Raw genomic sequence first — 72,089 nt, forward strand, 5'->3', positions numbered from 1 at the left:
CAGTAATAGGGCACACAACATGGGCACCATCAGCCATCTGGCTCCCAAACATTCCTTTTTCTAACACTGTACCTAAAACTTAGTGGCTTGGGAAATTGTTTATTATTATCCCCCAGAGTTCTGGGGACTGGCCAGGCTCAGTGGTGGTTCTATCAAGGTCTCTTGAGCCCATGAAATCAGGTGGTGTCTGGAACGGAGGCATCTTAAAGCCTTCCTCACTCACTTACATGCCCAGAGATGATGCTGCATGGCACCTCGGCAGGGGACAGGGGAGGGGTCTGTTGGCCGGAACGAGACTTCTGTGTGTGGCCAGGGCTTCCTCGTAGCATGGTGGCTGGGTTCCAACAGCAAGTATCACAGCGTGGAGAAAGCCAGCTGGAAGTGGTACCCCTCTTGTGATCCAGCCTTAGATGTCACCCAGGGTCACGCGTTGTATTCAGTGGAAGTGGATGACTGAAGACAGTCCATATTCAAGGGGAGGGGACTTAGACTCCACCTCTTGTAGGAAGGCATGGCAAATGATTTTCAGGTGTGTTTTAAAGTCCTCAGAGTTCTTACAAAGCCCATGCACTGTAAATCCACAGAGAAAACAAAACAGGGGTTCAGGAGCCAGGGCCATGCTGCCCAGAATGCACGTGTCCAGAGAGCCTGGCTTGCAGATGACACCAGATCTGTATCTTCTACAAGGTCCTGCAGAATGGGAGAACAGTGTCACCATTAAACAGGGTCACCATCCCTCAGGCTTTGGTCTGTCTGGGCAAATGCTGTGGTCACATTCCAAATCATTAATAAGCCCAGAGGATCAGTGTCATCCAATGTTTGCCACATTTTGCACAGCAACAGGAAGTGGACAAAGCAAACTGCTCACTCCTTGGTGAGGGCGATGGTGAGCCTGCGAATGGGCTTAGTGACCAAGTGGGCATTGGGGCTTGACACTCTGTGTAACCTTAGAGAACCCAAGTCAGGGCTGGGGGTGACTGATGTGAATCCAACCTAAGGAAACATACCCTGACTCATTGTCACTTTTGACCTTCCCTAACTCTCTAACCCTAAATCCAATTCATGAGGTGGTGTTTCTCCTGGTAAGAGGAGGCACTTTCTAGGACAATGACAGCAAATGCCTTTGTCCTGTGTTGCTACTCCCCCTCCTTCTGAGTTTTTGGCAGATATTACTAACTGAGAAGGTCATTTTTTTTATCTTGCAGCGCCCAAAAGAGCGTGTGCATGTGTGTGTAAGAGAAAGACAGTAGACAGAAACTGTCAATGGGAAAAAGAAAAAACGTATTTTGAGCAAGTAACTTTTCCTAATCCCAGTTTACTTGCCTGTAAAAGATGTCTACCTGTGGACTTCCATGTGAATTCAGTGAGTGGCTTGGGATTTTGGTTTGGAAGCAGTAGGAACTGTTGTTATTTGTGATCAGCACTACACCCGAGAGGGGGTCAGTGGAAGCCCCACTGCAGGCTTTCTACAAGGAAACTTCTGCCTAAGGGACCCCAGTGTAGAAATATCTGGCACTTTTTGTCCTCTGGAAGGTTCAGATCCAGTGAAAATACCCAAGGCCAAGCCTTCAGCCCTCTGTCCTATTCCTTAACTGAATAAACGTCTTTCTTTTCTTAATTACCTCCCTGAGGGCTGAGCAGGCTGGGTTCTCAAGCTATAAGCCCAGAGAATTGAAAAATGGGAATTTAATAAAAGGAAACCTAGTCTTTGAATGGTACTTTTTCATAATGATAAAGGCTCTATGCATGTCCTTCACCTGTTAACGACTCCTGCCTGTGCCCTACTCTTCTCATAAAATCTTTTCAGGGGTTTTTCTGGGGAAAAAAAATGCTACAAAAGTAGAACTGAGAGACCAACAATGAATTGACTGATTAACTGCTTTGTTTCATTGTTTTTTTCTAGTCAGGTAGGAGGTTGTAGGAAGATGATGGGCAGAAGAAGCAAGTCAGCCAAGCTCCAGGTTTTAAACAGCTGAGAAAACGACAGGGCCAGCTGGGCAGTGAAGGAGGCAGGACCAGGCAGCTTACTGGCTGCCAGGTATCCATCTCAGATGTGACTTCTTCACTTTCAAAACCTGCCTGGGCTGGTCTCCACCGAGCAATGACAGATGTTCTCTCCTTGACCAGACTTTACTCAGGCTCTCGCAAATTTTTCAACTGGGCCTCAGCTTTTGGACTTCCATGTTCACCTCTGCATTACCTAATTTTAGTAAGAATTTGGTTCAGCTGTTTTTTAGCTAGAATCCCTCCAGCCCCATATCACCCTAGATATTTCATCAGTTCCTCATCCTCTGCTATCTCCCAGCTGATATCTGATCACCTCGGCCTGTCTTCAGCAAGAATCATGTTAGGTTGGTTTAGCCAGAATCCATCTTTACCCCCAAAGTTTCCTCTTAGTAATTTTCCACCCATTGGCCTGCAACCTGTTCCTTGGCTATAACTCCCACTTGCCCAAGCTGTATTTGGAGGTGAGACCCAACTCTCTCCCCTACTGCAACACCCTATCACAGTGGTCTCTACACCCATCATGATGGCCTCCCTTAAATAAAATCTGCTTTAACATGCTTTAAATGAGAACCTACTGTATAGCACAGGGAACTCTACTCAGTGCTCTGTGGTAACCTAAATGGGAAGGAAATCTAAAAAAGAGGGTATATATGTATATGTATAACTGATTCACTTTGCTGTACAGCAGAAACTAACACAACATTGTAAAGCAACTATACTCCAATAAAATTTTTTTAAGTGTCATGAATAATTCCTTTAACAATTAGAATATTACTTTTGCTTTAATAGCAGTAGAAGGACGTTTGGAAATCCTCTACACCATCTAAGCCAAAGGCCTCTGTTCACAGATGGAGAACCTGGGGTTTTGAGTAGAGAGAGTCTGGCCCACGGCTACTTGGCAGCTTAGATGAGGCATCTGATTTGGAAAGCAGGTCTCCAAACTCCAAATGTAGGAAAGAGACTTGAAGACAATTACAACTAACAGTTTTGAAGTATTCACTTTTTCTAAGCATGGGGCTGAATGTATCAGACCGTACAAATCTTTTTTTAAGAGCTCAATATGGTAATCTCATGCTTTAACCTCATTTCACAGAGGAAAACCTCAAGCACAGAAAGTTTGAAGCAATTACTTGTGTTTAGATGCTACGAAGTAAGAAGGCCAAGATTACTTCAGAAGTTTGTGCCAGAGCTTGCATCTTTAACCACTGTTCTATAATAATGGTCATACTAACAGCTACTACTACTAATATCCTGCTATGTAGCAGGCTGTATACTAGGGGACCTACATGCACTATCTCAGTCTTTATATCAGCCCTGTAAAGTGCACCTTTTACAAATGAGAAGAACTGAAACTCAAACCTTGAAATCCAGGAACTTCTTCCATTTGCTCTGATGCTCCATAAGGCAGGCTGCCCTGGAATGACAATGGCACATACCTGCATCACTGCTTTTTTCTTGTTTCTTTGTTCTCAGTTGTACATGAATATTTCTAATGCACAAATGCTCCTTTGAGTTGTATGACAGGTGCCTCCCAGGATCAAGGAAAGAAAATACTGAAAAAATAAATAACTACCCATGTAGTATCTGGCTAGTTAAGGTCTAATTAAGTTTGACTTGGGTACCAAGGAGAATAACCATAGCCTATTTGGAATATTAAGGAATGAGATAAAGTTACTCAACAGGAAAAAAAAAGAAATCTGTTGTATAATAAAGAATTTGGCTGACCTTCATCCTGGGAAGTAACCTCTTAAGTCCTTGAAATTACTTGAGTGACAGGAGTGTTTGTTATTTATGCTGGGCCCATCAGATCCCTGTCACCTGAGTGTATGCTAATGAGCTAACTCATGATGGGCCCCTAGATAGTGTTAAGTTTGGGACTGGCCACACCAGAAGGACCAACTGTGTGATTAGGGGATCGGGGCTTTGAGCCACAGATATCAGCCTTACCTCCTGGGAGAGGAGGAGGCTGGAGACTGAGTTCAAACATGTGGCCAATGATTCAGTCAATCGTGCCCACATAATAAATATCCTGGACATTTGGGCTTGGGTGAGCTTCTCTGGTTGGTGTTACGCAATGATTTGCCAGGAGAATGACATATTCTGGGGACACAGAAGCTTTATGTTTGGGACCCCCCAGACCTCAAATTATGCATCTCTCCTTTTTGGCTGGTAGACATTTGTATCCTTTTGTTGTAATAAAACTAGAATTGTACATAGAGTACTTTCCTGAGTTGTGTGAGTTGTTGTAGCATATTATCAACGCTGAGGAGGTGATAGGAGCCCCCAGATTTTTAACCAGTGGTCAGAAGTGCGGGTTGCCTGAGAACCTTTGAGCATGAGGCTAGAGTTTGAGGTAAGGGCAGTCTTGTGGAGAACTGAACCTTCAACCTGTGAAGTTGGGTCTCGCTCTGGGTAGTTAGTGTCACAAATGAATCACACCTCCTTTTCTTCCCAAAGTGGAGGTGAGAAGAACAAAGGGCAAAGGCTGAAAGTTCATTTTCCTTGTCCCCTGGAGATATTCTCTCCACAACAACAAGGCTGAGAGGAACTGCCCTGCAAGCTGAGAGGAGGATTAATGTAGACAATGAATGCTATGTGCCTAATAGATGGCCAAGCACAGAGAGTAGGGACTTAAATGAAATATTGGCATAAAAAACAGCGCTCAACCCTCATGGCATAATGAACTCTGTGGCTCCATAAATTCTCCTAAAATTCTGCTTGTCAAAGACCTTTGTCTGAACTTATGTCACTCTGGGGCCCTGAAGAGTCAGTCCATTGGAAAGAGTGACCCAGTGTCTGTTAGAGAAGATGGGATGTGGGCATCAGAAGGTGCCTGTTGACAAGGCGCTACTGCTTCAGAGGCAAAGGTCAGAGCTAGACTGCAAAAAGCATGCAGTAAGGGTGCTGAGGTTGTAGGTTAATGTGTAAGCAACTCCTTCCAGACACGTGACTGAAAACAGGGTGGTGGCTTACGATAGGAGGAAAATCGCCTTTTAGTTCAAAAACTTTCAACTCAAAGATTGAGTGAATTCTTATAGTCAAGTGGTTACTACAAATGAAAGACTTTCTCTAATAATTCCCAAGACTGCTTTCCTATGAGGATACACATTTCCAAATTGTTTTGAAATGAGGAGACACAATCTTAGCATCATACAAACCTGGAACATCTATGCCTAGAATTATTTGTTCAAGCCCCCCCCCACCCCATGAAATCCCAGTAAGTGGCAATTACTGATCACCTACCATATGCCAGAAGTCTCACATGCTTTATGCCATTAGGTGATGCCAACAGCTCTTCCAGGCAAGAATTAACAGTCCCATGTTGTGGGTGGTAACCTTGAGGTTTAGACGGGACCCTTATAAGCTCATGATAGCAAAGGGAGCTAGAAGAGGGATCTAGCTAGTTGGATTTACTTCCAACTTTCTACTACATTACAATATTTCTCTACAGTTGCTTGGAGGAAATTTGGGTACCTGAGTAAAGAGTTCAGACTTTTCAATTCATGAGGAAGGAGGAGGAAAGAGGTTTACAGAATTATGCAGGACATAAAGAGAAGGACATGGACTTAGAGTCCTTTCCTTATCCCAAATCTTAGAGTTCCTATTCTACCCATTTTTTTGATTGGGTTGTTTGTTTTTCTGATATTGAGCTGCATGAGCTGTCTGTATATTTTGGAGATTAAACCCCTGTTAGTCGCTTCATTTGTAAATATTTTCTCCCATTCTGAGGGTTGTCTTTTTGTTTTGCTTATGGTTTCCTTTGCTGTGCAAAAGCTTTTAAGTTTAATTAGGTCCCATTTGTTTATTTTTGTTTTTATTTTCATTACTCTAGGAGGTGGATCAAAAAAGATCTTGCTGTGATTTGTGTCAAACAGTGTTCTGCCTATGTTTTCCTCTATGAGTTTCATAGTGTCTAGCATTTACATTTAGGTCTTTAATCCATTTTGAGTTTATTTTTGTGTATGGTGTTAGGGAGTGTTCTAATTTCATTCTTTTACATGCAGCTGTCCAGTTTTCCCAGCACTACTTATTGAAGAGGCTGTCTTTTCTCCATTTTATATTCTTGCCTCCTTTATCAAAGATAAGGTGACCATATGTGTGTGGGTTTATCTCTAGACTTTCTATCCTGTTCCATTGATCTATATTTCTATTTTTGTGGAAGATTTAAATCGTCAAAAAGCACATGAAAATATGCTCAACATCACTAATCATGAGAGAAATGAAAGTCAAAACTACAATGAGGTATCACCTCACACCTGTCAGAATGGCCATCATCAAAAAATCTACAAACATATGCTGGAGAGGGTGTGGAGAAAAGGGAGCCTCTTGCTGGTGGGGATGTAAATTGATACAGCCACTATGGAGAACATTATGGAGGTTCATTAAAAGACAAAAAATAGAACTACCATATGACCCAGAAATCCCACTCCTAGGCATATACATGGACAGAGCCATAATTTGAAAATATACATACACCTCAATGTTCGTTGCAACACTATTTACAATAGGCAGGACATGGAAGCAACATAAATATCCATTAACGGAGGAATGAATAAAGAAGATGTGGTACATATATATCATGGAATATTACTCAGCTATAAAAAGAACAAAATAATGCCATTTGCAGGAACATGGATGGACCTAGAGATTGTCATACTGAGTGAAGTAAGTCAGACACAGAAAGATAAATATATGATATCACTTATGGGTGTAATCTGAAAAAAGGGTACAAATGAACTTAATATTTGCAAAACAGAAGTTAAGTCACAGATGTAGAAAACAAACTTAGGGTTACCAGAGGATAAGGAGGGGTGGGATAAATTGGGAGGTTGGGATTGACATATACACACTACTATTTATAAAAGAGATAACTAATAAGGACCTACTGTATAGCACAGGGAACTCTACTCAATACTCTGCAATGGCTTATATGGGAAAATAATCTTTAAAAAGAGTGGATATATGTATCTGTGTAACTGATTCACTTTGCTGTACACCTGGGACTACCACAACATTGTAAATCAACTATACTTCAATAAATTTTTTTTTAATTTAAAAAAAGAAGTAACAGAAGTTGGAAACCATTAAGAGATGTAAGCTACTGTACTAAACTAATTGATAACTGAATTATCAGGAATTGTTAAGAGAAATTTGTCTGTGTTTGAGCTAGATGCCTGAACTGTGCGCGAGTCACGGGCATCCACATAAGGCTTATGTAAATTATTCCTCTGCCCCACTCACAGATGGAATTTTTAACTGCCAAGACTAGTTAAATGTAGATGTGAATAGTTCAACACAATCTGCTTATGTGCAGCTAAACATTCTGGTCTCTATATTCAAGACCTAAAGAGAGTTAAGTATGATGGCGAATATCTAATACTTTTCATATCTAATGCTGGCTTTCCATTAAACTCTTTCCTTTCTCATCCAGGTTTTGGGTGACCCACCTGACATATTCCATTCTGATCATCCCCAAGATATTGTCCATCCATGAGGTTTGGTTCCAAGATAGTCAAAGTGAGAAGAGAACACACACAAAGGCTGGAGGAGGTATCAAAAGCTATGTGCAAACACAGAGCAGGACTGTGAACCAGAAAGGTGTCGATCCTCAGGAAGGATGCAGGGCCCGGGCTGGTCAGGATGAGTGGGATGAGGGAGAAGAGCTGAGGAGACTGCTGTGAGTGTAGGGAGCAGGCCAGCTTTCATAACCCAGAGCTCTCTCATGCCTGCTGGGCAGGCTATATTCACCTGCCCAACCTACAATATTCCATCCATCAGGACACACTGCTTCCCCCCTTTATAAACATTTCTGAATTGGGGATGTATCTTACTTCTATACTAACCATGACTTTTGTTTCTCAATGGTTCATAAAATAATAGTATGTCTTACAATTGTTGGTATCAACTTCAATGGACAAGGGAGCTGAGCCTCAATTTCCTTACATGTAAAATGTGGGAGGTGATACTTAGCTCACAAAATCCATAAGAGAAATAAAATAAGACAACATGAGATGACATATATGCCAAAAAAGGAAAACATGGGTATTATTATTAAGCATTCCATAGTTTAATCATTGGAGTGAGTATAATTGACATGGAAAACTAGCTTAAAGTCCCCATTGTTGAAGGGGACAATTTTTGACAATTTTACTCTTAACCTAAACTTCTTCTTTGTCACCCCAAACATAGTCAATTTTCTATCAGATTTCAGATGTGATCTCCATCTCTCCACCCATCCATCTCTCCATCTATCCATCCACCCATCCATTTGTCCATCTGTCTGTCCATCCAACTATCCAGTCATTGTGCTGATATTTTGGTAGTTCTCCTTTCACTTTCTTTTCATATTTAACCTCAAAGCATACTTCTTCCTATAAGCCAATTCTTACAAGTCCATTTCCACTTCCTAATGAGAACAAACAGCCTCTTCTTTGTCTAACCTCTCTTGGCCCTTATAGATAGTTACTTTTCCACACTCTTTCTTTGGTCACCCTCCAGATTGAAAGAAGTCTATTCCTTTCACCTTCTTGGAGAGGTCTTTTCTCGCAGCCTATTTCTCATTTTGAAAAATAAGCTCTTGGAGTAAAGGTAAAGAGAAGTAATATCAGCGGCAGCTCAGCTCCTTGGCAGAGAGAAGCACTGTTTGCCTGGCACCTGGTCCATCCAGAATTCCTTCTCTGAGCTGAGAGGGAAGCTCAGCAGGAGTGCTCATAGGTTAATAGCCTGGCAGAAGAGGCAGCTCAGTAGCTCATTCTGGATTGTTATTACCTGGGGGGATGAAAAGAAATTAGAAAATTCCCTTTCACCCTTCCTCCTAGATTTTGAAATTGCCCCAAACGAGAACCTTCATAATGGGAAATATCTGAGGGATGCATTTGACATTTTCAGGGAAGGACTTTCTTTCCCTGTTTCCAAGCCAGCAATTAAGCATTGTCTCCAGGGCCCCTTCTTGCATTTTTAACTTTGAAAGTATTCTTTGAAAGTATCCTGTTCTCACCTGCAAGTACAATATGCAGAGGTAAAAGAGGAGGGAGAAAAGTTCTTAGCTACTAAGAACTACTTAGCTCTTAGCTTGAGCCACCTATTCCATCACTGTAGCCTTAACAGCCCACTGCAACCACATTGTGTAACACTGCATTAGAGACAGAGGCTTGTTTGCGTTGGGCAGTCCTTAGAAGGGTTTTCTGGCTCCTTGGCACACAGCTCTATGGGATGATTGTATGTGCCATGCTAAAGTAAATTAAGAGGTGCTGAGATGAGTGTCATTCCACAGGCATTTTCACTGGAAAAATTCTCAGAGCTGTTAATATGCCAATGCACTTTTTAAACTTCTGGGAAGAAAATATAATATAAAACATCTTGTAAACTTATTTAAACATTGGCCACTTTTCTGGCACTCCTATTAACATCTCTTAAGAGCAACATGGTAAATACTGTGTAAACCAAACTTGTACTTTTATGTATGGGGAAGCTGAAGCCTGACTTTTCAGAAGTTATGTTAGTTGGCCAAATTCATACAGGCAGATCCATAATGAAAACTCAACTTACTGTATCATGATCGGCTTATTGGGTAATCTGAATTTTTGTCAAATTTTTTACCAATATGCTTCATTCATTTATTTTATTATTATTATTTTTTTTTGCGGTATGCGGGCCTCCCACTGCCGTGGCATCTCCCGTTGCGGAGCACAGGCTCCAGACGTGCAGGTCCAGTGGCCACGGCCCAGGGGGCCCAGCCGCTCCGCGGCACGTGGGATCCTCCCGGACCGAGGTATGAACCCGCGTCCCCTGCATCGGCAGGCGAACTCCCAACCACTGCGCCACCAGGGAAACCCCTGCTTTATTTTATTTTTTTACATCTTTATTGGAGTATAATTGCTTTACAATGGTGTGTTAGTTTCTGCTTTATAACAAAGTGAATCAGTTATACATATACATATGTTCCCATATCTCTTCTCTCTTGCTTCTCCCTCCCTCCCACCCTCCCTATCCCACCCCTCCAGGTGGTCACAAAGCACCGAGCTGATCTCCCTGTGCTATGCGGCTGCTTCCCACTTCTACCTTACGTTTGGTAGTGTATATATGTCCATGTCACTCTCTCGCTTTGTCACAGCTGACCCTTACCCCTCTCCATATCCTCAAGTCCATTCTCTAGTAGGTCTGTGTCTTTATTCCTGTCTTACCCCTAGGTTCTTCATGACTTTTTTTTTTTCTTAAATTCCATACATATGTGTTAGCATACGGTATTTGTCTTTCTCTTTCTGACTTACTTCACTCTGTATGACAGACTCTAGGTCTATCCACCTCATTAAGACATAAGAAATTCAGAGAAATATGCATACTTCTCTCTGGCTGTGGTCAAGAAAATAAAGAGATGGGAAAAGGAAACAAAACAAGGAAATAATGCCTCAAATCTCTCCTTATCGAAAACTGTCAAATCTTCTACCTTTTCTCTCCAGCCCTTCTTTCTCTTTCCCATTGTCCCAAATCAAAGTACAGATGGAACTCTAGAAATAATATCTCAGTTGGCTCTTCATTTTTCCTTTTTCTAGTTCTTTCCACATACAATAATACCAGCTAACATTTATTGAGCTCTTACTCTTTACAGGACTGTTCTGAGATTGTTACATGTATGATCTCAATTAGCCTTCATGACAGCCCTTTGAGGCAGGTGTTTTTATTAGTTTCATTTTACGTATAAGTATTTGGAACTACACAGGCTTTAAATAATTTGCCCAAGTTAACTAGGATAGTAAGATGTAGAGCTAAGATTCAAATTTAAACAGTCTTGTTCTTTTGATCTTGAAATATCTGATATTAATCTTCCTCTAACTTGACCTTCCTAAGGCCTCTCTTCTGCTAAGGAACACTCAATGGCTCATTACTTCCTAAAGAATATCTCACTGTGGTCTTCAAAGTTCTCCACAGCTTATGTCAGCCATCCTTTCCCTACTTGTCTCTATCTGCTTTGCATGAATCCCTCACTACCACCAGGATCTTGCTTTTGTGTGATGCACCATGGCCTCGTGCCCCCACCCATGTACCATCACAGTTACTGGCCTTCTCACAACTAGTTTGTCTCTTCCCCCTCCTGTGAGGCACAGTGTGGGTTCAGTTTCCCCCTTGAAGCTGTCTCTAACAGCTTCAGACCATGTCAACATTATCCTTCTCTAAAATCCCCTGGTGCTTGGAAAAAATGATAATGCCTTCCATTTTGCCCTTATGCTTTCACACTCATTCAACCCAGTGCTTTAGCCAGTTATTTTTTTCATATCTGTCTTCCCCAAACTAGGGCCTACCCATCATAGAGAGTGTAGTAGAGAGTAAGCACTCAGGAAGTTTCCTGAATAAATTTAAAAAAACACTACTATGGAATGCATCATCTTACACTCATATGCTATCATAATGCATCATTCAAATGTAATGACCGTGGTGGCAGCACAAGAAAATATGGTGACAGCAATGTGACAGTGATGATGATGATAATGATAAAAATCAGTAGCTATCTTTTATTCTGAATGTTTCCATATTCCAGGTCTAAGATACATACACAAGGAAATATCAGTATTCTTCAGATGATGTTACTGAGCCTGTGAGACTGTACTTGGCTTGTTCAGGGTGCCAAATAGCAGAGATAAAACTGAACCCTAAGTCATACAAATATCACTATGGTACTTATATCTGTGTTCCACTCCTTCTCATATATAAAACCTTGCTCAACAATGTCCCAGTTCAAATTTTTGGGGTGGGGAAGAGTAAAACATGCATAAAAATCATTATTTTAAACATCTTTTTAAAAGTGATAAAATATATCATGTTGTCCAAAAAGTTCGTTTAGGTTTTTCTGTAACCTCATACAGAAAAATCCGAATGAACTTTTTGGCCAATACAATACATAACATAAAATTTTTCATTTTAACTATTTTTAAGTGTACAGATTTGTGGCCTTAAGGACATTCAAGGACATTCATTAAACTTTTGAACAACCATCACTATGGATGAAACTTGGCAACATTATGCTAAGTGAAATAAGTCAATCACAAAAGGACAAATATTATATGATTCCACTTATATGACGTATCTAGTCAAATTCTGTACCCATTAAACATGGCCCATTTTCCCTTCAACCCAGCACCTGGCAACAACCAATTCTACGTTCTGTTTCTATGAATTTGACTAATCTAGGTAGTCATGTGTGTATTGTTTATCCACTCATCCATCAATGGACATTTGGGTTGCTTCCACCTTTTGGCTATTGTGAATAATACCGCTATGAACCTGAGTGTACAAATATCTAACCTTTCATTTCTTTTGTATATACATGCAGAAGTAAAATTCCTGGATCACATAATTCTAGTTTTAAATTTTTGGGAATTACCATACCATTTACCATAGTGGCTGCACCATTTTACATTCTCATTGGGAATTCACAAGGGTTCCAATTTCTCTACATCCTCTCCAACACTTGCTATTTTCTTTTTTTTTTTCCTTTATAACAGTCATCCTAATGGGTATGAAATGACATAGAATTGTGATTTTGAGCATTTTAAACATTTTAAAGTATATAATTCGGTGACATTTAGTACATTCACAATGTGGTATGATCATTACCACTATCTAGTTCCAGAAGTTTTTTTTTTTTTTTTTGGCGATCCGCGGCCCTCTCCCCGTCTCGGCCTCTCCCGTTGCAGAGCACAGGCTCCAGACACGCAGGTCCAGCGGCCACGGCCCACGGGCCCAGCCGCTCCATGGCATGTGGGATCCTCCCGGACTGGGACACGAACCCACGTCCCTTGCATCGGCAGGAGGACTCTCAACCACTTCGCCACCAGGGAAGCCCTAGTTCCAGAATATTTTACTACACCAAAAGGATACCCACTAGCATCACTCCCAATTCATTTTACAACCACTAATCTGTTTTTCCTCTCTATGAATTTGCCTTTTCTGGGTAATTTATAAAATTGAATCACACAATATGCAACTTTTGTCTCTGGTTTCTTTTATTTAGAATGATATTTTTAAGATTCATCCATTTATAGCACATATCAATACTTGAGATTGTTCATTTTATGTATCAACTTAAAATGTATGTAAGTATGTATGTAATGTACCTAGATACATACATACTTATGTATCTAAGTACCTAGATATTTGATGCTGAGAAGGCATTTTTTAGATGAGATAAATATTTAAATCAGTAGACTTTGAATAAAGCAAGTTGCTCTTTATAATATTGATGGGCCACATCCAACCACTTGAAAACATTAAGGAAACAGTTGACCTACCTTGAGGAAGAGGGAATTCTGCAAACAGACTTCACATTTCCCAATTTCAAAACTTACTACAAAGCTACAGTAATCACAACCATGTGGTACTGGCCAAAGGATAAACATATACATCAATGGAATAGAGTTGAGAATCCAGAAATAAGTCCATATGTCTATAACACATTGACTTTTGGCAAGAGTGTTAAGACCATTCTGTGGGGTAAAGAACTGTCTCTTCAACAAATTGTACTAGGACAACTGGATATCCACCCACAAAAGAATAAAGTTGGATCCTTATTTTATATCATATACAAAATTTAACTCGAAATGGATGAACAACTTAACTCTAAGAACTAATACCATAATTCTCTTAGAAGACAACATAGGGACAAGTCTATAGCTTGGCTATGGCTGTGAATTCTTAGATGTGACAAAAGAGTATGAGCACCAAAAGAAAAAGTAGATAAATTGGACTTGGATTGAAGTATTTGTGAATATAAGACATTATTAAGAACGTGTAAAAACAGCCAACTCAAAACAGCCAACTAACTAAGAACATATAAAAACAGCCAAAGAATGAGAGAAAATATTTGCAAATCATATGTCTGATAAGGATCTAGCATCCAGAATATATAATGGACTCTTACAACTCAATGACAAAGAGACAACCCAATTAAAGATGGACAAAGGACTTAAATGGACATTTCTCTAAAGAAAACACACAAATAACTAACAAGCACATGAAAAGATATCTAGCATCATAAGTCACTAGGGAAATTAATGTAAATTAAAACCACAGTGAGATACCACTTTACACCCACTAGGATGACTATAGTCAAAAAATAGAAAGTAACAAGCATTTGTGAGGACATAGGTAAACTAAAACACTCATACATTTCTGGTAGCAATGGAAATTGTTTCAGCCACTATGGAAACTGGCAGTTCCTAAAAAAATTAAACATGTAATTACCATATAGACCAGAATAGATATGTACCCCCCAAAACTGCAAACAGGTACTCAAACATATACATGTACACACATGTTCATAGCAGAACTATTCACAATAGCCAAAAGGTGGAAAGAGCCCAAATGTCCTTTAATGGATGAATGGATAAACCAGATTGGAGTATATACATACAGTGGAATATGATTCCATCATTAAAAGGAATGAAATACTGATGCATGTTACAACAAACCTTGAAAACATTATGTTAAGTAAAACAAGCCAGACAGAAAGGGTTGCCTATTGAGTAAATCTATTCATATAAAATATTCAGAATAGGCAAATCCATTAAGATAGAACACATAATGTTGGTTGCCAGGAGTTGATGGGAAAGAATAAAAAGGCAACTGTTTAATGGGCAGATGGTATGTGGTGATGAAAATATTTTGGAAATAGATAGAGGTGTTGGTTGCAGAAGATTGTCAGTGTGTTAAATGCCACTAAAGTATTCAGTTAAATACTTGATTCAATGATATGTGAATTTCACCTCAATAAAAAATAAAAAAAGAAGTCTAAATAAATTGTCCAAGTTCATGTTTTCATGAGTAGCAGAACGAAAAGTCAGATGCAAGCCTGTTTCATGCTGAATTTCAGTCTTTTTCCTATGCTAGGCTGTCTTCATTTCTTAACACAAAAGATTGTTCAAATTATGAATGTGCTGTAGAAAAGACCAGGACTTACAGGGATGCCAGAATGAGATAAATCAAAGTTGTGAGATTTTTTAAGTAAGCATTACAAAAAATAACAAGATCAAAGTTCCTCTTTGGGGGCAAACTCCAAAATTTTGTTCTTAGAAAGAGTTTCAGTTTCACTTATTATATGACTATAATAAGTCATATTTCATTGTAATTTCATATTAGAATATGTGATTTGCAATTTTCTCCCAATCTGTAAATAGCCTTTTCATTTTGATTGTTTCCTTTGCTGCTGTACAGAAGCTTTTTAGTTTGATGTAGTCCAACTTGTTTATTTTTGCTTCTGTTGCTTGAACTTTTGGTGTCATGTACAAGAAAATTATTGCCAAGGCCAACGTCAAGAAGCTTTTTTCCTATGTGTTCTTCTAGGAATTTAAGTTTTTATGCTTAAGTTATTAATACATTTTGAGTTTATTTTTGTGTATGGTATGAGATAAGGGTCCAATTTCATTCTTTTGTATATGGATATCAAGTTTTCCCAGCACCATTTATGGAAGAAACTATCCTTTCTTCATTGTGTAATTCTTGGTGCCTTTGTTAAAAATTAGTTGACTGTATGTGCTTGGGCTTATTTCTGGGCTCTCTATTTTGTTCCATTGGTCTATGTGTCTGTTTTTATGGAAATGTGATACCTCCAAATTTGTTCTTTCTCAAGATTGCTTTGGCTATATGGGATCTTTTGTAGTTCCATATAGATTCTAGATTTTTTTCTATTTCTATGAAAAATGTCCCTGGAATTTGATAGGGATTGCACTGAATCTGTATATCACTTTGAATAGTATAGACATTTTAACAATATTAATTCTTCCAACCTATGAACAAAGAATATTTTTTCATCTATTTGTATCTTCTTCAATTTCTTTCATCAATGCTTTATTGATTTCAGGGTACAGATCTTTCATATCCTTGGTTAAATTTATTCCTAAGGCAAACTATGTGTTGGGAGAAAATATTTGCAAACCATATATCTAATAAGGGATTAATATTCAAAATACATAAGTAACTCATACAAATCAACAGCATAAAAATGAAAAATCTGATTAAAAATAGGCAAAGGACCTGAATAAACAGTTTTAAAAAAAGCAAGTGGCCAATAGGTATATAAAACTAGTTCTCAGCCTTACTAATCATCAAGGAAATGCAAATCAAAACTACACTGAGATATTACCTCACACCTGTTAGGATGGTGATTATCAAAAATTAAATAAATTAAAGATATGTTTTGGTGAGGATGTGGAGAAAAGAGAATTATTGTACCCTTTTGGTGGTAGTGTAAACTGGTATAGCCATTACAGAAAACAGTGTGGAAGTTCCTCAAAATCTAAAAATAGAACTATCATTCTGGGTATTCTGGATATAAACACAAAGCAAATAAAATCATTATCTCAAAAAGATGATTGAGCTCCCATGATCACTGCAGCATAATTTACAATAGCCAAGATAAGGAAACAACCCAAGGGTCCATGGATGAATGAATAGATAAATTGTGAGATCTATTTATCTATCTATCTATCTATCATTTCACAATTTATTTATCATATATATAAGGGAATATTATTCAGTCTTAAAAAGGGAGGAGGTCCTGCCACTTGCAAGAATATGGATAAACCTGGAGGACATTATGCTAAGTGAACTAAACCAGACACAGAAAAAAAAAAAAGCATGATCTCGCTTTTATAGTGAATATTAAAACAGTCAAATACACAGAATCAGAAAGTAGAATAGTGGTTACCAAAGGCAGAAAGGTGGGAGAAATGGGGGTATGTTTGTTAAAGGGTACTAAATTGCAATTATGTATAATGAATAAGTCTAGAGATTCAATGTACTGTGTGATGACTATAGTTAATAACATTGTATTGAATGCTAGAAATTTGCTAAGAGATTTCAGGTGGTCTCACTACCAAAGAAAAAAGTAACTATCTGAGAGGATATGTTAATTAACTTGACTGCAGTAATCATATATGTGATTTATGATACATATATGGCATATTGGTATGTTACAAATCATAATGTAAACTTAAATGTATACAATTTTTATTAAAATATGTGAATGATTTTCATTATAGTCTTTTACTGTCAAAATGCTATTTATCCACTTAATATTTTAATTCCATGTGTCTTTTCCAAATTACATCTTTTTATTCAGGATATCTGCATATCAGGAAACAAGGACTAGCCAAAGTGTTTGCACTGTGACGGTACTTAGATAAAAGCCTTTAATCATCCACGAAACTCATGGAGTCACATAAGACAAGGAATTGTCTTGACATAGTGATAACCCAAAGATAGGCTTCCATGAAACAATCAGTTTTACTGTGGCACATTTTAAAAAAGCGTAAGTATACATTTTATTATCTGTATATTCTATTTATTTAATTGTCATGAAAATAAGGATCTACTACTAAGGCATATTTTAAACTCAAGTATTTTTTAAATACTGTGACTCTACAATTTTTGAAATTTGTGTTAAGAAAATAAACCAATGAGGACAAAATGTAAAACAAACAGTCATCGTAGCATTATTTTAAATAGTGAAAAACTTGAAACTCTGTATATAGCCCATAATTAGACATTGATTGATTCATTTATGACAATCTACTTGCTGAAATATAACGCATTCGTTACAATCCATAATTTTGAAAACATGTGTCGACTTAAAAAAAGCACAACCTAAAAGTTGAGAATTATGTTTTATTTGGTAGAATTTCTGAGGATTCAAGCCTGGGAGGCTGCCTCTCAGATGCTCTGAGGGACTGCTCTGAAGAACTAAAGGAGGAGCCAGGGTATATAGAAGTTTTTGCAAAAAAGACCAGGTAGTAGGAACATCAAAATATTACTGTTAATTAAAGAAAACCAGGCATCTCAAGTTAAGGAATTTAGTGCTTTTCTATATATGGGAAGATGCAAGAGTCTGGGCTCACTGAACTCATTCCTTTGATATGCACCTTAGCTATCTCGTGCCAGCATCCTGTGCTTTCCCATCCTGAGTCCCTCTATGGTGCACATTTGGGGGTGACTGCAGTGGCTGATGGCTTGGCAGTGGGCAGCCCATTTGTCTCCATCCTGAGTTCCCTCAGGACTCACCATCAGGAGCTGTGGCTTGATATGGATGGCAACATTTTTTCATTCACACATATTTCATGGGATTGGAAAACTATTGATAATATTAATGCTAAATAATAATGCAAGATTTCAATTTTCTATACATATGTGAGAGAGGGAGAAATTGAGAGAGAGGAAGGGAAGGGGAGGCAAAGAAAAGGAAGAGAAGTAATTCATTCCTGTGCTTGCTGTACTTCTACTTCAAGATTAGCCACAAACAGACACAGCAGCTGTGAGATATCTCTGAAAAGGCTAAATAGAAAACCTGGACCTCAGAACAATCCACAAGAAGAAGGAAAAAACGTACCAGACAGCTCCTTACCATCTCCTGTTTCCAACTGGTAAGAGTTTTTCCCCGGGACACCTAGCTTGTCAACTGTACCTAAACCTGCTGAGTCCAGAAGTAGTCATATGAGCAGAGTTCCCTAGCCTCCCAGATGGAATCAAATGGTTCACAAATACTCTGACATCACAGTGGAACTGACAAAGAGCAATCAGCCAAGACTCCAGGGGATGTGAGAGACAGAGAATCTGAGGAGTCCATGATCTATCACTGACATATCTGTTCAGCTCAGACACGTATTCTTAGGCACCCCCTTGCAAACCAGCTCTGCTATCAAGTGGTGGAATATCACCGGGAATGCTATTGATTGTGTAAGGTTGCCTGCAAGTCAGGGCATTGCTTCTCAGGGACCCCGAATGGAAGCTGAACACAGACTCTACTCCTTTTGGCTCTCCAGTCATTCAGGATTTCCATACCCCCCAAGCATATGACTTGTCTAAAAGAAGTAGTTTCCTCTTACTTTCCAGGCTAGAGAAAAATTTTGTATCCTTCCTTTCTAGAAGCTGTATCTAGGCAGTGACCTTACAGGTAATTTTTTTAAACATCTTTATTAAGATATGATTCATGTAACATATAACTCATCCATTTAAGTGTATAATTTAATGATTTTTTAGTATATTCAGAGAGTCGTGCAACCATCACCATAATTAATTTTAGAATATTTTCATCACTCCAAAGAGTAACATTATACCCAATAGCATTTACTCATCATTTGCCCCAAACTCCTCAGCTCTAAGCAACGACTAACCTACTTTTTCTATAGATTTAACTATTCTGGACATTTCACAGAAATGGAATCATATGCTATGTGGTCTTCTGTAACCCTCTTCTTAGAAAACGTTTTCAAAGTTCACCCATTTTGTAGCATGTATCAATACCTTATCCATTTTAAATGTTAAATAATATATAACTGTATGGATATACCTCCATTTTATTTATTCATTCATGAGCTGATAGACATTTGAGTTTCTTCCAATTTTTGGCTATTGTAAAGAATGTTCTGTACAAGTTTTTGTGTGGACGTATGCTTTCATTTCTTTTGAGTATGTACCTAGGAGCGGAAATTCTGGGCCATATGATAAATCGATGTTTGGCATTTAATAATTGTTGTGCCATTAGAATCTGACTGGCAATATATGAGGATTCATATTTCAATTTTTGCCAACACTTGATATTTTATGCTTTTATTATTTTAGCCATCTTAGTGAATGTGCAATGGTATTTCATGGTTTTTATTTGCCTTTCCCTAATTGTTGTAGGAAAATGGAGCATGAGAGGATGGCCATGTCCCAGGTCTCTGGTAAGTCCCTGTGATGGTCTGCCAAGTGAGAGTCCTTGGTTTCACACAGGAAAGAATTCAAAAGTGACCCAGAGTAAACTGAAAACAAGTTTATTTAAAGAGATACACACTCCTTAGACAGAGTCTTAGAAGGCCAAGAGGCGCCCTGAGGACATGGGCCATCTTGGAACGTAAGAATGCCCCCAAAATCTAGGGTGGTTAGTTTTTATGGGCTGGGTAATTTCATAGGCTAACAAGTGGAAGGATTATTCCAACTATTTGGGGGAAGGGCAGGGAGTTCCAGGAATTGGGTCACAGCCCACTCTTTGGCCTTTTACGGTCAGCCTCAAAACTGTCATTGTGCCTGTGGGTTTGTCGTTTAGCTAACGTATTACAATGAGCATATGATGAGTCTCAAGCTCTACTGGAAATCGGATCTTCCGCCATCTTGGGCCTAGTTGGTTCTAACCAGTTTATGTCTTATCCTGTTCTCAATGGCTGTGTCATTCTTTTAATGGTTGTGCCCTGCCCCCTTTCTTCCTGTCTCATAATGACTAATGATAGTGAGCATCTTTTCATGTGCTTATTGGCCATCTGTATGTCTTCTTTAGAGAAATGTTGGTTCATATCCTTTGCAAATTATAATTGAGTTATTTGTTTTACTATTGAGTTGTAAGTATTCTTTGTATATTATGGGTAAAAGTCCTTTTCAAGTGCTACTCTCTGTTGGTTATTTTTAACTTCCTTTGGTGGTGTAATTCACAGCATAAATATATATTTTTTTAATGTTTATGGAGTCCAAAATTTTAGGTAACCCCGAGACAGGTTAGAACAGATATACACAATAGTTTGTATATAAGATCTTCATTTTTTCCTCTGATTTGAGGGAGGGAACTGAAAACTGGGCTACTGCTGCTCAAGACGAAGATCACCATGGTTGCACTATGAAGCATTGAAGCAAGTGTGAGTAAAACACCACAGTGTTGAACATGGCTTTTTCTTGCTTGGGTGTCTTTAAGCCTTTGATTGTTTACCAAAGGTCCTACAAAGTTGATTCAGATGGCTTTTTGTGTAGGGTGGTGAACTTGGACCTTGCTAGCCCAACATTTTGATGAAATTCTAGTCCTCCAATTTTGATATCCTTTTTTCAAGATTGTTTTGACCATTAGATACACCTTGACTTTCCATATGAATTTTAGAATCATTGTGCCAGTTTCTGCAAAAAAATTCCAGCTGGTTTTTGATAAAGAAGTACTGTATCAGTAGATCAATTTGGAAAGAATTGCTCTCTAAACAATTTCAGAACTTCCAGTCCATAAACATGGGATGATTTTACAGTTATTTAGATTTTTAACTTCTTTCAATGATATTTTATACTTTTCAAGGTATTAGCCTTGTACTTCTTTTGGTAAATTTATCCTTAAGTGTTTTATTCATTTTGATGCTATTATAAATGGAATTGTTTCTTTCATTTCATTTTCTGATTGTTCATTTTTAGTTTATAGAAATACAATAAACTTTTTATTAATTACTGAACTTGTTGAACTTATTTTCTTTCTGAACTCATTGTTTCTAGTAGTGATTTAGTGCACTATTTAGAATTTTTTGTATACAGGATCATGTCATATACAAATACAGATAGTTTTACTTCTTCCTTTCAAATCTGGATGCATTTTATTTGCCTATAGCCATCCCGACTGGAACTTCCAGTAAAATGTTGAATAGTGGCAAGAGTGGACATTTTTGTCTTATTCCTGATCTTAACAGGAAAGCATTCAGTCTTTCACCATTAAGTATGATGTAGCTCTGGGCTTTTCATAGATCCTCTTATCAGGTAGAGAAAGTTAATTGTTGAAATTTTTCTCATGAAAAGATGTTAAATTTTTTTTTGTTCAAATGTGTTTCATGGATCTATTTAGGTGATCATGTGGTTTTTGTCTTTATAGTTATGGGGTATTACATTAATTGATTTTTGGATTTTGAACACACTTTCCATTCCTGGGGTAAATCCCATTTAGTAATGGTGTAAGACCCTTTTTATTTGTTGCTGGAATTGTTTGCTAATATTATGTTGAAGATATTTGTGTCCAAATTCATAAGGGTATTGGTCTATAGTTTCTTTTTTTTAATTGCAATATTTTTCTCTGGTTTTGATATTGGGGTTATATTGAATTAATATATACAATTAAGTGGAAAGTGTTCCATCCTCTTACATGTTTTGGAACATGTTGCAAAGGATTGTGCTAATTATTCTTTAAATAATTGGTAGAAATTACTAATGAATCTATGTGCACCTGGGTTATTCTTTGTGTGAATATTTTTAATTACTGTTAATCAGTTTCTTTCCTTTTTCAATTTTATTCAGATTTTCTATTTTTTCTTGAGTTGTTTGTATTATTACCTTTATTGTCAAATATTTTACAGGCACAATAATCATTGCTTTCTAAATCAGTAAAAGAAGACTGGAGAGAAAATATCCAATTATATTGTCTTTTATAATTACTGATATTCTTTGTTTTGTTATTTAAATTAAAATGACTCTCTGGGTCACTTGTTTCTTTCTGAACAATATTTATTTTTTCTGTAAGACACATCTGCTAGTTTTTGCTTATTTGGGAATATATTTATTTTGCCTTCATTTTCTCACAGATAATTTTAATGCATATAAGATTCTTGGTTGACAGCAGCCACCCCCCCAGCACTTTAAATATGTCATCCCATTGTTTTCTCTCCTCCACTGTTTCTGATGAGAAGTCAACTATATTACTATTTGATTTCCCCTGTATATTACAAGTCAATATTTTCTTGCTACTTTCAAGATTTTTCTCTTTGTTTTTGTCTTTCAATATTTTTACTATGATGTTTCTGGGTATATATTTCTTTATTTTATTCTACTTCAAATTGGTTAACCTTGTTGAGTGTGTAGGTTAATGTTTTTGTTACAAATATGAGAATTTTAAAACCATTATTTTAAAAATATTTTTCTGTCCCTTTCTCCTTCTCCTTTTTGTTCTGATTCTTGCCTTATGTTATTGCACTAACCACATCCCATATTTCTCTTGGGCTCTGTTCATTTTTCTTTTTCACCCCTTGCTATTATTCCAGTTGCATCATCTCTGTTAATATATGTTCAAGTGTGCTGATTCTCTCTTAATGCCAGACCATAATTACTCTTGAGCCCCTCTAGTGAATTTTTCATTTACATTATCATACTTTTCAACTCCAGAATTTTAACTTTTGAGTATTTTCTTTTAATGTATATTCTTTATTTAATGAGACATCATTATCTTACCTAATTCACCTTTAAGCATTGTTTCATCTGGTTCTTAGAATACATTTACAATAACTGATTTGAGTCTTTATCTTCTAAATCCAACATCTGAGCCCTCTCACAGGCAGTTTCTGTTGCCTTTTTTTAGTTCCCTGTGCATAGGTCACACTTTTCTATTTCCTTCCATATTTCATAGTTTTTAGTTAAAAGTTGGATATTTTAGATAATATATTGTAGCCAGTCTAGATAATTCCTCCTCCCCATAAGACATATTATTTGTTCTTTATTTGTTTAGTGTTTTCACTGGTCTACTTCAATGGAATCTATTTTCTGCACCAATCTCTAATGTCCTTCTTCAGAGGCTTCAGCCTTAGACATACAGTCACCCTGTCATGACAGTGGTTTTTGTAGGGGTTTCTTTTACTGCCTCTTTCTCTGATCTATTTATTAAGCTTCCTCTGCTTGTATCACACACAGCTTTTAATCTCCACTAGTTGTTGGATGATTGCTCTATTGTTTTAGGCAATGACCTGCAACATATGTTGATCCACAGTCTGATCCAATTAAATTGTAACCCCTTTTTCCCTATTTTTGGAGTCCTACTTGAATTTAGTCTTTGAGGTTTACTCTAACTCAGGCAAGCTCTACTTAGTGGTCTGTTTCTGGATTCTCACTGTTAAATTGTTAGCTTGAGTATAATTTAGCTTGTTGATCTCATGGAAATACCAGACTCATTGCTTAATACCAAAATATTTATTGTTTTTTGACACTGACTTTAGGCTTGAACTTCCCCGTGTTCTGTTTCAAGTAAAGTTAGTTTCTTTGGGGAGAGTGACTGAGCTTTTTGTTCTTATTGCCTCCTTCTCTCACTGTGCAAATCCTCTGTGCCACTGTTTCAGAAATGGGGATAATGGCCCATTTCTAGAAAAGTGACACCCCTTTTCACCATCAGGGAATGGGGCAGGGAAAATAGCCTCTGGTCTTCTCAGCTTGCCATTTCCAGCATAGAAACTCCACCCTATGAGTGAGATGGGGCATGGAATATTGGTGCCCAGTATACTTATCTCAGATAAAACTTTCAACCTCCAGTTGGGGGCTAGGAAGCTAAAGAGATTCTCAGACCTCTTGGCAACTCTTGATTAGAATAAAACTTTTGTAATATGGAAGTTGGTGGATGAGAAATTCTGATCGCCTGCTTCTCCAAGGAAGACACTATAGTCCTAGATTTGGAGTTGAGAGAGGGGAAGCCCTGTGTTCTTTGCTGAACCCTCCTGAAATAGAACTTCCATCACATTGGACTAGTGTCACAGTTCTCTTATTTTCTTAATGAAATTTAGTAGATACTCTTGAATAATGTTTCCTCATTTCCTGTATGTCCTTAGGGTAACTTTCATAGTCTTCAAATATGTTTTCTAAAATAATTATCACCATTTATGGTTATTTTCCTGAGGAGAGTCCACAGAACTCCTCATACTGCCACTCAGGAAGCCACCTACACCATTACAGACAATTTTTTATTTCTTATTAATACTTTAAAAATAAGTTCTTACTTTTCTACAATAAGCAGAATTTCTGTTTTGAAACAAAACCCCAATTAACAACATACACATTAAAATCTGGGCATTTTCTGAGGAGTGAGCTCACAAGGACAAGCATAAACTGTACACAAGTCATTAGAAGGGTGTCTGTCCACTTAACCTGAGATGTAGGAAAGACTTAATCTCCTCTGAAGAGAAAGGACATTTCCATCACTTCCAACAACATGAGAAACTCTGGTCAGTATGCAACTATGGCTAGCACAGAATGGTTAAGAGAAGTTCTCAAGCATTGAAATTCTGATAGCATATGAATCTAGATCTCAGTGGGATATTACTTAAACATATTCTACACCAATTTTACAGGTGAAAATTCAGTGGTACCCATAGTGAGATTGCCAGAGCTGGGGTCAGGCCTCCAGATTTCCAGGTCTGGGTGTTTCCAGTGGAAAGTATCATTCAACCTACTATTAGCTTCATCCTTAAAAGACACACAATTCTCTGAGAAAGCACATAAATTCTTTCAAAGACTTTCAATGTTTAAGTCTAGATTCTGGCACCTACTAGCTGAGTTAACTAGGTGAGTCACTCCTCTGAGTTTGAAAAATATCCAATTTTCAGTATCTTAAGGCTCAAATAGAAAATTATAATGGAAAGTAACTTTGTAAACTCCAAAATACTTGTCTATTCCGGGATTTCTAGCCACAAACAACAGAACTCAGGCTGGATAGCTTAGAAAAGTAGTGGATCGGAATAAGATTGCATAGTTTAAAGTATGAGTAGGAAGGTTGGGGTACCACACCTAGCAAACAGGCAGGCACAAGTGGAGGCAGGGCCCAGCCAAGAACAGGTGATGTCATAGTCTGGAGACCAGCCAGTTGAGGATCACACTCCTCCTACCCCAACAAGACCCTCAATGCTACACCCTGTTCTCATCACCCTACAGCTCATTATCTGCCCTGAACTCAGATCTTCCTCCAGATTTCAACCATCTAGGACTGTCTTCCAGAGTGAGGGGGCAGCAGCATTCAGTATCTCCAACTTCCACGGTGGTGGTGGGGTTATCTAGATGCTGAGCAGCCCCAAATGATAAAGGTCCACTGTAACCATTATTGCTACTGTGATCCATGTGATCTCTCCTCACCCCTGAGAAGCAGTCCAGGAACTTCCATCCTGCTTTGAAATACAGAAACATTGAGGCCATAGAGATCGAATGTCTTATCCAGGCCACATGGAGCAAGACAGGGGCTTAGAAGCAAAGCCAGGAGCACAGTGACCCTGATGTTTTTCCCCTAATACAACACTCTGCCCTCTTTTCCGTTCTGAAATCCATGGAAATCCATATAACCTCTGGGATGGTTGGTGAAATGCATGCTGTGAATTGTGCAGACATATATTCCACAGTGTGTAACCCCACACATAACGATATGCACTATTATAGTTCTCTAAGTGCCATAATTTCACCCAGTTTTCTAGTATCCTCATTGCTGTAGGACAACTCAGAAGATGACTAATTTATTGAGACAAATCACACTCCAAGAGAGGAAGCCGAGAGAGTGCTGGGTCTCAGGGACACTGGGCTGCAATATTAGGAGCCAAATGTTTATCATTCTACTAAGGTTTTACTTAGTGGTTCTTAGGAACCCAGCGTTGATATTCACCAGATGAGGGGAGATGAGACAGACAAATATGTCCCTTGTATAGAGGCTCAGTTTTGGAGTAAATACAATCTAGATAGAAAATAATACACAAATCATTTCAGTGGTTAATGAGGACCCACAGCTCAGTAGGGAAAAAACAAACAAACAAAAAAAAACGTGATTTAAAAAATTAGTTTCTCTTGAATTTATTTCCTTTGTATCCTTTTATTATTTATTAAAATGAACATTTAAGTCTGATTTAAAATCTCAAATTTAAATAAAACAATAGATAATTTTATTCTAAAATTTAATATCTTAGGTCTTTAAAATATAAGGTCTTAGATACCATTTGGCATCTTTTGTTTCTGAAGCTGGGCAACGGCTAGATCTCATCTACCAGCCTACTGAACTTTTACTTTTGTGGAGACATAATGATGTTTTGATATCTTCCTTAACTCAAAACATCTGGATTTGATGTAAGTTCAATGTCATTTCCTTCAAGATTTAACTAATCTTTTTGGGCTTAAAGTTCTGAACACAGCACACCTGACCTATTTCAAATATTATGAGTATATTTTTCTCATGAGAAATTTTGGATTTCAATAAAAGATTCAGTCTGCTGAAAAACAATGTAGATGCAGCAGTGACCAAGTCCAGCATTGCCCCCAGGGCAGGCAGTGCAAACTACAGCCATTTCCCTTCTGTTTGCTGACCCAAAGGTGTATCATCTTTCTTTCCAAGGAGACTGAGTTCTACTTTGATGTGATTGAAGTCCTGCCCCAGGGTTCCTTTAGGGCTCTTCACAATAACTGTGTGCCAATTTAGGTTGATGTTGATATGTTCTGGGGTGATTCCTAAGATTCTTTTCATTCTCACAGTATATATAGCAAAGAGTTCAATGTTATTTTGATTTTGAAGTTTCTCCTCATTGTACTTCACCAAATGCCATTCCTTTGGTGAAACTTTTCAATCTTCTTTCCTTGTATTTAATTCCTCTGATATTAGGAAAAGGAACTATAAGTAGAAGAAGACAACTCTTCTTATGTAATTTCCTTCTGATATTGGTGGAAAGTCATTTTCGTCCTCTTTAGTAGTCTGTTTTTGTGTGGTACTTGTCATTCCCCATATAGATGTTGTGTGGGATTACTTTGGGGGGAGTGTTGTATGTTATTCAGCACTCTCTGTCACTGAAGCAGTAGTTCAATCTTAGAAAAGCCTGGGGGAGGTACCAGGCACCAATTTAGATCACGAGAACTTAGTATTTCTTTTTTTTTCTACTGTGTGTCCTGGTCATCAAATGCAGAGAAAATGCCCACTCAGCACCTTTACAAAGATGTATACATTGTGAGAGATGGCTTACTTTTTATTATAACTACTGTAGGATCTCATAGAAAAGAGAGCTCTATAAGTTCTTGTGCTCAATCAAAGCTTCTTATAGGGGTTCAAAGTTTACAGACTTAGGAAATAATTTCATAATCCTGGAGCAACCAAACAAGTAAAAACTTAGTCAAATATCTGGACATACATTAGAGCTTGTAGATTTTTAGCGTGTCCTGAAAGGGCAACCTAAAATAGATAGTCTTGTTGCCAAGCATATGACGTGTCAGTCATTCTTACTCTGACTCATGAGTTTGCTGAATTAATGGATACTGAATATGACATATTAAAAAGAAAAGTGCTACGAGGAAAACACTTGCAGAATGGTACAGTAAGGATCAATGAAAATCTATTCCTTCATAAAATAATGAGAACACCAGCAAAATTTTTAAAGGCAACTTTTTCAAAACCCTGGAAATTAACCCAAGCTTTCAACACCCAAGGAAAATGGCTAAATGTCAGTAATAACAGAGAGTTTGTAGCATTTTAATTTACCTTATTTCCATCTTGCTCTCCCCATTAACTTGAAAACTGACAAACTTGCAATCATAGTAGTCTTGGTAAACAACAGGCTAGTAGTAGTAAACAACAGGCAGGTTAGATTTACAGGTCCCCCACAAAGTGCCAAATGCACAGAATTATCATTATTAAAAGATCTGGCAGTTCCCTTGAAAAAACCCACTCTCAGGTTTCGTTTTTATTTGACTTGACCCAGAGCACATTCAGTGCAAACAACCTTTTCCCAAGGTCATCTATTATAATAACCCATGTAAATTGATTAACATTGCAGCTGCTTTATGTGGTAACAACAGTTGGAGCTAACAGAAAGTCACCAAAAACCTTAAAAGGAAAATCTGGGGAATGAGATGTCCATAGGGGGCCTTGAAAAGCTCTGAAAAATTAATGAAAATCTGGTATGTATCATGTATTCGCAGGTCTGCATGTCTGGGAAAATTCTGAGACAGCCCTAGTCTCTCCCTTGGGTTGAACTTGAGGCTCTGCCCAAGCAAGAAGTGAGAGCTAAGGTAGAGTTGCCACCTACCTGGCTGAGTGTTAAACCAGTGCTCTAACCTGCACACAGAGACTCTCACTAAAGGCTGAGAGACTTCTCAGATCAAGATATTTAGGGAAATATCTGTACAGTCTTTAGCTGACTTCTAAGATAGCCAAGCAGAGACTTCAGTAGCCACACACAACAAAGAATACAGACTTTACAGATTTAGTTCAGGAAAGTCACTAAACAACACCAATAGCAACAACTAAATGGTACTAGCATAAGGGTAGAAGTATTGATCAGTTGACTGTTATCAAGTGTCCATTAATAAACCCTTACATTTATGTTCAATTAATTTACAACAAGGGTGTTAAAATAATTAAGTGGAAGAAATAGTGTTTCAACAAGTTTTGTTAGGACAACTAGATATCCACATGCAAGAGAATGACTTGAACCCCTACCCCTCACCACATAACTTACTCTTATTTTGTCTATACACTCCCTTTTCTTCCATATTATTCTGGAAAAAAATTCCATGTGCTTCATCCAGACCCTTGTTTAAAACATAGCCACAATGCCACTATTATACTTTTAAAAAAATGAAGTCTTTAAAATCAACCAATAACTAGTCAGTGTTCAAGTTTTCCCTATTTCCTTATAAATATTCTTTCTTGGGGCTTCCCTGGTGGCGCAGTGGTTGAGAGTCCACCTGCCGATGCAGGGAACATGGGTTCTTGCCCCCGTCCGGGAGGATCCCACATGCCACGGAGCGGCTGGGCCCGGAGCCTATGCTCCACAATGGGAGGGGCCACAACAGTGAGAGGCCCGCGTACCACAAAAAAAAAAAAAAAAAAAAAGTAAAACATATTCTTTTTCAATAGCATTCTTTGAATCAGGATCCACATTATTCATTTCACTCTCCCACCTCCAATTCCTATTTCTTTTTTTCCTTTCAATTTCCTTAAGTAGACCATTGATCCTATTGAGTTTCCAACATCTTAGATTTTGCTGATTGCACCCCTGTGATGCCACTGAGCATGTGCTTTTGTCAATCAAATCTCCTGCAAACTGGAAGGTAGATATATAAAATTGATTTATATCAAAACTAGATATCAAATTTGAGTTGATACACATTTAACATTTTGGTGTGGCATTGTGTGTTTCCATCTGAATCTTTGAATGCACCCAAATAATTTTTAATGGATTCTCTGCTTTACTTTGCTTTATTTTGGACCATGTCTTTCTTTTCTCCTCCCTGGACAAAATGCCATTCATATTAGATTTTTCCATATTGTTCCACTGATTCCTGAGTCTCTGCTCATTTTATTTAATTCTTTTCTCTCTGTTGTTTAGATTTGATAATTAGTATTAATCTATTTTCAAGACTCTGTCCTCTATTATCTTCATTCTACTATTGAGCTCATCTAGCATTTCTTTTCAGATACTATAGTTTCAACTTCTAATATTTATTTTATTTTGTTTTCATAGTTTTTATTTCTTTTCTAAGAATACTTATTTTTCTGTTCACTTCAAGGTGTTTTGTTTTGGTTTCTTTTGTTTGCCTTTACCATATATGGGAGAAAGTATAATTATAACCACCATATATATATATATATATATATGTGTGTGTATATATATATATACACACATATATACATTCCCTGTATCCATTGAGCACTTAAGTTGTTTCCATGTCTTGGCTGTTGTAAATAATGTTGTAATGAACATTGGAGTGTGATATCTCTTCAACACCTAGAAGGTATTGCTGGATCATATGGTAGTTCTATTTTTAATTTTTTGAGTAAACTCCATAATGTTTTCCATAATGGCTGCACCAATTTACATTCTCAAGAATACTGCACAGGGATCTCTATTTTCCATATCTTTGCCAATACTAGTTATCACTTATCTTTTTGATAATAGCCATTCTAACAAGTGTGAGTTGACATCTCTTTGTCGTTTTGCATTTCCCTGATACCTGATAAATAATGATGTCAAGCATCTTTTTTTAAGTGTAGCAGTTGAACAATTGTAAGTCTTCTTTGGAAAGATATCTATTCAGATCTTCTACCCATTATTTTTTAATTAATTTATTTTTTATTTATTTTATTTTTGGCTGCATTGTTCTTCATTGCTGTGCACAGGCTTTCTCTAGTTGCAGCAAGGGGGGTTACTCTTTGTTGTGGTACATGGGTTTCTCATTGTGGTGGCTTCTCTTGTTGCAGAGCATGGGCTCTAGGCATGTGGGCTTCAGTAGTTGTGGCACACAGGCTCAGTAGCTGTGGCTCACAGGCTCTAGAGTGCAGGCTCAGTAGTTGTGGCGCACGGGCTTAGTTGCTCCACGGCATGTGGGATCCTCCTGGACCAGGACTCAAACCCATGTCCTCTGCATTGGCAGGTGGATTCTTAACCACTGAGCCACCAGGGAAGCCCCCCTCTGCCCAATTTTTATTTGGACTGTTTGTTGTTTTGTTATTGAATTGTATGAATTATTTATATATTTTTGACATTAACCCCTTACAGATGGTTTGCAAATATTTTCTCCAATTCTGTGTGTTACATTTTATTTTGTTATTTGTATCTTTTGCTGTGAAGAAGCTTTTAAGAATTATGTTGCCATACTTGTTCATTTTTGCTTTTGTTGCTTCAGCTTTTGATGTTATATCTAAAGAGTTGCTGCTAAGATCCATGTTAAGGAGCTTTTCCCATCTGATTTCTTGTAAGAGTTTTGTTGTTGTTTCAGCTCTTACATTTAAATCTATAATCCATTTTGAGTTAACTTTTGTGAAATGTGTAAAATAGGCATCTATTCTTCTGCATGTGGTTATTCAGTTTTCACACCACCATTTATTAGGAGACTACACTTTCCACAGTGAGTATTGTTGGCTCATTTGTGAAATATTACTTGACTGTTTATGTGAGGTTTTATTACTGGGCTCTCCATTCTGTTCCATTGTTATATGTGTCTATTTTTTATATGTATTTATATTATCATAGTAGTAGAGTTTGAAATCAGGAAGTAGAGTTGGTATAGTTTGTAGTATAGTTTGAAATTAGCAAGTATAATAAATCTATCTTTGTTTCTCAAGACTGATTTGGCTGTGTAGGGTCTTTTGTGATTACATTTAAGCTTTAGGATATATTTTCTAATATTTGAAAATGCCATTAGAATTTTGATAAGGATTGCATTGAAACTATAGATTACTTTAGGTGCTTTGGACATTTTAACAATGTTATTTTCTTCTAGTCCATGAATATGGAATATCTGTTTATTTGTCTGTGTCTTCTTCAATTTCTTTCGTCCAAGTCTTGTAGTTTTCCATGTACAGATCTTTCAAATCTTTGGTTAAATTTATTCTTAAGTGTTTTATTATTTTTTTTCTAGTAAAATGCCTTTATATCTACTTTGTGATTAATGTATGGCAACAATTTTTAAAAAACTATAATTGGTGATGTCAGCAACATGGTGGAGTAAAAAGCTCCTTTTGTCTTTCTTCATCAAGCTACAACCGGTAAAATGTGACCACAATTAGTTCAGGTAAGAAAAACCAAAAACTTGTGCTATAGCACCACCTAACTGTAAAACAAAAGAAAGGCCTCTAATTTCTAACCTGTTGATACCTCAGATGTGCTGGCAGACAACTCACCAAGCACCATTGGGAACCACAGTAACACTGTACCACAAAAACCAAATGACAATTCTACAGAAACCAAACAAAGTCACTGAATATTGCAATCTAACTGGTAGAGAATTCATAATAGTTGTCATAAAGAAACTCAGTGAGCTACAAGAAAACTCATAAAGGCAGCTCAATGAGCTCAGAAATAAAATTAATGAACAGAAGGAATCCCTTACCAAAGAGATTTAAACTCTAATAAAGAAGCAAACAGAAATTATGGAGCTGAAGAACTCAATAAATATGATGAAAATGCATTAGAAAGCATTGGAAATAGAGCAGACCATATGGAAGAGAGAAGTAGTGAACTTGAAGATAGAAATCTAGAAATGATACAAGTAGAAAAAGGAAGAGAAATACGGTGTAGAAAAAGGAAGAGAAATAAGGTGTACAAAATAATGAGAAAATGATACAAGAGGTATAAACCCTTTAAATGTAAGGGCAACATTAGGGTAATGGGTATCCCAGAGGTGGAAGAGAGGGAGAAGGAAAGAGAGAGTTTATTTAAAGAAATAATAGCTGAGAACTTCCCAAACCTGGGGAAGGAACTAGATATATCAGTCCATGAAGCTAAGAGAACACCTAATTACCTTAAATGTAAAAAGACTTTCTCCAAGACACATATTAAAATTGACAAAAGTCAGTGACAGAGAGAGAATTTTAAAGGCAGCCAGGGAAAAAAGAATATTAACCTACAAATGAGTCCCCATGAGGCCATCAGCAGATTTCTCAATAGAAATCCTATAGGCCAGGAGGGAATGGAATGCCATTCTTAAAATACTGAAAGATAAAAATTGTCAGCCAAGAATACTCTATCCAGCAAAATTATCCTTTAGATATGAAGGAGAAATAAAGGCTTTCCAATACAAACAAAAGCTGAGGGAGTTCATCAATCTTATACCTACCTTACAAGAAATGTTGAAAGGAGCTCCTCTTCCAGAAAGGCAAAAGTACACAAAACTATGAGTAAGGTGATAAATAGACAGAATCAGAAAATTACAACTCTTCATCAGAATATGTTTTTAAACATTTTCTTGTAGCATAAAGATTAAAGAGGGGGAGAAGCAGAAAAAAATAACTATAGCTACTTCAATTTGGTAACAAACACAAAGGGGGAAGAGGATGGAACCTGAACAAGTAAATGAAGATACAATGCTATCAGGAGAAAAAGGAATATTTGATCTATGAGATGCTTTATATAAACCTCATGGTAACCACAAAACATAAATCTGGAGCAGAGACACAAAACATAAAGAAGAGGAAACTGAGAAAAATTTCATAGAAAATCATCAAACCAAAGCAGCAGATAGAAATACAAGGAAAAAGAAATAATGGAGATACAGAGAAACCAGAAAACAAAGCACAAAATGGTAGAACTAAGTCCTCATCTATCAGTATTCACCCTAAATGTAAACGGTGTGAATTCCCCAATCAGAAGACGCAGAGTGGCCAGGTAGATTAAAAAAACAAGCCCCAACTAATGCTGCCTCCAGGAGACTCACTTCAGCTCTGAAGAAAAACATAGGCTCCAAGTGAAGAGATGGAAGATGATACTCCAAGCAAACTGCAGTCAGAAAAACCCGGTGTAGTCATACTCATATCAGACAAAATAGACTTCATGTCAGGAAAGGTAACATGAGAAAAAAATAGACAATTCATCAAGAAGACATAACAGTGATTAATATACATGCACCTAACATAGGAACACAAAAATATTCAAAACAATTATTAACAGACTGACAGGGAGAAATTGACAGCAGCACAATAATAGTAGGGGGCTTTAATACTCCACTCACATCAGTGGATAAATTATCCAGACAGAAAGTCAATAATACAGCAGCCTTAAATGAAACAGAGCAGATGGACTTAATAGATTTATGCAAAACATTTCATCCAACTGCAGCATAATACACATTCTTCTCAAGTGCACATGGAACATTATCAAGAATAGTACATGTGTTGGGATACAAAACAAGTCAAAATAAATTTAAGAAGACTGAAATCATATCAGGCATCTTTTCTGATCACAAGGGTATGAAACTAGAAGTCAACTACAAGAGGAAAGCTGGAGAAATCACAAATATGTGGATAATTATTGGCTCAAAAAGGAAATCAAAGGAGAAATAAAAATTTACCTGAAGATAAATGAAAATAAAAATATGATACCAAAATCCATGGGATAGAGCAAAAACAATACTAGGAGGGAAGTTTATAGCAATATAGGTCTACCTCAAGAAACAAGAAGAATCTCAAGTAAACAATCTAACCTTATACCTAAAGGAACTAGACAAAGAAGAATGAAGCCCAAAGTCAGTAGAAGGAAAGAAATAATAAAGATCAGAGCAGAAATAAATGAAATAGAACTAAAACGATCAATGAAAATAAGAGCTGGGTCTTCAAAAAGATAAACAAAATTGACAAAACATTAGCTAGGTTCACTAAGAACAAAAGAAATAAAGCTCAGATAAATAAAATCAGAAATGAGAGGAGAAATAACAATGGATACCGCAGAAATACAAAAGATTATAAGAGAATATGATGAAGAGCTATGCACTATATGAACAAATTGGACAACCTAGAAGAAATGGACAAATTCTTAGAATCATACAATCTTCCAAGACTGAATCATGAAGAAATAGAAAATCTGAATAAATTGATCACTAATAAAGAGATAGTAATAGTAGTCAAAAAACTCCCCCAAAACAAAAATCCAGGACCAGATAGTTTCATAACTGAATTCTAGTAAACATTCAATGAAAATTTAATACCTATACTTCTCAAACCATTACAAAAAAATTGAAGAGGAGGGAATACTTCCTAGCTCATTTCAAAGGACAATTTTTTGATACCAAAACCAGTCAAAAAATAAAATAAAATTACAGGTCAATATCTCTGATGAACACAGATGCAAAAATCCTCAACCAAATATTAGTAAACCGAGTACAACAATACATTAAAATCTCATATATCATGATCAAGTGGGATTTATCACAGGGATGAAAGAATGGTTTAACATCCACAAATCAATCAACATGATACACCACATTAATAAAATGAAGGATAAAAATCATATAATCATCTTAATAGATGCAGAAAAAGCATTTAACAAGATTCAACACCCATTTATGATAAAAACTCTCAAAAAAGTGGGTATAGAAGGATCATACCTCAACATAATAAAGGCCATACATGACAAGCCCACAGTGAACATCATACTCAACAGTGAAAAGCTGAAAGTGTTTCCTCTAAGATCAGGAACATGACAGGGTTGCCCACTCTCACCACTCTTATTCAACATAGTATTAGAAGTTCTAGCCAGAGCAATTATTAAGAAATATAAATAAAAGACGTCCAAATTAGAAAGGAAGATGTAAAACTGTCACTATTTGCAGTTGGCATGACACTATATATAGAAAATCTTAAAGACTCCCCCCAAAAATCTACTAGAAATAATAAGTGAATACAGTGAATTTGCAGAACACAAAATCAATATGCAAAAATCTGTAACATGTCTATACAATAACAATGAGCTAGCAGAAAGAGAAATTAAGAAAACAATCCTATTTGCAGTCACAACAGAAAGGATAAAATACCTAGGAACAAATTTAATCAAGGGGGTGAAAGACCTATACACCTGTGGGTGGAGGCATGCTGGAGCATGCTGTGACCCTGCTCCAGTGGTGCTGGATGCCATGTTCAGGGGTGCATAGTACCACTAGGTCCAGGAGGGCATGATGTCTGGATCAGGATTCTGGGGTCTATAGCATCAAAAACTGTATGCTACTTGTTGAACACTCTATGGGGAATCCACAGTAGCTGCAAAGGCTGTGAGGTTCCTCAGTGGCACTTCTAGGTCCAACAGCTAGGGACCAGAGCAGGCAGTGGTAGAGGCCAGAGCTGGTGTTGTATATGGACACACAGCTGCAGGGGCCAGCCAGGGACAGCTGTGTATTGTCGGGGGCTGATTGCTGACACACCTGTGGTGGTGGGGGCAGGCCAGGCAGCAAGGGCTGGGGCCAAATTCACACACACGCGTAGCTGAGGGGCCCTTGCTATTGAGCCCCTCAGCTACTACAACTAACCGTACTACTGTGATGGTTGAGTCTCACCATCAGCACATGGCAGTGTTGGCTGATGATGGGAGTTGAATCAGTGCCACGTGGGTGCCCAGCTGGAGGAGCTGGCTCTAGGTGAGTGCAGTGGCATAGGCCACTGACAGAAGGCAGGTCCTGATCTAGTCCCATAAGCTACTGTGACCAGCCTGGCTGCTGGCTGCACAGTCTCCTCCTGGGTCCTGCATACAGTGGAGGCTGATGAATGGTGTCAGGCCAGCTGAATGCAAGTCCACAGCTATAGGGACTAGCCTGGCACGTGCATATGGTGGTGGAGGACAGCTGTGAGGATCTAGGCTGGTGTCTTGCATTTGGGTAGTCACAGAGGCCTTGGCTGGCTTCCAGTGCAGTTCCCAGTCTCCAGTGGGGAGGAGTGGGATGGTGGCAGGGAGGGACTCAAGTGGCTGGTGTCAGCAAATACAAATACCTGTGGACTAGTAACCAGTGAAATCAGCAGGGTGTCTGCAGCAGCTGTGCTGACCCCTGGTTCTTTCTTCGGTGGTGAAATCTGCTGGGTTTCTGCGACTAGGTCACTGTGAAGCATGATCACCCTTGCTGAGTGGCTGCTATTGGTAGCCTCACTTTTCTTCCTTGTTATTAGCCATCTCTATACATCTCAGCTTTGCCTGTCTGGGTTGAGTGATATGAAGGGACCTTTGTGCAGTGCTCTGAAAGGCTGAGGAAGCTAGTTGCTCACCTCACTCTTCCTGTCCCGGTGAGGGGAACTCTTTCCAGTGGGGGTTTCCTCTTAGTGCTGAGCAATGTCGACTTGGAGTTGGGATGATGCAGGTCGAAAGAAGCTGTCTTCCTCCTCCTTCTGAGCAGTTATTTTCTGGTATTCAGGTGAACTGTGTTGCTGAAGTTTCTAAAGTGGACTCCAGAGCTCTTCCAGAGCCATTTTTGTTGTGGATTGCTGTCGACTGCCGATCTTTGTGGAGAGTTGGAGGCTGGCATCTCACATACTGCCATTTTGGTGCTCTCGCTCCTGAACTGAAATGTATTACTTCTCTTTTAGACGGTAGTTTCAGACCACAGGTGTTTCGTCTAATCTGAGTTTAGTTTTCAAAGATTTTTCTGTGCTATTCTGGGTCTGTCCCACACATGTACCACTCAGGGTGTAGTCTTACTTGTACTATGGTTTAAACATTATTTCAGTTCTCAAAACCTTTATGCTGGTTTGGTGTGTACCATGCATGTGTCACTCACTGGTGATGCTGAGACTAGTCTGGATTTATGTAAAGAATAATGGATTCCTTTCTCCTATCAGGGACCACCCCATCAATACCCTCAGACCACAGAGCTTTCTGTTTGAGTTTTAATTGCTCATCCTGCTGTACTGCCTCACGACTGGGCCTGTCATGGGACAGGGTCATGAGAAGAAAATGGCATCCTCAATTCCATGAAGGTCACTTCTCTACATTTTAATTCTCTTCCACATTTTTCCTGCTTCAGTTTACTTTCATTAGTTCTGAGGTAGCTGGATACGGATAGTCCTGAGATGTTATGTGGATAGTCCTGAGATTTTCGTTGTGAGCAAGAAATATATGTTGTAATGTATTTACATGATCATAGCAGGCCTGGAAATTTTCTGGCTGCTGTTTAAATGTTCTCAGCAGTATTTCTAAGAGCAAATTTTTCTACTCTTCTTAGTACACAAGACTTCTTAAATATGTATGTCTATATCATCAGTTTTAGAATATTCTTATACATTCTGTCTTCAATTTTGCTTCCACCCCCTTCACTTGTCACTTAAAACAGTCCAGATTTTAGATTTTCTCACTGTATTCTCTGCTTTCTACCATTTCCTTTCTATTTTTCATTACCTTTTTTTCCTCTTTGTGCTTCTTTCTGGGTAGTTTTTATTTCCCTTTTCAGCTGGATGTAAACATTTATGAAACTAATTCAATGAGCTTGTCATTTTAGTTATTCCATTTTTCATTTCTAAAATTTCTATTTGGTCCTTTTGATAGTTTCTAATTCTGTGCTTAAATTTTCAACATTGTTACTTTTATTTATTTCAATAAATAAAGTATAAAGTTTCTGTTTGGTTTGTTCCTATTGCTTGTCTCCTCATGTGCTTTCTTATTTTTAATTATGTGACGTATATTTTGTTAGTTCATTTGTAAAAGTGATTTGAGGCCTAGGATGGTGTTATATTCTTCCAGAAAAGACCTGTATTTTTTAATTTTCCAAGTAATATGGAAGAACCAAAATCCAGTTGCAAGATTTGAGATTATTTAAAGCTGTGTTTCAGTCTCAGCTTACTTTCAGTTCATCCTTATTGCTAGAGTGTATTCCTTTAGTGTTCCCACCCAAATTGATGGGGTTTATCATGGCTCCATCTTGGCTGACTGTAAAACAAAGAAACAAGCAAAAAACAACAAAACACTTCAGTGAGTCACCTCTTTGAAATCAACAAACAGTCCCAGGGAAAAAGATGCCCCCAATTCTATGCTTACTTCCCTAGGCCCTCATCTTCCCCTAGACCATTGCATGGTAGTTCTTCACTATTTCAGTCTCTCCAGTGTATTCAAACAGCCTTTAAATATACCTTAATTTGTTTTTATGGTTGTCCTTAGCGGGAGCATATTACTTAGTGCACCATTGCTGCAGAATTCCTCAAGATTAATGTATAAACTGTGAGGTAAGTGTGTAGAATGAAGTGTATTGAAGATACACCTGAAAGCCAATCACTTATTGTTTTATTCAGGGATCAATGGTTGGTTAATGTTCCTCTTCTTTCCTTAACACGAAATCTTCCAAATTTTATGTGGACAAATAAAATATATAACTCCTGTCCCTTTTCAGCTACAAATGCCTAGAAGATACATGTGAGACTTCTGAGTCATTTTGTGGAGGAGATGGCCATGGCCCCCTTCTTCTCCACCCCTTTTCATTGGCTGGAATGTGACTGTGGTGCTGAGCCCTCTCTCACCATTCGGAAAAAGCCATGCTCTAGAGATGCTGTGAAACAATTGTACTGGCCCTAAGCCACAAACCCAGCTGTAGCATGAGAGAGGATGCATTTTTATTCTACTCTAGCCATTGCAGGTGGAGACTTCTTGTTTACAGTCTGATCTGTACCTTGATTAATATAAGATTTATTACTGAGTCTGTTGCTGCTAAATAAAACCAAATACATGCACATGTAGCATTGCCTTAGGGCAGGTAACCTGTAGAAACTGGAGACAACAAGAAATGGATTCCCCTATGGAGTTTCCTGAAAGGTTGGCAGGGTTGGTAGCACTGCCAATACCTTGATGTTAGCCTTGTCAGATATTTGAGGCTTCTGACCTCCAGAACATTAACATAATAAGGTTGTGTTGTTTTTCAATCACTACGTTTGTGGTAACTTGTTAGAGCAGCATACAAAATGAATAAACTGAAATAGGTTTCAGACCCACAACATGTTAACTCCTTGTTAAATCATTTCTTCCATTTTATGACCTTCATTATGTCATAGAAAATCATTTCACAAAACTGTCTCTTGCAAAACGTTGGAAGGGAGATCACAATTCTGACAGGGCCTGCTGATGAAACTCAGAATGTTGAACGAAGAATAATCTGTTTCTTGCCATAGTCACCAAAGCTTTCAAGGAAGTCAAAATTGAGCCTTTGAAGAAATATCTCTGAAGAAGGGCCTTTTCAGTCAATAGGTTGTGGCTTCAAGCCATTAGGTAGTAGTTCCTGTTATAAACCCTCAGCTAGACAATGGGGCTATCACTGTGGCATAAATCAGATAAGGGATTCTAATTCCCATCAAGCCTATGGCTTCAGATGACATTAAGACAGGTACCATTGAGAGACAGAGAGAGGGAAAGAGAGAAAGAGAGAGGAAGAGGAAAGCCATTAATTAAAAACCAGATGTTTCAAGACTGGAAACTATATTTAGAAGGGATCTCTTTGTCTGTAGATGCAAATAAAGTAGATGCATAAACAATGTCTGAAGGAATTGATTTCAGAAGCAATTCCAAGTCTGGTCTTAGATCTCCAGGATACAAACATTCACCTCTAGGAAACAGCCTATGAAAGGTAAGCAGTCCCCAAAAAGAGCCTTGTCTCCAATGTCCATTTCCTACTAGGGTGTGGAGAATAATAAACCAAGAACAACTTCTCAGAGGGCAAAACTTGGCATGGCTAGATGGGCATTTCTTTCCACTGATAAGACAGCAAGTGATTGTGATTCCTGAAAACTGTGATCCCTGCAGTAACTGGATGGGGACTTGGGTTATGTTCCTTGCAGAGGGAATAAGTATGGTATCTGATGGGAACAAGAATATTCATGGGTATTTGAGTGTTCAAAGAGGTGGACTGACCCCTATGTCCATAACAGAACTCTTGACTTCCCTGAGCCCTTGTTGCCCTTGCAGATAGGCATGGCCACCTAACAACGTTCTGATCAACCATGTGAGTATTTGTGCTCTCTCCTTCCTTTCTTCTCCACCAGCTTACAGCTAGGATGTGGCTAAGGTTCTGAGCCACCCTGGGCTTTGTGAATGAGTGCAATGTCTTAGACCTGGCAGAGATCCAAGAAAGGAGCCTGGGGTTCAGCATCTTTGATCCATCACACTTGCCATGGACTGACTGTCCCCACTGTTACTCCATAGAAAATAAATTTCTGCCTTGTTTAAGCAACTCAGCTTTGAAGTCTCTTGTTACAGTAACCACGTTTGTAATTTAACAATATCTACAAATCAATATATGTTGCCTGCTTTTGATTCAGTAATGAAGAAAATAGTTAAATTTGGGAATACATAAAATTGTGGTCACTAAATGTATGTTTTTATTCAACATCCTCTTCCAAGAAACGGGCAGTGAGTATAAAATTCTGCTCTCCCACATAAAAGTACCCTGGTAGAAAGTTGTTTATATGACTTTCTAGAATGAGGATGAAGATGAAAAGATATTTCTTCCTGATACTGAAAATGTCAGCAAAAGCCATTTACATGGTTTTAAGAGGTTTGTTCAGGTACTATATCACATCAGTAGATTGAGTAGCTTGAAAGCCTCAAACTATCACTTTTAGAGCTGAAGAAGCTTTAAAGCTCAAGATGATCAGATTTTTGTAAGAAGACTAAAATGTGGTCCAAACTGATCAGTCATTGGGTTTGACTCATTCTCAGCACTTAATGTTTCCTTTGATCTTCTGATAAAGAAATTAAGGATGTCTTATAGGAAATATTCAAAAACCATATCTAATTCCTGCAGCAGATCAAAGAAATGAAGCCTATTGCTTAATGTAATAACACAGGGGGACTAAAAATTAACCTTCTACTCTATTTCAATCTCCAAGCTCCCTTTGTAGTGTCTGATGAAATTCTCAGAATAATTTTTTAAGAACAGGTTTTGCTTAACGTTGAGCAGATAAAAATTAGGGTGTGTGTGTGTGTGCACGTGTAAGGCACCATCATATTTAACCTACTTTACAGAGGGGGCATCTTATTACCTTTTCCCTCTAGAAGTAAGCCCCTTCCTATATTTTATGCTTAAATTTTCCTTACTACTTCCTCATAATTTTACTTTAAAAAAAGCTTGTACCTCTACATAATATGTTGTTTTGTTTGCCATGTCATGGTTTAAACTTTGTATACATGGAAGCATACTGCATATTACAAAACTTCTCAAACTTTTAAAAAAAATATGTTCCTTAGAATTGTATGAGTATTCAGTTGTGACATATTGGCTAGCATTCAGTTTATTTCCAGTTCTTTGCTATTACAAATAGTGCAGTTGTGCATTCCTTTATACCTCCTTGTACACGTATTCCAGGGTCTCTCTAGGGAGTAGGATCGATGGGTCATAGACAGAGACAGTGCACATCTTTAACACTAACAGATCATGACAAGTAGTTTTTCAAAGAGGCTGAACAATTCGCACATCCACCAGCAACGCATGAGGGTTCTTCATACCTTTGACAAAATTTAGTATTGTCAGACTTTTAAATTTTGTTTCTAAGCTGGTGGATGTTAAAAGGCATCTCATTATGGTTTCAATTTACATTTACTAATGAGGTTACTGTTTTTTGGCCAGTTGCTTTCTACTTTGAAGGCCTTGTTTGGGTCTTTTCATCTTTTGGTGTCTTTACTGGTTGTTTTTATTTTTTAGTTAATTTATAAGAGCTCATCTTCCAGTCCATGGCTTGCCATTTATCTTACTTTCTGAAATATTTATATTTATGTGATAGAATTTACACATTTTTATCTTTAGGTTTTGCACTTTTAAAATTCTTATTTAAGGAATTCCAACTCCCCTGCCCCAAGATGAAGATATAATCTTTCAAATTATTATATTGCCTTTAATATGTAAGTCTTTTATCCATCTGGAATTGTGCAGATGATGTGGCATGGAAGGAGCGTTTGTCATGTGATACAGAGGTCCAACTTATTTTTCTATATGGATAATCAAATGGATCAGCACCATTTATTAAGAACTCCATCTTTGCCTCATGGTTCTCTCATAAAACAAGTTTTCCTATATGATGGTGTCTGTTCTGATTGTCCAATTGTCCATTCTTGTTTACACTCTATAAATTATTATAGTATTTCAGTTTTCATATGTTATTCTTCAGTAGTACTTAGATTATTCTTAGGATTCTGTGTTTCCATTTAAATTTTAAAGCTAACCTTTCAGGGTATACACATACGCACACACCCCAGACAACTTCAATATGTTGATGGATTTTCCTTGAATTTGTTTATTAATTTAAGGATGATTTGCATCATTTGAAGTTGAGTTTTCTTATTTTTGAACACGATGTGAATTTTTATTTATTCAAATTTTATTAATATATGTCAGTAAATTATATATACATATTTTCCATTACATCTTACACTTCTTTTGTTAGAGTTTCCCCCTAATTAAATATTCCTGGTAAATTGAAACTCTTTTTACTATGCAAAAGGGTTCATCCTTAAAATCTATTGTCTTATTTAGCTACGGTTTAAGCACCTTTCTTTTGTGCTTATATTTTTTGGATGCTATTGTAATCAGGTCTTTATATATATATATATATATATATCCTACTTATTTTTTCCTATGTAAAGATATGCAATTGATTTTGTATATTGATTTTATATCTAGTAACATTGCTAAAATAACTTCATTTATTCTAGTATTTTATCCTAGAATATTTGGGGATTTACTGTATGGACAATTAAAAGACAGATGCATAGTGACAGTTTTGTTACTTTTACAATATTAAAGTCTTTGATATCTATTTTCATTTTACTCAACTTGCCAGGATATTTAGTACAATTTAAAAAATAAAATGTAATGATAGTGAAAATCTACTTTCTAATAATAAAGGAAAGCTTTCATACTTTTACTGTGTATAAAATATTTGTGGTATATGTTTAAAATAAACTTTTAGCTTTAGAATAGGTCTAGATTTACAGAAAAATTGTTTTGATAGTACAAAGAATTATCATATATCCTACATCCAGGTCCCTCAGTTGCTAACAACTTATATTAGTTTCATCTGTATCACTCATAGTGGCTCAGGCTTTGTTTTTCATTACCTTTGCACTTTTGAGGAGGACTGGTCAGGTATTTTGTAGAATGTTCTCCAGTTGGAATTTGTCTGATATTTTTTCTCATGATTAGATTGGTGTTTTTAGAAGGAAAACCACAGAAGCAAAGTGCTATTCTCATCACATCATATACAGAGTACTATTGACACACTTTATCATCGTAACCTATTGTTGATGCTGACCTTTGGAACCTGACTGAGGTAGTGGTTGCTCAGTTTCTCTGTTGTAAACTTCCTCTACCTCTTTCCATGCTGTACTTCTTGGGAAGAGGTCACAATGCATAGTCTACACAGAAGAACTGAAGGATTATGCTCTACCTCCTTGAGATAGAAATATTTACATAAATTACTTGAATTATTTTTGCAAAATTGATTTTTCTATTATTCCTAATTTATTTATCCTATCATTTTTAAAATATCAGTATATGGATATTTATTTTACACTTTGGGCTATAATCCCCTAGGTACTTTTTAAATTTTGTTATTCAAATTATTCAAAGTTTAGTTATGGGAGCTCTATGAGTTGGTTTCTGGTATCACTTTGACATATCCTCATGATTGTGTGTGTGTGTGTTTGGGTGTGTGTGTGTTTATCACTTACTTTCTGGCCACTACAAGATGCTGTAGGCTCATTTGGTACTTTCCCTGTCCCAGCCCTACAATCAGACATTTCTCCAAGGAACCTTGGTTCCTTTCATTAAAGAATGGCATTAGAAACCAAAATGTGGGCCCTAGATGTACTCATTGCTGTGTGTTTTGTCATTGTTTATAGACCTTCAGTTGACAGATCAAGTAAATATATGGGTATATACTAACCTATATATATATATATATATATATATATATATGTGTGTGTGTGTGTGTGTGTGTGTGTGTGTGTGTATAGATATATAACATACCCATCTAAATCTATTTTAAGCTAAACATCAGTTCATATTGATTTTTCCAACTCTAACTCACTATAACATGCATTATTCTATTATTCTAATCATTCTGTTCTCTCCTTGCTTATTTGTAATTCTCATTCAAACCTGAGAAACCTGACTCTCACCACCTGCCATGCACTCATTCAGTTGTTCAATTCTAGAAGAGTGGTATCAGATTTTTAATTCATTCCTACATGGTAAATATCTTTATCAACTGGAGTAAGGTGTATAGTTGTATTGTTTCATTTGCCTTTAGTCTTAGACACACAATTCATTTTCAAAAAGAACTTGGTCAGCACCTTTTCCTGCCACCCTCTTTAGTAAGGTTGTTTCATCTGTAATACAGTTGCAGTATTTTGTCACATTTTGCTTTCTATCTTGGATTCTCCCAACCTCCTAAATCATTTTTTAAATTTGCATAGGAATATTTCCTTGTGCTGTAAAATTCTATGGGTTTTGACAAATGTAGTTCATATATCCACATTAGAATATCACACAGAGTAGTTTCACCTTTCAGAACATTTGTGCTTCATCTGTTCAAGCCTCCCAACCCCAAAACAAAACAAAGCAAAATCTGAAAACCACTGATCTGTTTACCATCTCTAGCTTTTGCCTTTTCCTGAATGTTATGTAAACGGAATCATACAGTATATGGCCTTTTCATTTAGCAAGATGAAGTTAAAATTTATCTCTTTTTTCATATATTGATAGTCTATTCCTTTTTATAAATTTTTGAATAGTATTTTACCCTATGACCTCACCACACTTTGATTATTCATTTACCGAAAGACATCTTGGTTGCTTCCAGTTTTTGGTAATTACGAATAAGACTCCTATAAACTTTTGCTTGCTGGTTTTTGTGTGAATATAAGTTTTAACTCAATTGGGCAATGCCTAAGAATACAACTGCTGGATTCTATCGTATGTTTAGCTTTGTAAGAAACTGCTGTATTATCTTCCATAGTGGTTGTACCATTTTGTATTTCCACCAGCAATGAATAAGAGTTCTGTTGCTGCACATCCTTGCCAACAACTAATACTGTTAATCAATATTTTTATAGTTCAGCCATAGTAATAGATGCATGATGGTATTGCATTGTTGTTTGAATTTGCAATTCCCTAGTTATAAATGATGTGAGCATTTTTTCACATACATAATCATCATCTAAAAATCTTTGGTGATATGTATGTTTAATATTTTTTGCCCATTTTTCAATTAGGTTGTTTGGGTTTTTTTATTGTTTCTTAGTTTATACATCTTCAATAGAGTCCTTAATTTTTTTTTAATTTTTTTTTTTTTTTTTTTTTTTTTTTTTTTACTGAATGGATTCTGAATTTGCCAAAAGATTTTGGTTTATGTAAACTATTGAGTTAATTATATAATAAATTTCCTTCCATCTGAAAGTGTAATGGATTATATTAATTGATTTGTTAATGAAAACTAAAACTGCATTTCTGGAATAATTCTAACTTGACATATTACCTTTTATACATTGCTGGATATGGATCAATTATCTTTATTTAGATTTCAAAATATATTTTCATTAGAAAAATTAGTATCTCTACTGGTCATAGATATTTTTAGGTTTTTTCCTCACTTTTTGTGTCAGTTTTGGTAGGTAACATATTGCTAGAAATTTGTCTATTTTATCTAAATTAAAGCTTATATATATAATGACATGAAATTGGTCAACATATCCTTTTCTTAAGGTTTTTTTTACACATTTTCTCTTTATCTTTATGTCCTTTTTTATTGGTAATAACATTTAAATATACTGTTCTCTTTCTCTTTGGTCAGACTCACCAGAGGTTTAATGATTTTTCTGGTTGTTTTCAAAGAACACACGAATTTGTTGCTTCTATTGTATGCTTTCTTTTTATATAAATACTTTATGCTCTAATATTTACATTCTCTTCCTTCTACCTCCTTTGTATCTTTTTTGGTTATTTTTCTAAGTTTTAAATTAGAAAGTTATTTTATTGTAACCTTTTCTTACACTATAACATTTAATGTTAAAAGTCTTTATTTCTCACAAGATTTGAAACATAATATTTTATGTTATGTCTAAATTTTTAAATTTTCATTATTATTTTAGTTGACTTGAAATTTCTTTAAAAGTATGTTTCTTAATTTCCAAATGTATGAGATTTTAAAGCTACTTTTATTAGGCACTTCTGACATATTCATTTTGATCTGAGAGCATACTTAGTATGCATGGGGGGTCATCTATGACAGAATGATGCTGTGTAATAAACTTCTCCCAAACTAAGTGGTTTATAATAATAAGCTTTTATTGAGCTTATGGGTCTGCAGGTAAGCTGAGAAGTTTTGTTGGTCTTGACTCAACTTTCTCACATTTCTGGAGGTTAGTTTGATGTCTTTTTATTTAGAATGATCTTCACTTGGATCACTAGGCTGATTCCTCTCTAGCCCACATATATTTCATATTCAAGCATGTTCTCATGGTGATGGCAGTTGGCAAGAAAGAATGTGGAAATATACCAAAATAAGGCACAGTATCAGCCCACATTAAAGTGGGAGTGAACTGCAGTTCGCCTCTTTACTAAGAGGAATAGCAAAAGATACAGGGAGGGGTGAATTATTAGCCTATTAATACAATCAATCTACACAATAAGTTATCAATCTTATAAATATGTTTAAAGCTTGCTTTATAAGTAAGTGATCAAGTACTATAAATGCCTCATGATTTTTAAAAAAATGTTATATAGTCTTTTTTTGGGATGTGTACAAAATTCAGAAATGCCTAGTATATCCTACTTTCTGAATGATCTTTTAAATGTATATAAAAAACATTTTTTAAATGATTTAAATTACACTTTTTTAATTTTCCAGTTTAATTGAGATATAACTGACATAACATCATATAAATTTCATAATGATTTGATATACGTATATATTGCAAAATAATTAGCATGGTAAGTTTAGATAACATGCATCACCTCACAGTTACAATTTTTTTCTTGTGATGAGAACTTCTAAGATCACTCTCAACAACTTCCAGATGTACAACATGGTATTGTCAGCTAAAGTCACCATGTTGTACAGTACATCCCCAGAATGTACGAAGGTGGTCAAAAGTTAAAACTTCCAGTTTTATTTATCTTATAACTGGAAGTTTGAACTTTTGACCTTCACACATTGTCCATCTCCCACCCCCCGCCTCTGGCAACCACTTTCATACAGTATTTGTCTTGCTCTGACATTTCACTTAGCATAATGCCCTCAAGGTTCATTCATGTTGTCACAAATGACAAGATTTTCATTTTTTGTGGCTGAACAATATCCCTGAGTGTGTGTGCATGTGTGTGTGTCAATTTTCTTTATCCATTCATTCATTGATGGATGTTCTTTCCATGTCTTGGTTATTGTAAATAATATTAAAATGAACATGGGGGTGCAGATGTCTTTCAAGGTAATGATTTCAATTCTTTTGAATAAACACCCAGAATTGGGATTGCTCAATCATATGGTAGTTCTATTTTTAATTTTTTGTGGACCCTCTATATTGTTTTCCACAGTAGCTGCACCAATTTACATTGCCACCAACAGTGTACAGGGTTCCTTTTTCTCCATATCCTCTCCAACACTTTTGTGTCTTTTTGATGAGAGCCACTCAAATAGGCATGAGGTGATAGCTCATTACGTACTATGAATTTGGGCTGCAAAATGGCATAAAGGTCTCACTGTAATTATGGATTGTTTGGTAATTAAAAAAAACCCTCACCTATCACAAATATCCTAGGCAGAGAATTTTCCTCCTAGCTTTTGATGTACGTTGAAGGAGGTTTTATCTAGTTCACACTTATATTGTGTTTGTAGCCCTTTGGGATCCCAGAAATGTAGGGATCTATTATTGGGTGTCCCTACCTGGGAATCCCCTAAGATTTGTGTCCTAAATCATGAGGCCTACATGGCAGTGAAAATAAATCCTCAATTTACTAAAGTTTGGTCAGTTTTCTCAGAGTAAAAGCCTGATTCATTGCACATCTCACCTTTCTGATTTCTCTTTTTCTTTTCTTTTAATTTTTATCTTGTAATGGTTCCCCCTTTTTTCTTGTTAACTCATTAAAAGCTCTAAAATCTGATCTTTAAAAAAAGTTTAATCTGGAATTTTATTGTATTTGATGGGTCAGTTATGGTGTAAAATTCATAGCAATTCTAGAGAGAGATTTCTGAAATGATATTCTAAGGAGTTGTATCTCCATCATTTCAGTTTCACATTCCAAATGAATATCCAGAACTAACAGAAAAGATTGCTAAGCTCTAGTCGCAATTTAAAAATAGAAATAGAGAAAAAAGAAAAACTATAATTGTGTTATAAGATTGTCAAATTCCATGGAAATAAAGTGTGAGGAAGGAAACAACCAGCCCTTTAGCTAGGGTCTTGAATCCCAGAGGCTTGGACTGGAAGATGCCTGTGACATCATTGTTTCCTGGGTTGAGAAATGGCATTTCTGAGGAAGCATAGAACCAAACAAAGGAGAGACACTCACAATGTCCATTCTGAGGTCATAAAGAACTTGGAAGATCCAGGCAAGATGGGAGTGAAGAGGAAGATAGCGGGGAAGGTTTGCAGCTGGGAGCATGGCATCTAGGCAGGAGAATTTCCTACAACAATAAGTAAGCACAGAGATAGTAAGGAATACGTGACTTAAACATCGGCTTCCTGATGTGAATACTACTGCTTCTAACACCACATTGCACCAAGTTATGAGAAACGGTGGAAAAGTGTAAGAGTTTTCTATATCACACTACGTGATCCTTAAAAACCTTGCATTCTGCAAAGTGACACCTGTAACAGGAGAATGTATTGGGCCAGACCACTAAAAACGTATCTTTTAAACCACAACCTACAAAAAACTAACAATAATCCTGATTAAAATACTAATCTTATTTAAAAGAATTACCTTAAAAATTAATAGAAGAGCTATAATTGGAGGAGCTTCAAGATGGCGGAAGAGTAAGATGTGGAGATCACTTTCCTCCCCACATATACATCAGAAATACATCTACATGTGGAACAACTCCTACAGAACACCTACTGAATGCTGGCAGAAGACCTCAGACTTCCCAAAAGGCAAGAAACTCCCCACGTACCTGGGTAGGGCAAACGAAAAAAGAACAAACACAGACAAAAGAATAGGGATGGGACCTGCACCAGTGGGAGGGAGCTGTGAAGGAGGAAAGGTTTCCACACACTAGGAAGCCTCTTCGCGGGTGGAGACTGCAGGTGGCAGAGGCAGAGAAGCTTCGGAGTCACAGAGGAGAGCACAGCAACAGGGGTGCGGAGGGCAAAGCAGAGATTCCTGAACAGAGGATCGGTGCCGACCAGCACTCACCAGCCCAAGAGGCTGGTCTGCTCACCCGCTGGGGCGGACAGGGGCTGGGAGCTGAGGCTAAGGCTTCAGTTGAATCGAAGGGAGAGGACTGGGGTTGGCGGCAGGAACACAGCCTGAAGGGGCTAATGCACCACGTCTAGCCGGGAGGGAGTCCTGGAAAAGTCTGGACCTGCCGAAGAGGCAAGAGACATATTCTTCCCTCTTTGTTTCCTGGTGCGCGAGGAGAGGGGATTAAGAGCGCTGCTTAAAGGAGCTCCAGAGATGGGCGCGAGCCACGGCTAAAAGCACAAACAACAGAGACGGTCATGAGATGCTAAGGCTGCTACTGCAGCCACCAAGAAGCCTGTGTGCAAGCACAGGTCACTATCCACACATCCCCTCCTGAGAGGCTGTGCAGCCCGCCACTGCCAGGGACCAATGATCCAGGGACAACTTCCCCGGGAGAATGAATGGCGAGCCTCAGGTGGGTGCAACGTCACAGTGGCCTCTGCTGCTGCAGGCTCGCCCCGCATCCGTACCCCTCCCTCCCCCCGGCCTGAATGAGCCAGAGCCCCAGAATCAGCTGCTCCTTTAACCCTGTCCTATCTGAGCGAAGAACAGACGCCCTCAGGTGACCTACACCCAGAAGCGGGTCCAAATCCAAAGCTGAACACCTGGAGCTGTGCAAACAAAGAAGAGAAAGGGAAATTTCTCCCAGCAGCCTCAGAAGCAACGGATTAAAGCTCCACAATGAATTTGATGTACCCTGCATCTGTGGAATACCTGAATAGAAAATGAATCATCCCAAATTGAGGAGGTGGACTTTGGGAGAAAAGATATGTTATTTTTCCCCTTTTTCTCTTTTTGTGAGTGTGTATGTGCATGCTTCTGTGTGTGATTTTTTCTGTATAGCTTTGCTTTTACCATTGGTCTTAGGGTTCTGTCTGTCCATTTTCTTTTTCTTTTTTAATTTTTAATTTTTTTCTTAATTATTTTTTATTTTAATAACTTTATTTTATTTTATCCCCTTACTTTCTTTCTATTGTTTCTCATTTTTATTCTGAGCTGTGGGGATTAAATGTTCTTGGTGCTTCAGCCAGGAGTCAGTGCTGTGCCTCTGAGGTGGGAGAGCCAACTTCAAGACACTGGTCCACAGGACACCTCCCTGCGCCACATAATATCAAACAGCAAAAATCTCCCAGAGATCTCCATCTCAATGCAAAGACCCAGCTTCACTCAACAACAAGCAAGCTACACTGCTGGACACCCTATGACAAACAGCTATCAAGACAAGAACACAGCTCCATCCATTAGCAGAGAGGCTGCCTAAAATCATAATAAGGCCACAGACACCCCAAAACACACCACCAGACATGGACCTGTGCACCAGAAAGACAAGATACAGCCTCATCCACCAGAACACAGGCACTAGTCCCCTCTACCAGGAAACCTACACAACCCACTGAACCAAATTTAGCCACTGGGGACAGACAGCAAAAACAATGGAAACTATGAACCTGCAGCCTGCAAAAATAAGACCACAAACACAGTAATTTAAGCAACATGAGAAGACAGAAAAACACACAGCAGATGAAGGAGCAAGGTAAAAACCCACCAGACCTAACAAATGAAGAGGAATTAGGCAGTCTACCTGAAAAAGAATTCAGAAAAATGATAGTAAAGATGATCCAAAATCTTGGAAATAGAATAGAGAAAATACAAGAAACGATTAACAAGGACCTAGAAGAACTAAAGATCAAACAAATAATGATGAACAACACAATAAATGAAATTTAAAATTAACTAGAAGGGATCAATAGCAGAATAACTGAGGAAGAAGAACGGATAAGTGACCTGGAAGATAAAATAGTGGAAATAACTACTGCAGAGCAGGAAAAAATAAAAGAAAAAAGAATGAAAAGAATTAAGGACAGTCTCAGAGACCTCTGGAACAACATTAAATTCACCAACATTTGAATTATAGGGGTCCCAGAAGAAGAAGAGAAAAAGAAAGGGACTGAGAAAATATTTCAAGAGATTATAGTTGAAAACTTCCCTAATATGGGAAAGGAAATAGTTAAGTCCAGGAAGCACAGACAGTCCCATACAAGATAAATCCAAGGAGAAACAGGCCAAGACACATATTAATCAAACTATCAAAAATTAAATACAAAGAAAACATATTAAAAGCAGCAAGGGAAAAACAAAACACACAAGGGAATCCCCATAAGGTTAACAGCTGATCTCTCAGCAGAAACTCTGCAAGCCAGAAGGGACTGGCGGGACATATTTAAAGTGATGAAGGAGAAAAACCTACAACCAAGATTACTCTATCCAGCAAGGATCTCATTCAGATTTGATGGAGAAATTAAAACCTTTAGAGACAAGCAAAAGCTGAGAGAGTTCAGCACCAGCAAGCCAGCTTCACAACAAATGCTAAAGGAACTTCTCTAGGCAGGAAGCATAAGAGAAGGAAAAGATCTACAATAACAAACCCAAAACAATAAAGCAAATGAGAATAGGAAAATACATATCAATAATTACCTTAAATGTAAGTGGATTAAATGCTCCCAACAAAAGACACAAACTGGCTGAATGGATACAAACACAAGACCCATATATATGCTGTCTACAACAGACCCACTTCACACATAGGGAGGCGTACAGACAGAAAGTGCGGGGAAGGAAAAAGATATTCCATGCAAATGGATATCAAAAAAAAATTGGAGTAGCAATTCTCATATCAGACAAAATAGACTTTAAAATAAATTCTATTAGAAGAGACAAATGAGGACACTACATAATGATCAAGGAAGGGATCAATCCAAGAAGAAGATATAACAATTGTAAATATTTATGCACCCAGCATAGGAACACCTCAATACATAAGGCAAATACTAGCAGCCTTAAAAGGGGAAATTGACAGTAACACAATCATTGTAGGGGACATTAACACCCCATTTTCACCAATGGACAGGTCATCCAAGATGAAAATAAATGAGGAAACACAAGCTTTAAATGATACATTAAACAAGATGGACTTAATTGATATTTATAGGACATTTCATCCAAAAACAATAGAATACACATACGTCTCAAGTGCTTACGGAATATTCTCCAGTATAGATCATATCTTGGGTCACAAATCAAGCCTTGGTAAATTTAAGAAATTTGAAATAGTATCAAGTATCTTTTCCAAAAAGAACACTATGAGACTAGATATCAATTACATGGAAAGATCTGTAAAAAATACAAACACATAGAGGCTAAGCAAGACACTGCTTAATAACGAAGTGATCACTGAAGAAATCAACATGTACCTAGAAACAAATGACAGTGGGGACAGGACGACCCAAAACCTATGAGATGCAGCAAAAGCAGTTCTAAGAGGGAAGTTTATAGCAATAAAATCCTACCTTAAGAAACAGGAAACATCTCGAATAAACAACCTAACCTTGCACCTAAAGAAATTAGAGAAAGGAAAACAAAAAAAATGACAAAGTTAGCAGAAGGAAAGAAATCATAAAGATCAGACCAGAAAAAAATGAAAAAGAAATGAAGGGAATGATAGCAAACATCAATAAAACTAAAAGATGGTTCTTTAAGAAGATAAACAAAATTGATAAACCATTAGCCAGATTCATCAAGAAAAAAAAGAGGAAGACTCAAATTAATAGAATTAGAAATGAAAAAGGAGAACAACTGACACTGTAGAAATACAAAGGATCATGAGAGATTACTACAAGCAACTCTATGCCAATAAAATGGACAACATGGAGGAAATGGAAAAATTCTTAGAAATGCACAATTTGCTGAGACTGAACCAAGAAGAAATAGAAAATATGAACAGACCAATCACAAGCACTGAAATTGAAAGTGTGATTAAAAATCTTCCAACAAACAAAAGCCCAGGACCAGATGGCTTCATAGGCAAATTCTATGAAACCTTTAGAGAAGAGCTAATACCTATACTTCTCAAATTCTTCCAAAATATAGCAGGATGAGGAACACCCCCAAACTCATTCTACGAGGGTCCCATCACCCTGATACCGAAACCAGACAAAGATGTCACAAAGAAAGAAAACTACAGGCCAATATCACTGATGAACATAGATGCAATAATCCTCAGCAAAAGGCTAGAAAACAGAATCCAACAGCACATTAATAGGATCATACACAATGATCAAGTGGGGTTTATTCCAGGAATGCAAGGATTCTTCAATATATGCAAATCAACCAATGTGATACACCAAATTGAAGGAGAAAAACCATTTGATCATCTCATTAGATGCAGAGAAAGCTTTCGACAAAATTCAGCACCCATTTATGATAAAAACCCTCCAGAAAGTAGGCAGAGAGGGAACTTTCTGCAACATAATAAAGGCCATATATGACAAGCCCACAGCAAACATCATCCTCAATGGTGAAAAACTGAAAGCATTTCCACTAAGATCAGGAACAAGACAAGGTTGCCCACTCTCACCACTCTTATTCAACATAGTTTTGGAAGTTTTAGCCACAGCAATCAGAGAAGGAAAGGAAATAAAAGGAATCCAAATTGGAAAAGAAGAAGTAAAGCTGTCACTGTTTGCAGATGACATGATACAATACATAGAGAGTGCCAAAGATGCTACCAGAAAGCTACTAGTGCTAATCAATGAATTTGGTAAAGTTGCAGGATACAAAATTAATGCACAGAAATCTCTGGCATTCCTATATGCTAATGATGAAAAACCTTAAGTGAAATCAAGAAAACACTCCCATTTACCATTGCAACAAAAAAGAATAAAATATCTAGATAATCTTGAGGACAAAATACTGAGCTGGAGAGTTCAGACTCCCTGACTTCAGACTATACTACAAAGCTACAGTAATCAAAATAGTATGGTACTTGCACAAAAACAGAAATATAGAACAATGGAACAAGATAGAAAGCCCAGAGATAAAGCCACGCACATATGGTCACCTTATCTTTGATAAAGAAGAAGACCTAAATAGACATTTATCCAAAGAAGATATACAGACTGCCAACAAACACATGAATGAATACTCAACATCATTAATCAATAGGGGGATGCAAATCAAAACCACAATGAGATATCATCTCACACAAGTCAGAATGGCCATCATCAAAAAATCTAGAAACAATAAATGCTGGAGAGGGTGTGGAGAAAAGGGAACACTCTTGCACTGCTGGTGGGAATGTGAATTGGTACAGCCACTATGGACAACAGTATGGAGATTCCTTAAAAATTACGAATAGAACTACCATATGACCCAGCCATCCCCCTACTGGGCATATACCCTGAGAAAACCATAATTCAAAAAGAGTCATGTACCAAAATGTTCATTGCAGCTTTATGTACAAGATGAACTTAGATGCAATAATCCTCAACAAAATGCTAGCAAACAGAATCCAATAGCACATTAATAGGATCATACACAATGATCAAGTGGAGTTTATTCCAGGAATGCAAGGATTCTTCAATATATGCTCATCAACCAATGTGATACATCAAATTGAAGGAGAAAAAACATATGATCATCTCATTAGATGTAGAGAAATCTTTCGACAAAATTCAACACCCATTTATGATAAAAACCCTGCAGAAAATAGGCATAGAAATAACTTTCCTCAACATATAAAAGCTATATATGACACAGCCAACATCGTCCTCAATGGTGAAAAACTGAAAACATTGCCACTAAGATCAGGAACAAGACAAGGTTGCCCACTTTCACCACTATTATTCAACATAGTTTTGGAAGTTTTAGCCACAGCAATCAGAGAAGAAAAAGAAATAAAAGGAATCCAAATTGGAAAAGAAGTAAAGCTGTCACTGTTTAAGATGACATGATAATATACATAGAGAATCCTAAAGATGGTACCAGAAAAGTACAACAGCTAATCAATGAATTTGGTAAAGTTGCAGGATACAAAACTAATGCACAGAAATCTCTGGCATTCCTATACACTAATGATGAAAAATCTGAAAGTCAAATTAAGAAAACACTCCCATTTACCATTGCAACAAAAATAATAAAATATCTGTGAATAAACCTACATATGGAGACACAAGACCTATATGCAGATAATTATAAGACACTGATAAAAGAAATTAAAATGATACAAATAGATGGAGAGATATACAAATAGATGGAGAGATTCTTGGATTGGAAGAATCAACATTGTGAAAATGACTCTACTACCCAAAGCAATCTACAGATTCAATGCAACTCCTGTCCAACTACCTCTGGCATTTTTCACAGAAGTAGAACAAAAAATTTCACAATTTGTATGGAAACACAAAAGACCCCGAATAGCCAAAGCAATCTTGAGACCCATAATGGATCTGGAGGAGTCAGACTCCCTGACTTCAGACTACAGTACAATACTACATTAATCAAGACAGCGTGGTACTGGCACAATAACAGAAATACAGATCAATGGAACAGCATAGAAAGCCCAGAGATAAACCCACACACACATGGTCACCTTATCTTTGATAAAGGAGGCAAGAATATACAGTGGAGAAAAGACAGCCTATTCAATAAGTGGTGCTGGGAAAACTGGACAGCTATGTGTAAAAGTATGAAATTAGGGCTTCCTTGGTGGCGCAGTGCTTGAGAGTCCACGTGCCGATGCAGGGGACATGGGTTTGTGCCCCCATCTGGGAAGAACCCACATGTCGCGAAGTGGCTAGTCCCGTGAGCCATGGTCACTGAGCCTGTGCATCCGGAACCTGTGCCCGGCAACGGGAGAGGCCACAACAGTGAGAGGCCCATGTACCGCAAAAAATAAAAAATAAAAAAAGTATGAAATTAGAACACTCCCAACTGGGGCAAAACGTGAATAAAGACACAGACCTACTAGAACATGGACTTGAAGATATTGGGAGGGGGAAGGGTAAGCTGGGACAAAGTGAGATAGTGGCATGGACATATATACACTACCAAACGTAAAATAGATAGCTAGTGGGAAGCAGCCGCGTAGCACAGGGAGATCAGCTCAGTGGTTTGTGACCACCTAGAGGGGTGGGATAGGGAGGGTGTGAGGGAGGGAGATGCAAGAGGGAAGAGATATAGGAACATATGTATATGTATAACTGATTCACTTTGTTATAAAGCAGAAACTAACACACCATTGTAAAGCAATTGTACTCCAATAAAGATGTTAAAAACAGATAATTTGATGGAGTTAGTAAAAGAAAGAAAATGTGTACTGTGAGTTAAATACATACGCAATAAAATATTATAGAATTGAAATAAAAAAGGAAGACCTATAATTGATAAATTTTACTGAAAAAGAACATGTGAAGGTAGTCTGATGGAAACAGGTGTAAGGAACAGCTATGGGTGTGGAGTTATGGAGCAGAGGCAAAGAGATAATTTCATTATCAGGAGATTCAGGTACAAAGCAGCTGCTGTTGGTTTTGCACAACATGCCACGATCTAGAGATGGATGTCTCTGGCTCATTGATTTGTGCTGGTTTCTTAGAGCACTATAAGCCCATCTAACAATGGCCAAACTCTGCTAGAAGGAGGACTTCAGGGAACAGATGCTCCGTAGAGCATGTATCCCGCACAGTTTGCTGTGTCCATATTTTTTAGTGTCTGTAATGCTAAATTGCTATGACTAGGTGACACAAAACAATAAAGTGCTCAGGACAATCACATATAAACTGAAGCACCTCGAGTTTATACTGAGAGTCTCTTATTTACTAATCATGTAGGAGCTAATTTTCTTTACAAAAACAATTCTGTAGTGAAACAGATAGTACTTTATTAAAAATGCAAGCCCTATGATTTTCTAGGCACATCTCTTTAAAAGTAGGCTTTGAAATAAAATAGGAGTTAGTAAGTACCCAGTACATATCTGTATTGCTATCTTACAAACTTAGCACATGTATTAATAATATTTATTTTCTTATCTTTCTCCTTTACCAAATCTGAGCTTCTTGAGTATGGAGTCATGTGACAATCTTCTTGGTGTTCCACCACCTCTCACAAAGCCAGGCAGAGGTATTTAGTAAAATGTTTGCAGAATGAACACATGTATGATCACATATATGGTTGACTGAACGGGCAGCCTGTGCCCCCCACCCAGACATAAACCTCTGTGTGGGATGGTGGTGGAGGTTGTGCAGGTGGTTCCCTCCACAGTGCAATTCCAAGTGTGCCCTTGTTTGTAGAGCAGCTACTCTGTACCATATTGTAATGTAGACACACTATCTTCAATTCCCTCCACGGACATGGACCTTCAAGTTTTAGGACATTGAGGCTTAAAAAGAGGCAAAGTGACTTGTCTCTGTCCCATGGTGGTGAGAAGCAGAGCTGAGAACCTCCCTCTAGTCTGTCTGGCAGCAAAGTCTCCCCAGTCTTTATTGCCCACTTGGACTCACTCTTAAACTATCTTTGGCTTCTCTGCCAATGATCTCCACTTAATAGGAGGCTACATAAATACTTTAAAGAGTGAGGCAAGACCATGTAGTGAAAAGAAAACAAAATGTGAAGACAAAAGTGGGTTTGAATGCCAGGAATTCTTCCAAACTGTGTGTGTGTGTATGTGTGTGTGTGTGTAAACTTGAAGAACTTTACATATACATGTACATTTATATATGTACACCTATACACATATATTTATGTATATGTATACAAATAATCATTTGTGTACAAATAGATGTATACATATATTTATATGTGTGTGATTTTTATTCATGTGTGTGAATACATGTACATGTATTATACATATTATTTATATATGTAATGTATATTTACATAATATATACAAATTTTCCCCACCCTCTCCTCTGAGGGGGATATTATTGTTTCTTTTCCATGGGTTCCTCTTGGTCATCCCATAAAAAAGTCATTGGGTCAGGATTCAAGCCCAAACCTCTCTGCCCTTGAGTGTGCTCTTTGAACTTTACTACAGGGCCTTTCTAGAGGCATCCACCACACCGACATTCCCGTGAGCACCCTGTTGCTGGGTGGCTGCATCCTGGCACATGTCTAGTTTCCTGTGTTTCCTCCAGAACACATCACTATCAACTTCAATCGCACTAGTCAGCAGAGAAATGGAAGCAAACTGGGTCTATACGTTCTCATTCGGCTTCATTCTCATGATTTCCCAGCTGGCTGAATGACAGTGACAACTCAAGTGTTTTCTAGTTTGTTTGTTTAATTAAGAGTCTTAAATCGTGAATGGTATCCTCACAGTCATGATATGTTCAACTTAAAACATAGTTCAAAAGCAGTATCATGATAGGATTAGTAAATCATAAGCCCAACCCTGAGCCTGAATTGACAACATACAAAGAGAAATGAAGAGTGAGGACTGTATTCACGGGCAACACTGACAGGTTTCCTGTATTGAAACAGTTTGATACTGTTCACATGGAAAAAGTGAAGCTCTTCCGCCTGTTACCAACAGTTCTAATCAGAATTGATGGTGTTGAGTCATGTGCAGTAACATTGAAGGGTTTTCATGCCAGCCCAGAAAATCTACAATGCTGTGGGCTGGAAAGGAAATCAATAATGGCCATGATGGCCTTCGATTTCAAGCAAGACACCAATGTTGTAAACAGGTACCAAAGTCAGCATGTTCTTATAGAATAGGCTGACTTCCCAACCCCTTCCTTACTGGTCATGTTATCCCCTGACCTGGAGGTAAAACATGAACCAGAGATGATACCAAATCTGTCAGAAGATTTATCCCTGATTTCTGAGGCCCAACAGGGGACTAGACAAGCAGGTGCATCACATCTACACAACTTACAAGGGATTGTACACACGCTCAGCTCTTCCCCACATAAGGCTCCAATCTTCCCAACAGTGTCTCACACTCCATGGTCCAGTTCTCCTTCTTTTCTTTCAGACCCTCCAGTGGGTCATGCTCTCTTTTACCTTCATGCCTTTACATACATTCTTCCCTATGTCTGGAATTCTCTCCCTGTATGCTTTTCCTGGCCACCTCCACAGCATAAACCTTCTTTCTGGAAGCTGTCACTCCCTCTGGAGTTTACTTCTGGCCTACTGAGCTGGATTTCATGCGTTTCTCCTCTGGAGTCTCAATGCCCTGTCTTTCTTTTAATCCCGTGCTATCTGTATTCATTCTCCAGGGCTGCCATAGCAAACTACCACAAACTTGGTAACTTAAGAGGAATTTATTCTCACAGTTTTTGAGGCTGGAAGTCCAAAATCGAGGTGTGGATGGGACCACACTCTTCCTGAAGGTTTGGGGAGGACAGAATGCTCCCTCATCCCTCCCAGCTTCTGGTGGTTAGTGGCAATCCTTGGCATTCCTTGACCTGTGGACACATCAGTCTGCTATCTGCCTTCATGATCACAGGGAATTCTCCCCTGTGGGTCTTCTTATTGTCTTCTCTCTGTGTATGTCTCTGTGTCCACACTTCCTTTTCCTTATAAGAACACCAGTCATTAGATTAGGGCCCACTCCAATCCAGTAAGACCACAACTCAACTTGATTATATCTGCAAAGTCTCTATTTCCAAATAAAATCACATTTTGAGTCTCTGGGTGAACATGAGTATTAGGGGGACAGTATTCAATCCAGTAAACTATCAATATTGTATTTTCTTATTAATTTGCCCTGCTCTTCAGGACCATACTCTCTGCTAGGGTGGGATTGGGGTTTACTACTCTCACTATGGTAAAAAATGTGCCTACAATTCTTGGTACATCCGATGTGTTCAGTCAATGGTGACTGAATGAATAAATAAATGGATCCCAATCCCAATCAAGGCAATGTCTCTGAATAGGAAGTTATCACACACTGGACCTCAAGAATCATATATAATTCAGTGATTCTGATGACGTGTCCTAAATGCAAACCCCAAGTCCAGGAGGTCAGGGGTGAAGCAGCACAGAGAGATGCAGCAAAGACAAGAGATCAGGTGAAAATTGGATCAAAATGGGAATACCTGAGTATGCAGTAAAGTCTTGGCTTGGCAGGCATGGTTTGCTCAAACCCAGCAAGAGGTTAAGGTTTGTTCAGGATTGGTCCTTATCCACCTCTTCAGAGGTAACCTCTAAGCCCTGGGAATGTGCTACCTGGTGAGAGACAGCATACCTGTTTTTTGATGCCTCAAGCCCTGGGCCATGCTCTATCAGTTTTATCTCTCCTGGGGCTGGAGACTGAGTAGCCAAGGTCAGCCCTGCGAGCACTGCCTGCCTATATGATTTACCCTCAATTAAAAAGTCCAATACCAGGGCTGGGGGGAGCTTCCCTAGTGGGAACACTTCGTCTTGTGGTCACGTATCATTGCTGGGAGAATTAGGTGTGTTGCTATGCAACTGCACTGAGAGAGAGAGCCTAGAAGCTTGTGTCTAGTTTCTCCGGGATGTTGATTCATAAATCTTTCCCTTTGTGGATTTTAATCGGTGTCCTTTCCCTGTAAGAAAACCAAACCAAAACAAAAGAAAACAAAATCATGAATATAGTGGCTTTATCAGTTCTATGAGTCCTAGCAAATGACTAGGCCTGAGGATGGTCATGGGGGCCTGTGACACAGTGAGGAACAGCCAAGTATGCCTAGGAGAGATGATTATAAAGAACATGATGCTTGGCACATACTAGGTGCCCAATAAAATAGTAGTTGCATGAGTGAATATCTATGGTGCATTCATAGGTCTCCTTTCCTGATATTGGGGGATGACTTGAGGTTTCTCTCCGACTATCTCAGATATCAAGGTCTGGGCTCAGGGATAGCCCCACCCCTGCCTTCCTCCAGGCTGCTATAGGCGCCTCTCCATGCTCTCTTCTCTGTGACCTCTTCTCTGCAAAAACTGTTTCTCACACCTTTAAGCTTCTTGAGAGCAGGGGCCACGGCATCTCCTGCTGGACCCGCCTAGAGCTGCATTGGGCAGAGAGGGCAATGTGGGGTAGGGGCTGGGGGGTGGAGCTGGCCTGTTTGCAGGCAGATCTCTGTTTGTCTTTTCCCTGATCCATCTGTAATGGGGGTGGGCAGCCCCTGTGGGAGCCCTGGAGGGGGAGCAGAGGGACAGAGAAGAAGACACTATCCACCTTGTGTGTGTGCTAAGATGATCAGCAGAAGTGGCTTTGGCTCTCAAAGGGACCCCTGGCTGCTGGGCTCCAGCAACACACCTCCTTCCTTTGTCCCTTCAGGCTACAGGTGGAGGCAATTTCTTGCACCATAAATCTCTGGGCTGCCTGGCCTCCCAGGTTGCAGGAGGAGTTTAAAACTCAGAGTGGCTTCTCCTCTACTGTCGGGCCCTGGCTGACACAACGTGCATGTCTAGGCCTGCAGCACCTCTGGATATCCTGATCGTGTGGACTATAGGCATCAGGACAATGGCGGGTTTAGTGCACTTTAAGTATATCACCAGGAGAGCGAGCATAGTTAGTCACAGGTGGATTCCATGCTGCAGATGATAGGGAATTGGCCAAGGACAACTTTTCATCAATTCCTACCACTCTAAAGATTATCATTGCACATTCCAGCAGTAAAGTCAGGCATCTGGATGAGGAGAACCTGAGAGCCTGTGTCTCGTGTGGTGACTGTGGCTGTGCTGACGTAGCTAAGCTGGAACCACAGCCCTCAGATTCCACTCCCTGTATGACTCCCAGTTAGTGTTGCCCTCAAGGGACATTCCGTAGCCATATCCTTATGCTCTGAAGCTGGGGACAATGTGTGCAGCTCTCACATGCTGTTACCAGTCTGCTGGCATACCTGGCTGGCAGGGATGAGCATTTGGACCTATGAAATGTCTCTGGTCTCCACTGGGTCTCTTCCTTCAGCTTCTCCAAAGTCTGGGCCAGGTGCAGGGCCAACTCTATGGCAAAGGGAGCCGGATTCCCTTGCAGGTCGCCCACAGCATTGGTGGGAGTTGTAGAGGCAGACCTGCATTCCAGTGTGCCCTTCCAGTCCCAGTTTCTCTTGACCTTGACCTTGTCTACACCCAGTTTCTTGTGTTTCTACCACTGCCCTGTTGGGCTGACCTATAGGTGGGCAGCCTCAGGTCAAAACCGGATGCAGTAGCCTGCACAGACTACCCCTCCAGCCCCACACTGTGTAAGCTTATTTCCTATAGTAAATCCCTTATTCTACACCACAGATAGTATATTTGCTTCGTGGATGCAAGCCTCTGATGCAGGATGAAAAAATGTTTAATTAGGAGGGAGTGGAGGGCATGTGCATGGAAGAAGGAGTAAACTGCAGAGAGAAGAGTGATCAGATCCAAGCCAGCACAGCTCCCAGGGATGTGTGTGGTGAGGAGTGTGACGATGTCCACCTCAAGTTTCTCTTTGTGCCCTGGTCCAGAACACAACTCTGTTCCTCCAGAGAGTTCCCCAGGAGCTGCGGCCCTGTCAGGAGAGCCTGCTCCTCTTGATTGACCTAGGGCTTAAATGAAGCTCAGAAGGTGGAATCACAGTCGAAGAAAGGCTGTTGTGGAGTCAGAGCTTGAACCATAAGTTCTACTTAAGCTCAGAAATGACTCGGAGACCAGCGGGGACCTATAATGGATGAGCTATGTCAGCCAGTCTGCTTTCCCACTGAAAACAGGCTCTGCTTGGAAGGCTGATTTATTTGTGTTTTATGGCTTATTTTGTGATGAAGAAAAGTCAATAAAGGCGTTCATTTTCACATTTTAAATGTGCCAGGCAAAATCAGAGCCTTGTCACGTGTGCTTTAGGTGCTCCATTTTCAAAGGTGAATGGGTATGAATGAAATTAAACGTTGACTTGGAAATTACCAACAGGCTTTCCACTTGCTCAAGATTTACTCTTTTACAGCAGCAGACTGGAGGGAGGCCTCTTACTTTCTGGAGCTTCAGCCTGCCTCTTAGTCACTGATGGTGTATGCTCTATGGCCTTCAGCTCTGAGACTACTCTTCACCACTGTCACCTGGATGCAGGGAGCAGGACAGAGGGCCTATTCCTGGGCTCTGTATCCAGGAGTAGAGCTGAGACTCTAACTCAACGACCAGGAGACCAGCAGCACATTGAAGACTGGGCAGGACATGGTGTGATGTCCACAGAGAGAACCTACCATGCCAGGGCCGGGAGTACTGTTACTTGGCTTCTACCCTAGCCCACCTGGAAAATGACGAGGCCGAGTGAGAGCAGTACCAGAAGAGGAGCTTGGAAGACAGTGGTCCTTTAGATTCTAAATGGTCTTGGAGGCAAGGAGAACGAGAACGTGGCAGTCTGAGAAGCCTCAGGGATTTCTACCTGGTGAAACTGAGTGGGTGGTAAAAACAAATATCATCTGTGTGCTCAATTAGACTTGAAAAGACTGTCTCTTGCATTATTTAATGTAATTGTTAAAATCACTTTACAAGTTAGGTCTTGGAAGAAAAGTAAACTCTATAGAAAATACAGTTTATAGAACATGTGGATGCTCAGGAGATGTTCAGGTGCACATGTCCAGAAGGGTCAGGACATCAACGTCCACCCATGGCACATCCACGTAGTCCACTAGGGTCCAGATGTCAGGCTCTGGATGCTTGGGCAGACGTTGGGCTGGGGATGGACGTTTGGGGTTGTGAGTCTCTAAAGCAATGTGAAAGTCATGGATGTGCTTGACTTCACCGGGAGAAAGGTTGCCAAGGGACCAAAAATGAGTGAAGCTGGGATCTTATGTTCCTGATTCAATGTTCCTTTGAGCAGAATGACACAGAACAGAAAAGAGCTGAGTGAGAATTTGGATGGAGGGACTGAGAGAAGAGAAATTTCAGGAGACAGCGTGTCGGACACCTTACCTGGGGTCTGCCACAGAGTTGGGGGGTGGCCAAAGTACAGAGGGTTTCTTGCTTTTCCTCTGCCTTATCTGGAAAGAGGTGTGTTCCAAGTTTAGCCATGGGGAAACCCAATTCCACATCGGTGGAGGGCATCAACAGTATCACGAGTTGGGTATTAATTTTATATTCACAAGTTGGAGGAACACAGAGATCCAGGAAACAATGACTCACAACAATACAGAAAATGAAGTATTGCCAACCTGTGTGATCTCCCTCAAGACCCATGAAGCTGAGCCAAGTGTCATCTCACTGGGGGACAATTAGCTCACTCTCTGCAGCCAGGCAAAGGCTACTCCTGGCACTCGGCTCGGAGGTGCAGGACTTGTGTGTATGGCAGACTGAGCAGATGTCCCTTTGCTGACCAAGTGCTGCATTTTACATCACACAAAGGATAGCACAATCCTCATCACTCCATTCACTCTGCTCACTGCCAGTTATACCTCATCCCATTCACCAAGACATAGGAAGTGACCAGTCATGGCACACAGCTTCCTGGGAGAAGGGTATCAAGTTAAATACAAACTGGAAACTCTGATGTGTCTGTGTGCTGGGCTTATACCTCTTCATGTCCTCTCTTGGTCCAGAAAACCAAGGCCGTGATGAGGCCAGGAGAAGATTCTCTCAATCACAAGGGCCTTTACCAAGACACCCGGGACTGAGCCAGGAGCAGCGCACACAAGCATGGCCCTTGACTTCAGAGTTGGAGGGGATTTGGGAGCATCCAAGTAAACAAGAGGAGGGATGCACAAGCCACATAGCTTGGCTGTTGAACCAAATAGATCTCTTCTCATTTAAGAATTGATAAATTACCAAAACAGTGCAGTTTCTAAAGTGACCAAACAAGGGATACGGGGAAAATATAAACTAGTGCATTTTAGAAAAATATTCAGCTTTTCAATAAGGTAGAAGAATCTGAACAAAATTTTCTTAAGGGAAACAGGTTGACCTTTTTAGGACCACAGGATGAGATGAAAGGGAAGGTGGGTAGAATCCTTTGGACTGCAAAGCAATGAATATGTGTTATCACAGAATATACCTTTGAGGGAGTATAAAGCAAACTTAGCACTTGAGATAACTCAATGATGTAGAATACATACCTGAGTAGCTTTTGCACAAGGAAGAGCTAAAGGACAAATGCACAGAAATGATGAGGGGGAAGATGAAAATCAAGTAGGGCAAAGGACATAAATGTGACCCAACAGTCAGGAGTCCTCTCAGAAGCAATCAAGGTAATCAGAGCAGTATCCTTTTTCCAAAATGACAAAAAGTCTGAGCATGAAAACTGAAAAGACCATTTTAATTTTAGACCCTGAACATATCTGAAAACATATTTGTATTAAAGATGTTTAGGAAAAGAAAAAAGGAAAACCACTTTAGTCACTCAGGCAGAAAGAGGGAAACAGACAACTTAAAAGGGAACAAGACTGAGGCTGGCACTACCTTCTTTGCTCAACAAAGGCTGGAAAAAAAGGGGACACTGGCATGGGTTCTTATGCTGGTTCCAGGAGCGAAAGGCTGTACTAGGCTGGTTAGTTTTCATATGAAAGGCATTTTCAGATTTCAGATATGCAGGAGTTCAAATGATACTACCCAAGTCTCTTCCTGAAAAAAGTTATCTGGGGACCAACTGCAACTGATTAAGCGATAAATGAGTAAATGGTTGTTCCAAATCATCGGGGTGAATGTTGCTGCTATGCTATGCAATGCCAATGCAGAACATTCTTCTTGGCAAAGCAGACATCTAATGTAAAAAAAAAAAAAATTAATAGTAGCATTTTGAGGCTAACGTCTTACGTTATATTAATGAAGACTGCAAAGTACAGAGAGATCTCGGGGACTAAAACTCTGCTAAATATCCTGTCTTACTTTGGGAGACTCAAAATATAGCATTTGATTTCTATCTTTGATAAGTATAGAATGGTAATCAAAAATATATTTGAAAACTTAACGGTAATCATCACTAATACTGATGATAATCATCACTAATACTGAAAACAAGACAAATCTACTTCAAATCTCAGAAGGAAATAATGACAAAAATGCCATTATTAATTGATCAAAACATATAAAACAGTTGACAGAAGTTCAGACATTTTAGTTTTCGTAGTAAACATAAAGGAATCTAACTCTCTGAATCAAAAACAGATTCTCAAATTGCTATAGCAAAACTGAAAATCTAATACCATGCATCTTACAAGAGGCATGATTAAAACAATATCATGGAATTGTTAAAAATAAAATTGGGCACTAAAACATAAGCTAAATGGAAACTAAAGGAAGTCACAGAAGTATAATTTAAGGCAAAGATATTTGGGAAGCACAAAAAGAGTCTTTTTATACTACAAGAAGATGCGAGTCACAGAGAATCTTTAACAGGCTTTACATTTAGTGGCCCAAACACAGCTCTTCACTCCAGCATCAGTACCAAATCACATCACTTATCTTGGCTTAATAACAGTCCATCCGAGCACAATCACTTCATCACACACATATTTGATCATCTTTTCCAGTGACTACAAATGGGATTAATTTTGCTCTGAAAAGTGCTTGGTATTTGTAGGCTCAATTAACTTACTCTCTCAGATGAGCCCAACATACTGGATGTGCCCAGTGCCCTTTCTCGCTCACCTGCTTAAGAGACTGTGGTCCAGAATAGACCCGGAAAATGAAAGAATATGCAGAGCCCTGGGTCTTGCCTCAAACTCCCAGGTTCCATTAGAAACTCAGGAAGAGTGTTGGAATGAAAAGCAAATCAGATATTGACAACTGAGGCTGGGAAGTAAGCTTCCTAAGTGTTCCTAACATGGCTTCTCCTCACCTCCATCTCTTCTCTGCTTCTCCCTCTTCCTCTTCCTTTCTCTCCTTTTCCTCCTCCTTCTCCTCCTTCCCCTTCTCTTCCTCCTCATCCTCCTTTCTCTTTTCCTTCTTCAATTAAAACATGTATTTTCCAGGAAACTCTATACTGTGTGAAAGGGTCATGAGTGGAAGGACAGACGGTGGAGTTTCCGTGGAACTGACAATTTTCTGTTTCTTGAATGGGTTCTGGTAACACTGGTATTTTAAGTTTGTTTCTTTTTACATTTACTAATTATATATGTACTCTCCACATTTATATTATTCCTCCATATTTTTTAAAAGCAGTTTCCATCATTTAGAAAATGGGTATTTCACATCAAAACCGGAAGCTCCAGCTTTTCTTAAATAAAATGGCAGGGCTGTTGAACTGAGTTGGAGTTTTGGGTAGCTTCTACCTTCACAAGGAACGTGGGCTCTCCTGCTCACCTGAGGCCCAACTGGTTAACTTTATTCCCTGATGTCCCCTGTGACCTCTGGAGTATAAACAGGGTCATTCCTCTGTGGTCAGCACAGGTCTGCTTCAGTGCCACCTCTCTCCCACCACTGTACACAAAATGTGTAACTGCTTTCTTTATCTTAAAAAGTGTGCCCCCATCCCACCCCTGTAAACAGAAGCTCTGTTTCCATATTTAGGACATTTTTGCCAACTTACTTAAAATGTGTTCCTTGCAATTTTTATTTATATCTGTACCAAACAACCAGACTTCTGTGTAACTTTGTTCTTCCATACTTGGAATGCATAGAAGTGCAATAGGTTTGCCAAATATAGTCCCCAACACAATAAATAACTCCAGTCTGTCCCCGAGAACACACCGGATTTGAGTTATCTATCCTGGTGGGCTTGTACCCTTCTTTCAGGCCCATTAAAAGTTGTCACTTTAGAAGGAGCTTGAGAGTGTTGTCAGGGAGATAGAATGAGCAGGGATTTCTTCACCTTTTGTCTTCGTGGTTCAACATCTACCCCTGACACCACCTAATACTTTTCTTGGCCTGCTTACGAGCTGACCACATTTCGAGGGAAGCCAGTCTCAGACATTACACATTGCCCAAGCACAGAAAAACAACTCATCACAACAGCCTCTCTTGCTGGGCTCACGACTGAAAGGAGCAGCCACACCACCATAGACAGAACATCCACTGGTGATGAAGGCCAAGGCCTTTGATGTACTGCTCTCCATTATGTAGAAGGCTCCTCTTCACTTGTAAGAAAACTTCTTTCCAAGTTCTATGTGCAGGAGTGTTGTGTGTTGGATTCCAAAGCTTCTGAGCCTATCTTTTGATGGTCTGACACCAGAAGGACTGGTGCCTGTGTGACAGTTTGAAGGGTCTGAGGAGTCTGGAGAGCTTACCAAGAAGGTGAGGCTGCCTGCACATTGCTCACACAGATAGTCTCTGTGGTAAAAGAACATTTTGGCCTAAATGAATAAATCTCTTCTTTAACTGACAGGATTTGGAATAGTTACTTTGTAGTTTGGTACCCCAAATTTATCCAACTGAGCTGAATAAATCTTTGAAAGAGAACTTCTCAAATGGCCATGACTGGAATAGTAACCTAAGGAGGGTGAAAGAAAGAAATGTGTTTGGCCATAAAGCCACTTCATGAATATGATTTAAAAATATATCACCAATGGAAGGAGGAGGGTGATGCATGCCAATGTTAAGAAATATGCATTGTACATGACAGAAAAAATACAGTTTGTATAATAAGCTCTCAACTCTTGCTTTAACAATCTACAGAAATAGGGAAATAGATGTAATTCATCACATCTAAGTAATAATCCTAGATGACAGCAAGTGTTATGTGGTAGATAAACAGATAATTTTTGACAGACTATGTTTATGCCAGGTACTGGGCTAGGCAGTCTTAACCATATTTTTCTAAAGTTTTTTTTTTTTTTTCGGTATGCGGGCCTCTCACTGTTGTGGCCTCTCCCATTGCGGAGCACAGGCTCCGGATGCACAGGCTCAGTGGCCATGGCTCATGGGCCCAGCTGCTCTGTGGCATGTGGGATCTTCCCGGACCGGGGCACGAACCCGTGTCCCCTGCATCAGGCAGGCGGACTCTCAACCACTGCACCACCAGGGAAGCCCTAAAGTATTTTAATATATTCCTATCAACAACACTGTTATATGTCTATAAATTAATAATCATTTGTATTATTGTTTTTAGTCTATATATGAAGAAACTGAGAGTCAAGTATTTTAAATAATTCCAAAGACATACCTAATACAGGTAAATTCAGGGCTGGAATTTAGGGTTGTCTTGAGAGCAGTATTGTAAAGAGCAATGTATTTGGGCTTCTCCTTCCACCATTCCACACTACTGGCCAATTAGTAAACTGGAAGCATATATATAAAAATGTTTTAATCACTGAACAAACAACACAAAAATATGATCACTAAGATAAAGGAAAAAATGAAGTGACACCTCTAGTTTCCCCAGTTTTCTGCCAGAGATACTTTCCAGATAATAGCACAGAGAGGGCACCCCAAGCAGAACACTGGAGTCTCACTGTGGAAATAAATGGAATTGTAATATGGAGGTGGATGAAAATTATAGGGGAAGGTAATAGAGAATGGTCCCCTTGAGTTTGTTGTTGAATACTAAGCTACACCTGGCTTGGATAAAATGCTATCAGACCAGGCAAAGAACTTCCAGGGTGATGAAGGCTGAATAGTTCCTGGAACTCACACAATATAGGGAGACTTTAAATTCCAAAGAGCCAAAGTGGAGTTACCTTGTAAAAAAAACCTAGGACAGTCTGTCAAAACCCCAGAAGAACCACATCTTAGCAGTAAAAATAAACTATACCTGTAATAGAAACTACTCTATACGTGATCTGACAAACCTTAAAACAAGTCTCAACATCAAGTTTGTTGTAGAACAAACTGATCCTCAAGTAAATTAATAGTCAGCCAAAACTTAAAATCAATAAACTTTAAAAAATGACCCCCAAATCCAGATGCTCAACAATATAACAATCACAATGTTCAGCATCCAACAAAACAATTACTAGACATAAAACGAAGAGAAAAATGCCATCTATAACCAGAAGAAAAATCAGTGTATTAATAGACTCAAATTACAGAGGTGATGGAATTAGAAAACAAGGACTTTAAAACCTCCATTATAAATATGATGTTCAAAGTAAAACATAAAGCATAATGAGAAAGAGATTAAAAATGTAAAATGGAATTAAATGAAACTTCCAGGGATGAAAGAAAATTACAATAGATGAAGTATAAAGTTTAACAAATGGGCTTAATACAAGACTAGACACTACATAAGAAAAGATTAGGAAAGTTAAATCATTAAAATAGAAACTATTCAACTGAAGCACACAAAGGAAAAAAAACTTAAAAATATGTAAAGATTTAGTGACTCAGGGATAGTTTCAAGTTTCAACAGATGTGTAATTAGAGTTCCAGAAGGAAGGGGGGAGAAAAAAATCCCTCAATAGATAAAAGCCAAAAAGTTTCCAAATTTGATACAAATTATAAGCCCATAATCCAAGAAAATAACAAAACCCAAGTAGGATAAACACAAAAGAAACCACACAAAATCACCTCAAAATACAATTGCTGAAAACCAGTGCTGAATAGAAATTCTTAAAACATCCAGAGAAGAAATGGACATTACATATATGGGAACAAAATAAGAATGACTAAAGCCTTTTTTCAGAAACAAATGTAAGACCAGGGACAATATACTTACATATTTATAGTACCACTTTCAAAATATTGACCTGGAATTTTATTTACAGCAAAAATTATGCTTAAAAATGAAGATAAAACAAAAAACTTTTTCAAAGAAACAGAACACTGATAGAATTGGTAGGTAGCAGACTTGCACTTTAAGTACATTAAAGGATATTTCAGGCTGAAAAAAAAGTGATACTAAAGAGAAATTCAAATCTTAACAAGGAAAAGAGTGTGAAAATTCTAAATGTGTATATAAACACAGCCAAACAAATGTTAAGTATAAAATATATAAATATTAAAAAAACCTTTTGGCTTCCCTGGTGGTGCAGTGGTTGAGAGTCTGCCTGCCAATAAATAATTGGTGGCTTAAAGCAAAAATAATGACAACATTTCGTGGGACTTATATGTAGAATTAAAATATCTAACAAGAACACACAAAGTTTGGAAGAAGGGGTATAAAATAAACAAGTATATTATTAGAAGGAAGATTTTGGTAAATTAAAGATACATATTATAAACCCTTGAGCAACTACATTAAAATAAATGAATAAACAGAATGATTCAGTTAATAAGTCACTAATTTAAATAGATAAGAAGGAAAATTAAAGCATACTCAATATAAAACAGGAAGAAAAAGAGCAAGAACTGAG

The sequence above is a fragment of the Neophocaena asiaeorientalis genome, unplaced genomic scaffold (genome assembly GCF_003031525.2).
Source record: "Neophocaena asiaeorientalis asiaeorientalis breed wild unplaced genomic scaffold, Neophocaena_asiaeorientalis_V1.1 scaffold98, whole genome shotgun sequence".
Lineage (NCBI taxonomy): Eukaryota > Metazoa > Chordata > Mammalia > Artiodactyla > Phocoenidae > Neophocaena > Neophocaena asiaeorientalis.